Source organism: Rhinatrema bivittatum, chromosome 10, assembly GCF_901001135.1.
Source record: "Rhinatrema bivittatum chromosome 10, aRhiBiv1.1, whole genome shotgun sequence".
Lineage (NCBI taxonomy): Eukaryota > Metazoa > Chordata > Amphibia > Gymnophiona > Rhinatrematidae > Rhinatrema > Rhinatrema bivittatum.
Window position 1 is genome coordinate 116,198,088 of NC_042624.1, and position 72,089 is coordinate 116,270,176.

A 72,089-nucleotide genomic window follows, 5' to 3' on the forward strand; every position below is an offset into this window, starting at 1 on the left:
CTTAGCCGGATAAGCATTTATCCAGATAAGTAGATAGCCGGGTTTCTTGGGACAGGCAATGGTCGGATCGAGGCAGGGCATCGTCTCTGGTTATCTTAACTAGATAAGCGCCTATATTCAGCCTTATCCGATTAAATATCCGATTAAATTCTGTTATAAGTGTCCCCTCACCCTCTTTTAAGCCTACCCTACCATTCCCCTCCCCCCGTCACTGCCATCACTGGTCTGGTACCTACCAGCCCACCTGTACATATTGTCTATTGTTAATTTATTTTCTTCAAATGTTCCTATCAAATTTCTCTCTTTCCCTATCCTTCCTACTGCTGTCCTCTCTCATCCTTTCATTACTGCTCCCCCCTTCCCCATCCCTGTTTATTGTATTTCTCTCTCTTGTTATTTTGTTACAATGTAAACCGGCATGATGTTGCAACGAATGTCGGTATATAAAAATCAACAAATAAACCAATGGACGGCCGGCGCCATCTTTAAAAATGGCACGGGCCATCCAGTGCACCTACCATGTGACAGGGGCCGACCAATGGCACCGATAGCCCCTGTCACATGGTAAGAGCAAAGGGCCATCGGCGCCATTTTGATTAGTGGCAGCCGACAGCCCGAGCACGGGAGAATGCTCCTGGGACCCCCGCTGGACCACCAGGCATTTAAAAAAATTTTGGGGGGGGGTGTCCAGAGGGTGGGGGGATACTAACAAACTCATTTTAAAGGGTCAGGTTGTGTTTTTAGGTTGTGTCCTTTCTTCCCGCCCCTCCCCCCCCCCCCCCCCCCCCCCATAACGATAAGAAAACCCACTAAAGTAATCGTGGAGTTTCCTATCGCTATCGGGGACCCCCCCGATATCTGATGATATTTTCAATCGTCAGATAAATGATTCACATCCCTAGTACTGATGGCTGCAAAAAAGCAAGCTGATGATCCTTAGTATCAAACTGTAACCTACAGGATTTCATGCCTTCCTTTTATTTTAGGGGCCTGGAGAGCTCTTCCTTTATCCATGTGGCTTGGCAGCAATGGTTTCCTCACACTGTCGTGCCAAAATGGCTCAAAATGGCCTCTTCGGGAGTTGCCCAGGACTGAGTCAATCCTTGGGCCATTCAGTCCCTGGCCCTCTCCGTTGAGGCTTCCAGTAAGGTTGCCATTATCCTTCTTTGTAAAGGCAGGTCTGTGGATGTGGACATCAGCAGGGCTGACAGTTGACACCGGCTCATTTCTCAGAAAACCACTGGCCAGCTTTCAGATGGTAATTGTTTTTGGTCGGCACTGGCTAAAGATGGAGCCATGAATAGTATTTCACAAACTTTAAAATGGGTCGAACTGCATTTTTTTTTTTTTAAATCTGGCCTGGACCAGAACCTGATGGAGATTAGGAGAGGCAGGAGTTTCAGGTAGGTGAGGAAGTGGGGAAGGGTTCGGATGTATGAGAAAAAAAAAATCACATAGCATAGATTCTTCATTTCTTGCCTACACTTCTGCCAGCAGCACACAAAACCTCCATTTCTCGAATATCCACACTCATTGCTAGCACAAGTTTCCCCTACCTGCATGAAATAACTCTAATAGGAAAACAGGATTTCTACCATAGGTCTTCAATTACAGGATATCTCTAAGAGAAGTTATATTGAAATGGATTTTACAGTTTGAAGGCTTGTTTTAAGATTTTTATTATAAACAATTTTAAGAATGTGATAATACACTGTCTCTGTTTCACATGTTTACATAGCCATGTAAAACTGCAATTAAATAGACTCGTAATGAAATGCATATGTTATAGGACCTGACTTTTTCCATAAAAACTAACACTACCTCATGCCCTTCTATCAGAGATGTAATCTGAGGTTCATCTAACACTTTACTGGTAAGTAAACTATTAAAAGCAATAGTTTACTGTGGGTCTCCTGCCTCGGCTTCTGAGCTGTTGCATGAAGGCGGTGATTTAAAGTGTAATGAAAGCGGGATAACAGAAATGGTTATTATGATCTCAAATGCTCTGCTAATGCCAGTACGCCCATGATATTACCTCTATCTGGGTTTCAAAAAGTTTTGTTCTCTTTTATGGACTTAGGTTATCCTTGCGAGCTAGAGAGGCCCTACCCATGGTGACCACAACTCTGCAAAATCCCCCAGGTATATAAATGGCTGAAAAGCTCCTGAAGCTGGGCCCTCTGCAAAAATAAACAAGGGAGAGAAGAAGCGAGGCATGTGTGTAATGGATCTGAAGTGATTTTCAACTTTTGCCCTATTAAAAATAACCTCACCCTTATCCGGCTGAGGTTGATTTCAATAGGGTAGGGGGCCGGGTCCACGGTTGATTTTCCCTCCAAATTTCACCTTAATTGGTCAACTGGCAGGCAAATTATTGTGCCTCAAAGATAGATAGATAGATAGATATAGATAGATATAGATAGATATGATAGATAGATTTGATAGATAGATATAGATAGATTAGATAGATTTGATAGATAGATATAGATAGATTAGATAGATATATATATAGATAAATAGATAGATAGATAGATTAGATAGATTTGATAGATTAGATAGATTAGATAGATTTGATAGATTAGATAGATAGATTAGATAGATAGATATAGATAGATTTGATAGATTAGATAGATAGATGTGATAGATAGATAGATATATAGATAGATAGATAGATTAGATAGATTAGATAGATAGATTAGATAGATTTGATAGATAGATTAGATAGATAGATAGATTAGATAGATTAGATAGATAGATATGATAGATAGATATAGATAGATAGATTAGATAGACAGATTTGATAGATAAATAGATAGATAAACTTAACCCCTGGATTAGCACTTTCTAGCCTGGAGTTGAAAGGTGCTAACGATATTTGTGCCAGCTTGGTGTACTATTCAGGTGTTTACTACAAAAATTAAACTCCTGTTGCATAGTGAGAGGTTCACCATTGGCACTCCACCCTCTTCCAACTCATTTCCAGATGTTTCTGGACATATGTGGGCTGTGTTTGCATAGCACTAGTTCCAGTGACTCGTACAACATATGGTATCTAGAGAACGCAGCAACAGGGTTAAGTTTCTTCATATATTTGGATAATTCTTATGTTTACTAAGCCAATACAGTTATTAGATCTCTGTACTGGAAGAAAAACCTCAAGGAGATAAGGTAGTTCTGAAGGTATCATCTGAAAATTTTAATTCCACCCATTATAGAAAATGAAGACAAGACTTACCAGATTCCGTGGCTATATTTAATACTCCTTAGTATGAAAATGTGACCTTCTTGGATAAAGAAGCCTTCATTTGATTTGGGACATGTAAAATCCTTCTGTCATATTTTTACCATTCTAAACCAATGGGATTGGGGGGTGGTTAACAAGAATCGTCACTTTTAGTCAATATCTGTAAAAACGTAAAACAACTTTTTGAACTGTTATCAGTTCATTGCACTGAACAAGCTGTTGGAGATGAATTTCTTTAATCCTATCAAAACGTGCATGTTAAGCTTGCTGAATGTCTGTCCCATTTTCTTGTTATATAATGCAAGGTGTGGAGCAGTGTGCAAAGATAAGTCCCTGGATCATGGACAGAAAGTGGTGTTTTACATGCTTGGAGCACTACTTTTTTTTCCATTTATGCACTACATATAGATTTCTGAATGCAAACTCATGCCAGTTGATCATTTCTTTGACTCAGAGCATTTTTTGTTATGTGATTTTCCTTGGTTTTGGAGTGGTTGTATTTTTGCAAACCCCTTAACTGACAATTCTGGGCCCTAGCGCTCCTAACCAGTTTGGCTGCCTAATAAGGTAAAGCAAGTTCTCTCCTGGCTGGTATTCTTGCTGCGACGTAGCTGCACCGATTGCCTGACCTCTAATGGAGGATTTGCATGTTGTCATCCCTTTCGTTGGATGCAGAAAGGTCTTGTAGAACGTGAGCTTTCCACACCCCATGGAAGGGGCGGAGAAAGATTCCAGGTTTCATCAGGAACGCTGCTCTGCGGTGACTCCAGTGCCAAACCCTGCTAGAGTGGCAAACTTCCCTGGTGCATGTGGCACTTGGGGTTTTTGGGATTTTGTGGCTATTCATCTTTTACAATTTTTGGTCGTTTTGCAAATGCACACATTGCCAATAATGTAAGTCTGAGACAAAACAAGAGCTGAGGATAGTGAAGTCACAACAGACGCACACACACACACACACAAAATGTAACAAGACAAATGAAATCTATTGCTGGAGATTTCTGTTCTCAGAAGCGTAATATCGCTAAGCTAAAAAGTCATTCCCATAGAAAAAGGTGCGTAGAAGCAGAACTGATTGATAAGAAGAGAAAATTCTCATTTCAAAACTGCAGTTCTTCATGTGTTAAAAAGAACAAACAGTGTGGGGTTCACATATTAACCCTGTCCAGCACAAACCAGCAGAGGCACTGAGATCAGTGTTTTAGCGCTGGATGCACATGTCATCAGGCGTTAAGTAATGAGCGGCAAGGTGCTGGAAGTGATCGCTGTGGGGTTTGGGAGCCAAAGGGTGGCCAACTGACCCCAGGACAGCCAAGCAGGCTGATCCAGTCCTGGTTTTTGCCCCATGGCCATGCAGGGATTTGTAATTCTGACTGTCCCATCGATTCCCCTAAGAAAATCAGAACTATAGATCCATGCATGCCGTGGGCCAAAACCAGGACTGGATCAGCCTGCTTGGCTGACCTGGGGCCAGTTTGGCATCGCTAGGAGCACCTTGTTAAGAAACTGGCTATCGGAAACTGGCCTTATGAAGAGCATAAGTGTTGCGATAAATGTGTCCCTTGTAGGCTAGGGTTGTTTAGAGAGATTAGTATAAGATTTAGTTATCTGGGGTTAGAAAAAAAATTTAAAAAATTGTATATAGGGATTAGTGGTGTAGAGCAAGATGATTAGCTAAAGGACATGATAAAAACTGTGGGTGATTACTTTCCCTTTGGTAAACAAAAGGCATTGCAGATTTCTGTGACTTTATGTAAATGATGCACTTTTGCTCGGAACGCACAATGTAGACGTCCCTGCGTCCGATGCAGTATATTTTTGAGTGCCAGAAATGCATTAGAATATTGCAGCAGGCACCCAGGTAATGTTGATGCACGCACATTAGAAAAACAGATGCTCGGTATGAGCTTCCCTTTTTTTGCACACATCTTATTGCATTGGCCTGAAAGTTTTTCCAAACAGCACACTTACCTGGTAAAGAATCTGCAAGGTCCATGTACGGCTCCAATGATTCAGTTCGTCAGGATCTCCTTATTCCTCCATGGAAGCAGGTTCACCTGCTGACGATGTTTAGGGAATATGGACACCCATAGCAGTCAAACACTGCTATGGGTGTCCAGCCACAAAATGATCTTTTCTTTCATTTGCTTTTTCATTTCATGTTTGTATTGTAGCACACGCTAAATGGTTTCGGTCTGTGCTAAAATGATGTAGCGTGCTCTAAAATATAGAAACGGCAGGAGACAAAAATATTTTGCTCTGTTCGTTTGAAAACAGCACAACAGAAGTTGTTGGCGCTTTCATGTCATTTTCTAATGATGGCTCACGTCCCCATTAGCCACACCTCTCCTTCCTCTGATACTTTCAGGCCGATACAGTACAGTGCGCTCCGGCAGATCGCACTGTTACCCCGCGTTTGGACGTGCGTTTTCGACGCGCTAGCTTTACCCCTTATTCAGTAAGGGGCAATAGTGCGTCGAAAACGCGCGTCCAACCCCCCCGAAACTAATAGCGCCCGCAACATGCAAATGCATGGTGATGGCCCTATTAGCCATTCTCGCGTGATACAGAAAGTAAAATGTGCAGCCAAGCCCCACATTTTACTTTAAGAAATTAGCGCCTACCCAAAGGTAGGCATTAATTTCTGCCGGCGTGGGGAAGTGCACAGAAAAGCAGTAAAAACTGCTTTTCTGTGCACCCTCCGACTTAATATCATAGCAATATTAAGTCGGAGGTCCCAAAAGTTAAAAATAATTTAAAAAAAAAATTTTAAATCAGCCCGAGGCTCACGGGTTGAAAACCGGACGCTCAATTTTGCCGGCGTCCGGTTTCCGAACCCGTGGCTGTCAGCGGGTTTGACAACCGACGCCAGCAAAATTGAGCGTCGGCTGTCAAACCCGCTGACAGCCGCCGCTCCTGTCAAAAAAGAGGCGCTAGGGACGCGCTAGTGTCCCTAGCGCCTCTTTTTACCGCGGGCCCTAATTTGAATAATTTTTTTTTCTGAATCGTGCGCACAGGAGAGTGGCCTGTGTGCGTGCTGGGCGCTCGCCCGCTCTCCCGCGATTTTTACTGTATCGGCCTGATCGTTAGTCCAGCTCCTCTCCCCCCAAATGTGAAGCACCCTGCTGGCCACTTGTCACACTGATTGAATAAGTCGGGCTATTTCCTATTCTCTCTTAATATCAGATCCCTTCTGTGCAACCCAAAATGGAAGTCTCCTGCTCCAAGAATGGGATTCTCTCCTTCCCTGAACATTACCAGAGCACCAGCTTTCTTCTGGTTCTTGGGAAGCTCTCACTCTTACTTGACCTTAGGGGTCCCTGCATTAATGTTTTCTCACCCCTCTGGTACATGGTACAATAATGAAGCAAGGTGGGCACTCACAAACCCAATACTATTTAGAGTGCTGGAATCCAGACACAGAATGTGTTTGCTCTGCTTGTTCCACCTCCCAGATTCTTTTGGCAACAGCACAACCAAATGAGAAAGCCCTTTCCAACAATTTTATTTTAATAGCTGCAATAGCCTGGGGTAACTGATATGGAAACACATGAGATGGCCCAAGGTTCAATATAGCCCTTGGCTCGGCTGGTCAGTCTCAAGAGAGAAGCAAAATTCAATGCACAGAAGTACGGAACAGAATCTTTAACAGAATTGCAATATTGATCAGTTTTGCAGACCCCCTTCCCTTTTCCGTAAGCACACATAGCTGTCAGTTTCTATAGTTAACAGCCTTATCTATGTTATTTACTGCAAATCAGTGTGGTCAGACTGATAAACTATTAACGACAAATACCTCCCAGGTCCTCTCTTTCAGGTTCATTTACAAAGCCTGGCACTAGTAGTGTCTGGAATGGGGCTGAATCGTGCTGTAGTGCACTCAAGGCAATAAGTGCAGCATATTCACATGGCTGCCGCAAATAAAGATATGCCATGCAGTTTAGCTCATTTCAGTTTGTTGGACACAGTGAGTCTCTACCATGGCCTGCACAGAGGCATTCACTGATTATGCCACTTCCCTGTGCATGCTCTGGCTCTGGCAACCGTCTTGTCACACACACTCATTCATTACTTTGAAGCAGGCCCGGATTTAGGCACAGGCAACCTAGGCAAGCTGCCCTCAGCACCGGGTTTTCTCAGGCGCCAGACCGCCACCATTGTCACGCCACTGATTTGGGCCTGCGGTTCTGCTCCTCTCCTCCATGCCAGCTCCAACCCCGGCCCTGCAGCAGCAGCAGCGTCAACAAGGAAGCTCCGCACCAGGCCTGAGAGCCCTCGGCTGCTCAGAGGCCCCGCGGCGCGCTGCCCCTCGCACGGAAAACCCACGCAGGAGGAGGGGGCTGGGAGCCGCAGGACCTCTGAGGCCTCGTGCTAAATTTCCTTGTTGACGTTGCCGCTGAGGGGATGAGGCCTGTGCCAGTATAGAGGGACAGCGGGCAACTATAAAGTGAGAGGGGGATGCTGGAAAAGGGGAAGGATGGGGGAGGATGGGGGAGGGGACCGCCCTACTCTTCCCCCCTCCCTCCAGATTGCCTACATAGTAAAGCTGGCCTTGCCTTGAGATCAGCAGAAATGATCAGCCTGAGGTTCCTAAAATGCATGACTCGTCTTTGCACTGACACACGGCCTCCAGGCGGAGCCCTGGTAATATATTAGTTCTCGTGCTGCTGCTCTTCTTGGAATAAAACGTGGGCACCTTTTATCCCTGCCTGCTTTGTAAACTCCCTCCCCTCGAGTACACGTTTCAAATTCTTCACTCTCTATCCCCATTTACATGCACGGGACTCTGCACAGCAGCGCCCACATGTACAACGATTCACAATAATCAGAATGGCAAAGTGCAAGGAGCTTTAAAAAAAAAAAGAAAAAAAACCCCACTGATTTATTTATAAGCGTTCGATATGCTGCCTTTTTCCGAAAAGCAGGCCCGAGGTGGATGACGTGACGCAATAAGGCGTTGTGTACAGAGGTAAGACTAACGCTCCCCTCAGGAACGAGCTGCAAATCAACAGAGAAAGGAGAGCTGATTATACCCGCTTGCTTTAATTATCAAAGAATGATTCTGGCACAGCTGCTGTAAGCGGGGCCAGTGCAAGGTTCTCAGGTGCTCAAGGCGTCCCTCTTCCCGCCACCAGCCTTACCTATGGGCAGCAGCTCCAGCACAGTGCTCGCTTCCTTGCTGGCACTGACCCTGCTGCGGCAACCCTGCCCTCAGGCTCTTCCTTCTCCCTCTGCCCAGCATCTCTTCTTCTCCAGTATTCTCCTATCTCCTCGCCACACCTAACATTTCAGCATCCTCCCAACCTTTTTCTGCTCTTTTCACAGCTCCGAGTACCCACTCCCCCCTCTCTCTCTCTCTCTACCCCTACCCAGCTCCTCCCGACGCTGGGCCCCCTCCTTCTTCGACCGCTGGAGGGAGGGGCTCTGCTGGTGGCTCTGGGCCCCTCTCCCACCATTCATAAGGGGCTTCGCCAGCAGCTGGCAGGAGTTTGCTGCCACCCCTCCCCTGGCCTAACACACACAACAAGGTTTGGTGCTCTAGGGAAGGGCCTGATTTGCCCGGCCCTGGCTGTAACTCTCTACTCTTTTTTTTTTTGTACCCAGAATAAAATATTATGGGAACTGTGCTTCTGATACCGTGTTTGTCTTTAAAGCGAGTGCAGCAGCATGCACTCCGGTGACCTGTATTTATTTCCCTGTGAGGCTGCACAATCCTGAGTCGCCTTGGGGATTTAATTATTTGCCTTTGCCAAACCTGAATTCAAGGAGTGTTAAATGCAGGTACGGTGGATATTCCCTGCCCCAGAGGGCTTACATTCCAAGGGGCTCATTCACATGGCCAAGGGGTTTTTCTCCCACAAGGGAAAAATACTGCGGGTGTCACCAAGCTGTGATAAATGGCCCTGCCGCTGTGGGATTCCCATGGGGTTTTTCTTTGCAGTTACGTGCGATGGTGGCCCCACGACTATGGGGATTGCCCTTTCCTTAAAGAAGCCAATGGCCCCAAGAAAGCCTCCCCACCCCAGAAAGTACTCAATAACCCAGGCATCTGCATAGACCCCCCCCTGTCCTACCCACCCCCCCCCCCCCCAACTTGGAAATGGCTTGTCAAAATATATGGAAAATATTTTTTTATATCAGCACCAGGCCCCACCCTGCCCGAACCCTCCCCCCACCCACACACACACACTTCATAAAAAAAACTCCAACCACTTGAGGCTGGACCACTGGCCGCCATTTTTCAAAATGGCGCCACCCAGACTTTGTGCCATCATGTGATAGGGGATAAATTGGGCGGCGCCATTTTGAAAAATGGCCACCATGTCTGGCGCAGATATTCAAAATGTACTTTTCTTATATTTTGATAATTGGCTAACTCCAGGGGCGCTGTGGGGAAGTGGACAGGGTGTATAGGAAGACTTCCAGGGTTTTTGATCACTTTTACATAAGGGGGCATACCTGGGCCCTTTCAGACAGGGCCCTGGGAGTTTGGGGATGTGCATTAATATCTCAGTGCTCCCTAGGGAAATTAGCTACATCTCATGAACTAATTTGTAGCTAACTTCAGGTCAAATACTGTAGCTTGCCAAATTTTTGGCCAGCTGCATTTTGTGATTTGCATCATTTAGTGTATTTATGAGCTGATTAGCATGAATTTGCATGCTAATCAGTTCATTTAAATGCCCATGGCATTGAGGCTAAAATAAGACAAAGAATTTGAAATACCTCAGGTTATGTCCCACATAGGCTATTTACCATATGAAAAACAGCATTTTTCATACAGTAAATGGCCTAACACAGCTTACAGGCCGATACAGTACAGTGCGGAGCGCACTGTTAACCCGCGATTGGACGCGTGTTTTTGACGCGCTAGCATTACCCCTTATTCAGTAAGGGGTCAAAAACACGCATCCAACCCCCCCCCCCCCCCGAACCTAATAGCGCCCGCAACATGCAAATGCATATTGATGGCCCTATTAGGTATTCTCGCGCGATTCAGAAAGTAAAATGTGCAGCCAAGCCGCACATTTTACTTTCAGAAAATAGCGCCGACCCAAAGCGCTAATTTCTCCGGGGACCAGGAAAGTGCACAGAAAAGCAGTAAAAACTGCTTTTCTGTGCACCCTCCGACTTAATATCATGGCGATATTAAGTCGGAGGTCCCGAAAAATTGAAGTCGGGTTGAAAACTGGACGCTCAATTTTGCCAGCGTATCGCGCGCACAGGAGAGTGGCCTGTGCGCACCCGCTCTCCCGTGGACTTTACTGTATCCACCCGTTAGTGAATTAGTACCTAAGTTAGTATCTAAGGGACTATTATCCTCTTGTTCTATCTAAGGGACTATTATCCTCTGTACTCCCCCCACCCCCATTGATGTAATTTAAGGAAATGACATATATAAGTCACCTTTGTTATATTATTATGGTTGCTCCGTTCTACTTTACTTCTGCGCTTTTCTCTCTTTCTGTCTTTCTCCCTTCCCGCCCCCTCTCCCCCGCCTGCTCCCACTTCCTTTCTCCTCCTTCATGAGTTAATTGTGAACCGGTGTGATGTGTATTACGAACGTCGGTATATTAAAAGTTATTAAATAAATAAATAAAGGAGGGGGAAGGGACTTGCCCAGGGTCACAAGGAGCACCAGTGAGGGAAGCAGGATTTAAGCCGTGGGTTATACTGGTGCTGAAGGCAATGTATCACAGGTCTCTCGGAAAGAAACATGCAAACACGAATGAAAGCTAAACAAACCATTACGGCATCTGAAGTAGGTCTGGGGTTGAAAAAAAAAAATCATTTATTAGAAATGCATGAGAGTCAGGTCATAAAAAAGAAAGATTATGTGTTATCTGACCTGCAAGCCTATCATAAAGTTGGAACTTCATTAAAAACAGTCTTCGCATGTATGTGGCACTTAACCCAATCAATAGAACAGATGCATGTTTCCAGGCAAAGGTTATAATGAGTCTGAGGGACCAATTGTGACTAAGCTTATGGGTCCAAGAGCAAGATGATTTCCTATAGGGTTAGTATAGAATGAGTCTGCAGATCATTGTTTCCCGTTACCCTAAAACACTTGCCAGGGTTCTCTCCCGGTTTGGGGCATGCAGGGTGCTCTCTGCTCTGTAGTTCATGTCCTGTATTCCCATGGGACATCTGGATGTCCAGATGTATGTACACAACATGAAGTACTGTTTGCATGCCCTCCTCCTCCTCTTCCATACATTCAAACTTTCTTGCGGCCTTGCCTGTGACTTATTTCGGGACCCAGAAAATTATTGTTTGGGAAATGTATTGTTTAAGTAATGGGGACAAACCTTTAGCTCTTAAATCTTTTTCACGTCGCTTTTAATGAGGGGTGTAAAAACAAGAGAGGAGAACAAACGAGATCCATCACAGCCTTTCCCCCTCGTTTCCAGAGAGAGCGAGAGAGCTTGGTATTTAGATGGGGACGGAAGGTGCCTGAATGCAGTGCATCTCATCGGCGGAGCAAAGCTCCTGCTGGGGATCTCGCACGCCATCCGCTTCAGAATAAAATCCCCACCCGGGACGAAATCCCCGAGCGCTTTGGGAAGGAGGCCCCCCGAATCCCCTTTCGGGGCGGACGAGCTACTCCAGCCTGGCGCCCCAACCTCAGGGGAGGCGAGGCCCGCGCAGCCCCCGAAGGGGACCCTGAGCCTGCTCTCGGCGCTCAGCAGCTGGACCTGCGATTTCCGCGCGCATCCCCCGGACTGGAATTATTAACCAGGGCAAGGTCGGGGCAGCGCAGATCGCTTTGCTTTGTTCCCTGTGCCCGACTCGCAGTCAGCAAGAGGGCGACCAGACGGGGCTGAAACCGAGAGGCCTCGCTTGCTGGATTCGTTTCGTTTGCGCTGGGTTTCCCCGAAGCAGAAGGGCAACAAAATAACTCAAAGCGGAAAGGCGCAGCTTCCAAAAGCAGAACCACAAAACCTTCGAACCCCTTCCCTTTCCAGTAACAAGCACACTCCTTAGCCGAGAAGAGACTTTCTGCGTTTTATTTGTATTTATGTCTTGTGTTTATTTTGGAAGCCGATGGAGGCGTAGGCGGAATTGTAAAAAGAAAAAACGAAAAAAAACAAAAAATCCCACTGGGAGGAAGGGCAAAGTTTTCCCCCACATTTCTCATAGGCAGAAGTCGTCTCCAGAACATCTCAAGGCAAAGTTTGTTTTCTGAAGCCAAGCACTGGCGATCCTTCAACTGCCCTCTGTCAACTCAAGCTGGCTCTTCATTTCGTGTGGGTGGGGAGGGGAAAAGCCAACACATCGCCCCCCGCCCTTCAGGTCAATCCTCTTCTCCAAATCAGACGTGGGTTGGGGAGGAGAAGACACCGATTCCGATCTAATCCAACCTTACTGAGAGCACAGACTTCAGCCTGGAGAATTCTTTACCTAGAATAACAATGGCAAGCTTGGAAAATGGGCTTGAGTTCTTCTGGACGAATAAATATTTGGTTGAAACGATGCTTTTTTTTATGCTGTTCCGAATTTGGAGTAAATTAAAAAAACAATGCAAAGACCAATTTCTGTGACCGGATAAACCTTACCGGGTGATTAGCATGAACTATAAATTACCAAAATATACATTTTCCTTACCTTGTTCTCCTTTGTCAGGAAACGTATAATGGAATATAAAAGAAAGGAGGTTAAATGTACATATTGTGCGACAGAAATATCTGACAAAAGAAAAACACAGGGAAGCCTGCTTTTATAATCTATAAACCTGCTTCTTACTGGACATAATATTTAATTTCTGAAAGCTCTAAAGAGCGGTTTTTGACTGGAATAAAAAAAAAAAGAAACCCAGGAAAGTTCCATGAAAAATACAGATGTGTAAACGTCCTAATTAGATACTTTACTTCAGCTCGGTATTTTGCATTTGAAAGAGGCTTTGTTTATTGCCAGAGAATATCCCCGGGTGTGCATCGGGAGGATTCCTGCCATTGCACCAGGGAACAATAAATGCATCAGTTCCCATCTCCGCATTTCATCCACAGCTCATTTTTTTCAATAACTTCATAAAGAGACAGAGAGAATGCTCTCCTCCATGCTCGGGGTTTGCATCTGATTTCCCCAAGTGGATCTTTTTCTGGTCGACAGTGAGCGCTCCTTGGAAGTTTCTGACGAGGTTTCCAGTTATACAAACAATGCCCCAGTTCTCAGTCAGGACCCCCGGGATAAAGGATCTCCTGTGCTTTGGAGTGAACCACCTGATGTCTTGACCCATGACTAGTTTTTTGCTTTTAAATAGCTCAGTGCTACAAGAAAAAAAAAAAAGACTCATACTTAATGCCAAAAAAAGACAACTCCTTTTCGAGAGGTCATTACTATGTGTTAAGATATTTTGATTTAAATAAAATGAGACTGTGTCAATCCTTTCAATATACTCACTTATATGAAAATTGTTTTCCAGGTCAAAAATACATCTTAAGTGACTGAAGGCCTTTAATAACTCAGATACTGCTTTTTCCCTAAATTAAGGCAAAGCTCTAAAATGAAGCCTTCGATATCAAATACACAATTTCACCGCTTTTTGGGTTTGTTTTATTAAGATACAGAAAGAGAGACGAATCTTAGTAAATCCGACCCTTTATCTGCCTAAGAAAATGTAAAATTGGGTTGCATTTGTTTCCTGGGAAGTTAGTATCTGACATAAAAGGCGCACCTATGTAAAACAGAATTGTTACACATCGGATTCATTAGCAGCGGCAGAACTAGTATTTTCTTCTGAAGGAGGAGGAACCTGTGCTGTGTACAGCAGTTTGTTCTGGATTGGAAGATCTGTTAAAGTCATTAGGAGTTTGGCACTGGGGCACAAGAAAACCAACACAGACACCACTCACTTTTCTAAATAAACATTAGTCTTAAAAAGTTTGCACTATTGACCCCCTGCAGATCTGATTACTTGTAATTCTCTGAACCATATTTTAAGACCCAGTAACTATTTCTGTCTTGAGGGAGGGGAGGAGGAGCAAGGGATTAAAGTTTTCTATCTGTTCACCAGGATTTCATTTACCTTTAGAGATTTCACACTGCATAATCGCCTGCACGTAGCTGGTTCACCGGTGCACGAGCCTTTTTTTTAAGGCTAGCGTAGAAGGTTGGATGATACCCTGCGATTTTTGGATCTGCCCCTGTATGAAGCACGGAAAGCAGAGCAAGACAGTGCCTCAAGCTGAAAGATTACCTTGCTTGTGTTAAGAGAAATGCTGTCTTCATGTTAGCGTTATTTCCTTTAATATTATCAGCAAAACTGAGAGCTTAGTGTCATTTTATTTTCACGGTCAAATATGCCAAATTTTGTGAAATCCCAGAGAGTCTGCGTTCTGAACATAGAAGCCGATCTTCCAAAAGCTTTTGGCACTCTCTCTTTAGAATAAAATATTTAGGAAAGGGATTCATTAATATTATCATGCTAAACCCATTCTGAAATGTAGCTTATATCTACACACCACTTTTATCTTATTATGCATCTGTGATAGATTGATTGATCAATAGATTCATTGTTTTTTTTTTTCCACCAGTTACTAAGCTGTGAGATCCTGAGGATATTACCCAACAGTAATAGTCAAGTGGATGCAGCTAAAGCAGTTTTGTTTTTAAAAGTCTTCAAAATAATGCCTTTTCATTGTATTTCCTAAGAGGGATAAACTCCTTAGCCGCATGCCCTGTTGAAAACGCATAACATGGACTTACCTGAGATGCCCTCACCTGCTCTGGACCTCAGACCTTCCTGTCGAGCTCGCCTAGGCAGGATCTGTCACTTAAAATGTGCAAATGACACAACTTCACACACCTCTCAGGGGGTACAGCCATGGCATACACAACTATCCTTCTGCCTCCCTGGTTTAGAAGTTACATAAATAGGTGACCTGCCAGGTGTTCCACGTGCATTTTCCGTGGACGTCAGAGAGAACAGATGCCTCACTTGCTTTAGGCATGCACTCAATTTCCCCCAATCCGGTCGATGCCCTCCTCTTTGATTTACTTAAAAATGATTATTATAGCAACAATTCCTCTGCTAACCACTACTCACTGTTTGACACGATAATTTATATTTAAAATGTTTTGACGTTCGGGTAACAGAGATTGACTCGAACGGTTGCAAAATGAACATTGATTTCCCGAGGCTACGGCAGCCACATTTTTCCCAGCGCCGTGTGACTGCAGCTGTGATGAGGTATCATTGGTATAATTGGAAAGGTCACATGTTAAATCCTCGCTGTTGTTCGCGCTAATATAGCTGGGTCCCTCTGTTGCACATTTACTGATTTATCTTAAACCAACCATTGTCATTAGGTTCACTCCAGGAGCAATGATCCAATGGGTTTCCACGGCAACTATAATGACATTAAAATGGAGCCATCCCGAGAGGCAGACACGAACCGCAAATCCCCAAGCCTCGGGGGTGATACTTCTGCGGCGAAACCAGGACAAAAAAAATCTTTCACAAATTAGTGTGGGCAAGAGCCGGGGAGTTACACACGGGAACACAGCCTTACATGACTGGGTTTGTAGGTGCCTCAGCAATTGTGAAACCGGCTCAACAGGACGCATCATTGCACGTTAGGGTCCCCCATAATTAATAATTATGGTCAGCAAAGCACCAGAATATAAACTGCTAAAGAGATCCTTTACTAACCAAAATGTAGACACGGGTGAGTGTAAGTGGTACTTTTCTTACAAAAGGAAGGGTGTCCGGATGGTGTCTGTGTAGGGATCAGGGAAGATATTTAATTTACAGCCACCAAGTCCGACGATATTTTGCTAGTTACTTCTGTAAAATCGTTTATACAGGGTTGAGGGCGATGCACTGGAAAACCAGTCCTTTCTTCAACATGGTTGCGTTTAGAGGAAGCTAAGGACTTCTCTTGCAGGTACCCATAGGCATCGTTGTTTTAAAGTTATGCGGGCAAAACTCTGCCGAGCAGCTGGAACACAAACAGCCACCTGCTGAGGGAGTGAGGGAGTGAGGGAGTGAGGGTGTGAGGGGAGTGAGGGTGTGAGGGAGTGAGGGGTGTGAGGGGAGTGAGGGGAGTGAGGGTGTGAGGGAGTGAGGGGAGTGAGGGGTGTGAGGGAGTGAGGGGTGTGAGGGAGTGAGGAAGTGAGGGGAGTGAGGGTGTGAAGGTGTGAGGGAGTGAGGGGAGTGAGGGTGTGAAGGTGTAAGGGAGTGAGGGGTGTGAGGGGAGTGAGGGTGTGAGGGAGTGAGGGGGTGTGAGGGAGTGAGGGGAGTGAGGGTGTGAGGGAGTGAGGGGAGTGAGGGTGGTGAGGGAGTGAGGGGGTGTGAGGGAGTGAGGAAGTGAGGGGAGTGAGGGTGTGAAGGTGTGAGGGAGTGAGGGGTGTGAGGGGTGTGAGGGTGTGAGGGAGTGAGGGTGTGAGGGGAACACGCCCAGCTTGCACGTGGCAAGGAAGAAACGGAGCAACCCGACAAGGATTACTATTTGTCACATCTCTATCTGCAAATCTGTCGAGATGCTGAAGCTTAAATGTTAATTAAACTCAGTTACCCAGCTTTAAAACTGCCAACCTCTATATATAAAAAAAAGTAAAACAAAATAAAAAGTTTTGATGTGATTAAAGTGTGTTTGTGATATGAATAGGATGGTAAAGGCTATAATATTCTAAGTGCCTAAAAAAGCTGGACTATAAATCCAAATAAATCAATACATGGCTGTTTTACAGTGTGTGTGCTGTATCTGCATCAAACATTGGTCTGAGACATCCTCAGAGCTGAAATGAATGTAACTGCCCAGAAGAGGTTCACAAATTAAAATCCCTCGTTAGTTCACTCCTTTATTTAATGGTTGTATGGCAGTTCCCCTGATGATAATAAGGTATATAAGAGTGCGTTCTAACTTCATTTTAAAATTGATTTTACAGAAGCAAAGTCTATGGCTATCAATCAAGAAGCATTTTTTTCAGTAACCTATTTTTTTTTTTCATTTTAGGACACAGCTTTACAGAAAAAAATATTTAAATGCCGAACACTTCTCCTAAACCATTTATAGCTATTTTTTTTTCATTGTGTAACATAACAATAAAATTGAATTGCACGAAAGCTTTGCATTTTGGGTGCCACCATTTCTATTATTCGGTTTTGGTTTTTTTATGATTCCAGGAGTTTTAAACAAAACGTTAAGTCCCTTGCTTTTGTCCAGTGCTCTGCTAATTCCTCATTTGTTGATCCAAACGAGAGAAAAAAAAATGTCTTCTTGCAAGAGCGAAAACAGTATCCGCTGGGTGAAATTTGAAATGATCTGGATGGAGATTCAAGATTAGAACTATAAAAGGAAAATTGATATCATATCAAAGTTACAGCATTTTTTTTTTCCAAACCTTAAATATATTTACAATATGCAAAGCCATCTGTGTGTCACTTTAAGGGTGCAATCCGTGGGGCTGGAAAGTGCTCGGTGCTGCACAGGACCGAATTGCATCCCTTCCCAGTTTCAAAGGCCTACATGTGAAGTGCTGTAATAATTCTAAATTGATAGGAGAAGCTCCGAGTGATATAAAATTACAGGAGCTCTTTATTTTCCCTGTCTGTGCTTCACTTTAAAAGTGCCTGGAGGCGAATCTGAATTCGGGGTTCATGGCTTAAGCAGAACAATAGACTTACATCAAGAAAACAAAATAGATGAAGATTGATTGTTACAAAATCGTGTTCTTAGTAAAGACAGAGACAGAGGTAGACAGCGATATGTAAACCCTCTCTCTTTCTTTCTCTCGCTCTCTCTCTCTCTTCTCGTTGAAATAAATCTTGTGCCTGACCCTCCTCATCCGGGACTCTATCCGCAGGAGTCCAGCCTGCGGATAGAGTTTTTCCCTTTCCAACGTGTTTCCCTATTCGTGTTTCCCTTTCCAGCGTTTAAACTCTGTTCGTCCAGTTTTCCTTTTTATGTTGTATAAGCAGGCCCCACTAGTAAAAGTCCACTTTCCCGGAGAGGCAGAGTAGGAGAAAACGCTTAAAACAGAACCCCCGGAAACAAATGCAACCATCTCCGTACCCAGTACCCGAATGTAAACCGATGAGATATCGCAGATCGAATGTCGGGATATAAATAATAATAAATAAATAAATAGTAAGAGGGGCAAGGAAGAAACTCGGAGTAACCGAGGTTTGGCGAAACACACGCCTTGCTGGTGAGTGAAGGATACATATATTTATATTTATTTATTTTATTTTATTTTATTTTTATCTACCGACATTTCGATCTCAATCGCGATATCACACCGGTTTACATTCGGGTACTGTAGGTATTTATCCCCGGAGGCTTACAATCTAATATGGCTGCCGTGTCCGCTCATTTGCTAATAAGATCAGGAATAAATAGTGGCGCAGTGCCACCCGAGGCTCCGTGCCCCCGTGCCTATGGATCTCTGGGCACGGTGGCGGGCGATGGTGGGAAAAGAACAAGAAATGTCCTCTTGAACCGGAGCAGAAGGGCAGAGTCTAAGGGCTCAGACTCCAATGGCAGGGCAGAAAGTTAGGGATACAAGATCCCTCACCAATAAACGTACCAGGGGGGTTTGGAAAAGTGTCCTTTCTGGTAACACCAGCACCCAGGTCCCCATGACGCGGATAAACCTAAATCCCGGGCCCAGCAAACCCCCATAATCTTGTTATGTTTTCATGTGCTCTGTCTACTATGATACTACTTCCATTTATTATGAATGTCTGTGCACCTTGTAACGCTTATGAAGGTTTTACCTGTAAATCGTTATGATCTAGTGATTCTCACCGGGAATGACGATATAATAAAACATTGAATGAGATAAACGCTCTAAAAAATGTAATGTCCCTATGCTTCATAGAAAATTAAAAAAAAAAAAAAAAAAGAAGCTACCTCTTGGACAGGTGCGTGTGACACTTCTTATAAACCTGAAGCGGCAAAGCCCGGAAACAGAGCTGTGGGCCCGCACGTGCGCACGGTGCCTTTCGGTGCAGTCAGACCTGAACGGCTGCTCGTCTGCACGAATGCAGAAAGCGCTCCCAAGGCGGGCAGAAGGATGGAGGCTCTCCTTTGCATGGGCTTCGGAGAGTGTAAAACGAATGCATTTACTTGCAAATGCACCCGGAGAGTGAAGTTACCCGCATCGAGACAGCGCAAGCTAAACCCGGTCCAGCGCCGTCCTGTTGCAGATCAAGCCTTCCCTCTCCCCAAGGCTTTCTTTTAAAGTCAGCTCTTCCGGGTTTCAAAGGCGCTTACTTTCCCTTGCTTTTCATTTTCTGGAGTGCTCGGGCACTCCAGCTTCCCACGTTCATCCAGACGAGACTCCAGCATGCAACAGCCTCCCCGGGACGGGCTCACAGATGCCAGAGCAGCTGTGCGAATAACTTCTTCCTGACACCTAAATATGTAAACCAGGGAACCCATGCAAAGCTTTTGTCAGTTTATACATAGCTGCACTGTACTGTACTGCAACTGTAGGTAGAGATAGGAGGGATACAACTGTAATACTGTAATACGTTTAACAATTCCTATCCTAGAGATAATTAACAACCAGAAAAGAAACTCAGTGCAACTACTGACTGTCTTTTCTTAAGAGAGAAGCCGCTTAGTTGAACGTAGAAACGTGAAAATAGGACAGTAATGGTGTTCTGACCCCTGCACGAACTGTGAAACAGCAAGTGCTCAAGCCATGCATTTATTTACCGCCCTAGTTACAATAATTCTACATCAGGCGCTCCTTTGCTTCCTGTAATCCCCGATCCCTGGTTGCTTGGTTGGTTTTCTCTTCCCTCTACAAGTCAAAGGCAGAACCCAGAAGGTTTAGGCCCCCAGCTTAGCCCCTCTCCTGTGCCTGTAAGGCGACCTGATTCCAGACCTCTCACCACAACGCACAAATGACACTGTGCTCATGGCCTGGCTGCTCTAACATTCGTTCCGTTTGTTAATAGCAGTTGTGTGTATGTTGACTGTAGTGCTCTGAGATTGGTGGGTCGGCGGAATAGAAATTGTGTAAATAAATAAATTCATTCAGTCATTCATTAATGTTTTGCTGATTAAAACTCTGAGAAAATGCAAGCTTAAATTCTGAAATCAAAGAATGAATATTTCTGCTGGCTCTTGGGGAAATAAATAGTAAATATGTCAGTATAATAACCTTGAAGCTAATGCGTGTAATCTATTATGAAGTGGCAATCTCTGCTCTCCGATTTTCAGCATGGAGGGGGAGGCAGCACTCCTATGACACCTAAAATGCTGGGGGTAATGCAGAATGCAAGGAGCGAACTTCTGAGCCCACAAAGTTAAACATGCAAAGTCCTATTTCCAAAGGAAACCACCTCTCTCCTTCATACCTAGACTTCAGACCTTGCTGCCTCTGTCGAGCTCATGCAAAGTACCTGTTTCACAGGGCCAGGGAAAGGTCTTGGGTGTGGGGGTATCCTGTGTGTGTGCCACACAGACACGGCCAACTCCGGTCCTCCAGAGCCACAAAGAGGTCATTTTCAGAATATCCACACTGCACAGGATGGAGGAGGTGCGAGGATATCACTTGGCCTGTTCGTGGGACTCCAGGACCGGGGCAGGCCACCCCCATGCTAGGCAGCTATGACTAACACCCATGCAGGCAGCTATGGACTTTTAGCTCTGCCTTGTAAATGCTCCAAATGCTTTCTGTTTTCCTCAGCCCACAAATATTTACAGAAAAGAGGCAGCCAGACAAAGAAAATGTCAGGTGATAGACAATACCAAATAGACAGACAGACAGTCAGCCAGATATTACGCTGGAAACCAATTGCTTTGAAGGAGTCCATTCCTCATGGGCACCTCTAGGCCTCTTGTCATTAATCCCCCGTGAAGAAGGTGGAGTTTGGGGGTTTTCTGCACACGGAGGAGACATTGGCTCATATAACTATAGTCACCGTTTGCTCCCGAAAAACACCAGAAATCTGGACTTATTTTACTTTTGATCTAATTTGTTTGTTGTTTTTTTTTTGTTTTGTTTTTTCTTTTAATTTAATTTCGCCACGGGTTGTTCCAGCGATAGCATCGGCTCTTCTGTGGCTCACGGAAACTCAACGATGGCTTTACGAATATGCCCTGGAAGCAAACTGGCACAGAGCAGAGTCTGGAAGCGGAGGTGCGCTATCGTGCAAGTTGGCTGTACTGTATTTGTTTACATGCTTTCCCTTGTTATATTTTTCCTGCGTCATTTTAAATAAATTACTATAGGAGTTATTAAGTGTGCGTTTAAAATACTAAAGAAAGAGTAAATAAGAGAGTAAAAAAAACTTCACCCAAACATTAAGGTAAAGCAGCGCGGAAGGAACTTTCTACGCGGAGCTGAATAACGCCCTATGCCCTGGGCGCTGTTTTTTTGGGGGGTTTTTTTGCACTGCAGAGAGATCTGCATAGGACGTGCCATACCAGCAGCACTATTGACAAGTTATTTAAAAAGAGAGGGTCTAATGGCGATGCTATAAATAGGGAAGGAATCGGCCTCAAACGTGCTGGTCACAGAGCAACGGGAATATAATTCCCTCTGTGATGTCTCACAACCCAGGCCGGAAGTGAACTGTTTTGTAGGGTTCAAGGTTTATTGGCAATGCGGACAGTGGAATTTACAGCGCCTCAGATTTGTTACAATTCCCATAATATGAGGCATCACCTAAGACCTGCAGGTGATAGCCTGGTGGTGCAGCCGCGCCACGATTCAGGTCAAAGCATGTAACGCAACACCGCGGAGCTTGTGCGATCCCGAAAGGAAACAGCGCTGCGGGAGACCTGCTCGCGTTCATCACTTATCGCTTTGCAGGAAACGGGCACGTTTGGGTGCAATGTCTTTAAATAAGTTCCACAAAATTACATATAAATACATATGTTTCTGTGTGTGTGTGTGTGTGTGTGTGTGTGTGTGTGTATATATATATATATATATATATATATTATATATATATATATATATACACACACATATATACACACACACACACACATACACACATACACACTGTAAAGTGGAGAAGGCCTTCTTTACCCCATCGACTGCGGCCCATAGCTGAGCTATTCGTTGCCCCCTCAAATCCGGGTCATTTTAAAATAGCACCTTATTGGTGCTTTCTAAGAGCAAGACCTGCTAGGCATTCTCCTATAAGCACAAAATGGGGAAACTGCCGTTAATAGCTCAGCCTCGGTTCCCTCAGAAATGGCCTAAACTAGGACCTCCAAGCAAGGCCATCCTGCAATTTCTTTCCAGATGTCCTTATATAGCCTACCCCTATTTCATTACCCGTCATATGTTCCGCTGTTCTTTCTATATTATCAGACCCCCTTGATATAAAGAGTAAAATCAAGACGCACCTTTAAAACCCTCGAATTAGGCCTTGTTTCCAGGGCGAACTACGTTACCGCCGGATTCGGTTTGCGCTGGCGTTGGGGCATTAACGCCACACCATCGCGTTGTACATGAGCCCCTCTGGAGCCATGAGCTGTAAGAGTCCTCCTACTCTGGAATATTTGTAACGAAATAAAGAATTGATTAGTTAATTCTGCCCAGCGTGTAATAGTATTCAGTTTGTATTCACTTAGGTCTGTTGTCTAATTATGGATTCACTCTTTTCAGAACAGTGCGCGTTAGTTTGGTCCTAATGCAGAAAGGAAGGGAATAACCTCAAGGTTCCTATAACACTCATCGGTTTATTTATGATTTTATGTTAAATAACAATTTCGTCTAAGCTTTTGATAGGAAAACTGAACAGTGACAAACTAAATTCAGCAAGCATCGATAATTTAAAAAAAAATCCAGATGATATTTGCATATGTTTGCATATTTATATTCTATTGTTATTGTTTTATGTTAGTGAAGGTTCTATTGTATTATATTCCATCAGACGCTTTGTTTTAATGTAACGCCGTTGCCGCGAATGTTCTGTTGTATTGTAAACCGATATGATTTGTATATTATACAAGAATGTCGGTATATAAGAACTCAAAAATAAATAAATAAATAAAATCCCTTTGGAAGATTTTCAATGCCTTTTAATATCGTCCCTCTAGTATTATTGTTAGCTCACTCAATATTTATTTTGTAAAGTAATATCAACTGCTATTCTTAGCTTTTCTTTAAAATTTAACATTAAACGCATGGTCAGGACAAAACCATTTTTAAGGTTTTCCAATGAATATGTAAATTAAGATCTCACACAATGAAATGCGTGCGTGACCAGATTTGGCATTCTTAGCTTTGAAAGTTAATATCAGGTATTATCATCTATACCTGGGATATCTGTTTAAGTTCTATGGTCATAATGGCTTCTGACCTTTATTCTGAGTAGTGCTGGATATTTGCCGATAAGAAATGAAAACAGAAATTGGGATTTTTTTTGTTTGTTATTTACAGATTGTATTTCTTACTCCACAAATACATCGGGTTTGGTACAGGACCGCCCGGTCCAAGATTTGGAGATCACTGACATCATGCACAAACTAATATCAATAATTTGTACTCATAATCCAGTGACTTTAGGACATCACTTCATGTGATTTGTACACTCTTGTGCTTTAATCGTGTTAAACTTTTTGCTGGAAAAAAAATAGCCTGATCAGCCACGGTCATACCAGTCTAGAAGATAGTTTAAAGCTCTCTTGGGTGTGTGGCGCACTGATCACTAGGCCCCTGTAAAGAGTTTGAAATCAAGAGAAATAAGATTTCCTCACGCTAGCAGCATTTAAATAACAAGTAAATAAGTTGTCCAGTATATGCAGGGTGACTACACGAATCAGTTTCACTAATGCAAATGTTATTGATGTTCTTAGAGCATCCTTAGGACCAGAGGGGGAAAAAAGTCTTTATGAGCCGAATAAGAAACTTCTGAAGGATGGGTTAAGTGATAAGAATTGACTTGGCGGTGTCGTTTAGGAATCCGCTATATTATTTACAGTTATCGGGGGTCTCAAACTACCAAAATGGATGCATATAAAAGCAGATATGTGAACATAGCATCGGCAGTATAAAAACATGAAAGGACTATAGCTACTTTGGCAAATTAATCATCTATTGCTTTGGCTACTTTCTGCTCAACTTACCCTAATTTTAAATCACATTGGCTTTGATAGATAGACAGACAGACAGACAGATCACGCACATATAGATATGCTAGAGGTGTACGGTCTCTGGAAATGAAAAAAAAATCAGGAGAACTATAATAAGGTAATTAACAACTGACAGTGTAAACTGAAATTTGTAAGACTTTGGACAGTGCGTTTAAAGCTATATTCACTGGGAACCCTATTGCCAAAGACATTGTCTCAATTTCTTCCCATAAAAATGTCTTTGACACATAAGGGCCTACGAATTATTCATTCATGCGCTACGAATGCAACAGAAAGTCTGCTGAATAGGGTAGTGCCTGCCTTATGCTATTGCCAAAGCAGAAGAATTTATGCGGAGAAGAGCGGGGATACATTTTTTAATAAATAAAGTACTGCACTCTTTTGGAAACACTTGCCTCACTTTCTGTCAATGGCAAAAAAAAAAAAAAAAGTGCGCAAAATAAAAATGTTGCATTTAGCATTAAGCCTCGGACTTGTAACACAGGGAGATAATTTATGTATCACTTGGTTTTTGAGAATGCATTTATTAATATTGTTCTTTATGCATGATAAATATGTTTTTAGAGCTGAACAAAATCTTTTGAACGAAGACCCTCCGGGGATGGAGGTTGAGTGGATAGAGCCAGATAAAGCAGGCAATTCTCTGACATCCCTTCTGTTACTTCCATCTTCAGAAGCACCGAACCATCTGAAATAATACAATACTCAGCTTTTCAACCTGATGGGTTTTCCTCCTGCGGATCAGGACCATTAGATGTTTGCATCTGATGCAAAGTAAAGTAAATACCTCCACGTACCATCATGGCACCTGTCGCTATAAGCCAGGCTGGCGCCAAAATTATAATTTATTTTTTTGGGGGGGGGGGGGGGGCGCGACGTTTCTCTTAAGTGAAATGAAAAGCTTGACATACTGAATTGCAACCACTCCTCCTGTCCTACAGATAAAAGCGCAATGTGTAAGTTACAGATGTAGTACAGGCGCCTGCACGATCGCCGTTGCATGCGAAGCCTTTTCATACGCAAAATAGCGTGAACGCTATGACCAATAACACGTTTCCTAGTATGCTGTATCCCGCGGTCAGGTGTAACGCGCGATCAAAGCTGACGCCGGCCTTTCATCGGGTCCCTGCATGCCTGTCCCTTAATGTTATCTTCTTGCACTTCCCAATGGTGGAGGCCAGGTGATAATTCAATTTTCAAAATCCGTACGCTCAGGAACAAAGCTGAGATAATATTTGGGACTGAAGTTATATTTCTCACGTGAAAACGGAAAGTTTCGGAGGCTCCCGGCTCAATGGTTAGAAAACCTGAAGCCCTCTGTGATCCCATTTCAAACACGTTCTGACCTCTTTTCTGAAGTTGATTTGGTTTCCATTGTTTAACATTAACACTGGGGATATATCCCAAAATACCAAGCAAACTGCCTGACCCACCAAGGCTTTTCTCCCATCCTGTGTCTCTGGGAAGAAACCTTGAGGAATCAGCAGCGCTCCCGCGGAAAAGGGCCTTGGCTTTATTTAGCGCTTAATTCTGTTACATTTGACATCCCAAAAATACCGAAAGCAGGCAACGACTGCCTTTCCTATCCCTCAGATAACCCTTGTTAGAAAACGGCTTACCAGTACGGGAGCCTTATTTTTAATGACTGCGGAAAACAAATGGAAACGCTGTGTTGAAATTGGGTTATAGTGCAAATTCCGATCAGCTCAAGAAACGAAATAATCCGAGCAAGCCGGAGAAAGAGAGGGCGAGAGCCGCTGGCCTTTCGTTTGATCTGAGTATTGCTTTAGCAGCAGGCCTGTACGATACAAGTTCCCTGCATCTGAATCCCAGGGGGAGACCGTGCCAGGGAGCTGCAAAAAGTCAGGCGAAGGAGGCTCGCCCGACACAAATCGATGGCATTTTCCCCCCATCCCTAACAAACCTCCAGGCTCAGATGTTCAGTGCCTACCTAATATGCAATATCAATTAGCTTCAGACAAATCACGAGTCTTTGGGATGTGGATTTTCCAGGGAAAGTTATTTTTGAGTGGCACCTGGACTGAGGGTGAGCATTAGCGCTCCCCCGGGTCTCTCTCACACTTCAGGACTGCAGGGAGAGGGAGAGCAGTAAACTCCGCCGAGGAAAGGTTAAACAACCTCCTTATAACGAGATACTGTACGGCTCCAAGGTAGGAGTCACGACTACAGCATGTGTAAGGCAATTAGCTTAACCCGGGGTAACAGTGCATTGGGGGTTTGGTTTGGTTTTTTTTCTTAACTGCAAATATTTGTTTTTGCTCTACCTTTGCGTTTCTTCTTGGTTGTGACTTTTAAGGAATTGCCATATAAGAAATCTTGTTTGCGCTCCAGTTTTTATTTGTTTGCTTAGGTCAGCAGTCGGGATATTGCCTTAGGGCCCTTGAATGTAAAGACCTTTCCCATGAGCACACGAGTGCGCCAAAGTCTCCGGAAGACCATCTCCTTTCCTTGCGGTGCATTTCTGCGCTAGGGGACGGGGCCTAACGCAGCGAGAGAGAGCGCGCGGTGATCCGCAAAGCGCGGCCGTGTCTAGCGCTGAATAAAATACACGTGCTAAGTGCGCGCTGCTGTCAGCGAACAGCCTGGAAATCTCAGCAGCTAAACGGGCCCTGAGTGGCGGAGAATCTTTGGGAGACGGGAAGGGCGCGCAGGCCCCAGAATGCGCGCGCGCGCGCTGCAGGCTTTGCTCCAGGCCTCAGTGGGGAACTTGCTGCGCTGAACTTAACCCCCGACAAACTCCCCCGAGCCCTAATCCGTGTCACCAATGCCTTTTCAACAAAACCCAAAGCCTCTTTAGTCGGTGGGACAAAGTTTTAAACTTCATTAAGTGGTCAATGAGCTGACCCTTTGTGAGGCCGGGTTTAACTAAATAGAAGAAAAGGACTTAGTAGCAGAACTGGGAAAAAAAAAAAGGGGGGGTGGGCTTAGAAGGAATGCACCAGAAAGAAGGCGTTTGATGCAGTACAGTATTTCACTTACTCTTGGGTGGTCGACTTGAAAACTGCAAAACTTAGACGGGGCCAAAAAACAATAATTAAAAAAAGCAAACAAAAAAAAAAAAGCAAATGGCCTTTGGGTTAACTGCTCCAAGGGGGAAAAAAAAACAAGTTTAAAATGAAAATGCGAGTTTCTGGGAGCCTGACTAGAACTCTCCAAGAATCGCTACACTGAGGCAGAGAAGATTAGAAAACAAATAGTTTCCATTGTCAGTAACTCGCAGCCGTGTTGATGTAATATATACATTTCTGGGGCACAGGAGGGAGGCAGTTTGCCTAGAAAATAGCAAAGTAACTATGCCAAACGCTAGGCTGCCAGTTAAACCTCACTCCTGGGTCCTTCTCTTCTTCCAGAGGTTTTTGTTATTATTATTATTTTTGTAAGAAGCCACGACTTCTGCCTAACACATCTCCAGATCGGTAGTTACAGGTTAAATGCCACGCAAGGAATTGCAAATCTGCCCAAAATGGACTGGTCAAAGAAGCTGTTAAGCGAAGAATACAATATCATGAACGTTATGCTTGGTATTTATCAGAAATAACGCGAGTTTTAAACCAAACAACTGGCCTAATTGTCAGGCTCATTAGTTGTAAAGCTACAATGCACGAAAGCTCACGGAAGCTCATTATGTCCTGATCTTATATTGAAACTTAGCCGTATTGTGAGGAAATCGACAAATTGCATGCTGTTTAGAACTGGTAACGTGTTGAAGAATGAGCCCTCTCCTTCTGCGGGCGACTTCCAAAATCCTCATTTCGGTAGGGCTTGCTTGGTGCAACTGCAAGATCCAGTTTGCAAGTAGGGAAATTAAAAAGAACCGACCTGCTAGGGGTCCAGCAAGAAACGAAAAGAACTTCGGTTAACAGAACCGCCCAAACGCCACCGTCAGTGGAGAGTCTACCAAAAGAAGATACTCATTGAGGAAAGGTCAAAGGGCGTTAAACTTAGTCAAGTCTATATATGCTTGGTTTAGTTTGGGGATTTTTTTTCCCAAACAAAAGAGTAGTTTCGTTCTTTTTTTTTCTTTTTTAGAGATAACCTTTGGCTCTGAGTTCCAAAAGAATTCCGGGAGTCTTAGAAAGTCTTTCGGGGCAGGTATAGTCTGCCAAAAAAAAACCCCAAAACTTTAATGACAGCATGTGTACAAATCAAAGTTCGAATTTATCCATGGCTAAATAGCCCACCATGTTACTCCCCAAACAGAAAGAAAAAGCAAGTTCATAATTTTCTGATCTCAGAAAAAATCTAAATGTTTTGACTTACAATAGAAAAGCTAAGTAAATATCTTAGGAACGGGAAAAACAAAAACCCTTACATTTCTCGGAAAGGAAACAATGCAGCTGTAAGTATCACAGATCTGAAAGTTTGTGAAAAGAGGCAAGCAAAGTGTATATATGGATGTGTGAGTGTGTGTGAGTGTGAGTGTACACTCACTCACACACACAGCCTTCATTGCTAACACAAAATTCTCTCATTCATGCATAAACAGAGAATAATGGATCATTAAAAAAAATGTAATCTCTTTAAGAAGGAACAATGTACTCCCTCTTTCATATCCATCAAAAGATATGAATGTTACATTGAATGCAATGATAATTAAATTACAGACATTCTCCAGAATGTTGCAGCTTCTGTGTGAAAACAGTTGATGGTTCTTTCATGCCAAAAGCCTGGTGAAAATAAAAATCTGCTGTGTCAGCAAAATATCTCACTAATGTCATTATTTAAAACATATTAAACTGCAATTTCGATTTTCATATTATTGTTCAATATATTAGATAGTCAAGGGTTGGTTTTTTTTCAGACTTTATAGTAACAAAAAAAAATGTGCATGATATAGATTTGAACTCCTTCGGCAATGATTTTTATGGGATGGAGGAGGGGAGAGTTTCTTCCTGCCTCGGTCCAAGAAACAACTCTGGTCTCCTTTTGTAAAGAGACAAAAAAAGTGTGTGTGTGTGAGGGAAAGAGAGAGAGAGACATTGTGTCTTGTTGGCTTTAGAGATACACAACGTTTTGGTCTCCACCATAGTGTGGGCAACTGAGACAAGCACAGTGCAGGATTTCAGTTTGTCAGACACTTGAAATGGAAAGAAACACAGGCTTGCCTTGGGTCCACTTGTGGAATTATATCATGACTGTGCCTAAGGAAGTCATTTATTAGAACGACAGAAGGTCCCGTAAGTCAGACGAAAATTCGGAGGTCTTAGCTATCACTGTCAAAACGCCAGAAACCCTTCCCCGAATAGGACCCCAGCAATGTGTACGTAGGCGGAAAACGAGAGAAACCGAATATACTTGGGTCTGAAGTGTACAGGCCGCGCCACACCACAATAATAATAATAATAATTATTATTATTTAAAACCCCCCTCTTCCTTCTTTTCCCCATCCCAGACACCGCGGGAAAATAAACTCGATTGCTCACTGCTAAGACAGTGAGTGAAAGCCTAAGGCAATGCCGCAAATTAGGCTCAGCTCGGTCTCTGCCCTGATTGGCAAGAGCAGAAGGGAACTCGGGACATGAAGACGGAGTACGGAAGACCTATGAACGGTTTAAGCTCATCGGTGGGCCCAGCCAGTTTCCCCGTACAACGGAAACTAATAGGGTAAAGGGTTTTGTTTTTTAATCAGGTATTTTAAGGCGGGGGCGCCGACTCTGTCGAGTTTGTATGTCCCAGATTTTTTTTTAGAATTTCTTTATAAATGTAATGCAGCCGAAAATCACAAGGCCTCCCTGTCCCACCGCTCCGATTCTGCAAACAGGAGGGGAGGAGGGGAGGGGGCGCGACTCTGCTCAGCGGTTCCCGGGGAAATGTCCCGATTTAGAAGGAACCTCGGCCACTAACGCGGAGCTGAACAGCCCTTGCAGCCGGGTTTTCTAATTTCTCCGGGATCGGGGCCACCCCCCGAGTAATGAGCTTGTTAGGAACACCCCACATAGCAATTTAACAATTTAAGACACAGCCCTGCCAAATCAAGGGGGATTTGCAGCCTCCTCCGTTCCCAAAACATGTGCTTGGCAAACTGGAAAATGGATTCACGCGGCCTCCTTTTTTTTTGTTCCCTCCCGTGTCGAGTCTTGTAGCTTCTTTTGTAGGGGGAAACCCAAAAGGAAAAAGCCAACATGAAAGAGGACAACCCAGTGCCCGCCAGAAGATCGCCTTTCAAAAGCAAATGTGTGTGTGTCCGAGTTGTGAGACCGCTCGCTGGGCAGCCTTTGAGGGCCATCCTGGGTCTTGGCCACAAGACCAACAAACTCGGCTAGGGTTGGATGCGGATTAAGACACTTGTGGGGAAAAAAAAAAAAAAAAGCCACACAAATTCAGTGGCCTCCCCTAACGGCCTCCCGAGGGCCAGGCTCCTCCAGGGAAAATGCCAAAGTTACTTTAAATGAATATTTTGCTTTTGGGTCCTCCTGAATCCGCTTTTCATTCGGTTGCAAAAACAACAAGAATGGAGTCACTTCAGTAAACTCAGAAGTCCAACATATCTTCCGCCATAGCCCAGGACTACAACCGGCGAACAACGAGTCCGCTTTTTTTCGTTATCCCCGTAAAGCTTTTAAGCTGCTCCCAGCCCCACAAAACACGGCACTTTTCTATAGACCAAACTTAAAAACTGAATTGTTCGGCATCAATAAATATTGTTTCTATAAGAAACTCTTAATGATGTTTCTATTTAGGGAGTTAACCACATTCAAATGTTTTTTGTTTTTTTTTTTGTATTTCATACAGTTCCCGTTTCACGTTGTCATTTAAAAAGGGAGAAAATTATTCATAATAGATACTGGCAGAGTTCATTCAATAAAGGGTATTTTATTTTTAGGGAAATCAAAGTATTAACTAAACCAAACCCAGCAAATATATTACCAATATTCGGTTTGATTTATTGCAAAAATTCTATACAAGGAATGTAAATTCCTTTTATTTCCCATTTTAAATGTGGTCTAACACGAAAATACTACTTTATCCATTTTAACAGTAAATTGTTACTTTAACTTAGTCTGAAATGAATCCCATCAGGCAGTGCCATTCTTACAATTAGGAAGGAGTAAAATTAATGTTTTGTTTTTTACACTTTAGCACCCGCAGATAATTTATTGAATATCGTTTTACAGGCAATAAATTCACCTATTTCGCCTACATAAAAGCAAATGTTATTTATCCAGGTGTATAATTAGATGATTCATATTTGTTTGATACCAAATATTTTTTTAAATTCCAGTACTAACAATTTTCAACAGTTAAAATATAAATAAAGGTTTATAGCTCGGCCTTGTATGAGTGGCCCCATTAGGAAAATACATAAGAAAACGTATCTTTTTTTTTTTTTTTTAAGAGTTCACAAGCATTTATTAATTTACACCGAATGACATGGCGGACAGTTGTATTTTTTTCACATATGCCATCAAATTATTCACAGATTCGCTCAATAAAATAGATAAAACCGATGCACAACCAGTGAACAGAGAATTAGAGGTATATATGATGTACATCTCCCGTCATCTATATACAAATAATTACAAATACATAAAAACACACGTCGGGAAAAGAAACCATGTTAAAATAATGGAAATTAGATCTCCTGATCGGGCATTTTAATGTGCACTCCAACAATTTTTTTTAAGTTTAACAATCCTGAGTTTTCGTGACCTTTAACAGTGCTTCATAAAAAAAAATAAAAGTGAAATTAACCAAACAGGAAATGTATTAGAACAGGTCACGAAACGTTTTCACGAGCCAAATAAATACGGCGAAAAGTTGGCCTTATAAATGGATGATCCGGGGAGGGAGGGAGGGAGGGGGGAATATCTTTTGTATGGCTGGAGATCCTTTCGGTAAGAAAAGATTGGGACCAGTACAGGAAAAATGAAAAGCAATATTGCAGCTCTCATCCAGAAAACAAAAACAAAAACAAAACCCTACATTCATCAACGTGCTAATCTCTAAAAATGTGACATGCCTTCCCTTTTTACACATGTATATCGTACACGCTTATAAATATGCTCTATGAAGGTTTCGTTTTGCCTAAGGGACGATGCCGAATAGTCTGAAAAGTATAAGAATTCCTACCTTAAACACACAGGACGAGACAATTGTTTTTTGTTTAGTTTGTCTAAAAACGACAGCTGTTAAGGTTTGTGACTTTGCTGGAGAAGCTCTGTCCGCCCGCTAGGAGAGGGTCGTGGGCCAGGTTCAGGTGGGTCTGCAGGGGGGCCAGGTGGGGGCTCAGCAAGGCCAGGGCCTGCGCCGGGTAGGGCGAGCCCGGGCCGGCCGGCGGGGCCGAGCCGCCCCCGATGATGTTGTCTATGGAGAAGGAGGGCCGGCTCTGGCCGTCGGTCTTCAGCGACTGCAGCAGGGGCAGGGTGGGGCTGAGCTGCGGGTAGAAGGGCTTGCGGGCCAGCTCGTTGCCCAGGAAGGCGGGCAGGCCCGGGCCGGAGAAGACGGAGGCGGGCGCGGGCAGCGGGCAGGGCCCCGGCTGGAAGGGGAAGGCGGCGCCCGGCTGGTGCTGGTAGCCCTGCAGCTGCAGCCCGTAGTTGTAGCCGTAGGGCGCGTAGGCGGCGAAGCCGGGCAAGTAGCCGGCCGGGTCCCGCAGCAGGTCGCCGGCCGCCTGCTGCTGCTGCTGCCGCTTGAAGCGCTTCCTCCGGCGCAGGAAGCTGCCGTTGTCGAACATGTCGGCGGACTCCGGGTCCAGGGTCCAGTAGTTGCCCTTGCCCGGGTTGCCGGGCTCCCGCGGGATCTTGACGAAGCAGTCGTTGAGCGAGAGGTTGTGGCGGATGGAGTTCTGCCAGGCCGGGAACTTCTCCCGGTAGTAGGGGAAGCGGCCGCTGATGAACTCGCAGATCTCGCTCAGGGTCAGCCGCTTCTTGGGGCTCTGCAGGATGGCCATGGTGATGAGGGCGATGTAGGAGTAGGGCGGCTTCACCAGCGCGCTCTTGCCGCCGGCCTTCTCCGGCCCCCGGGCCGGGTGCTGCGGGCGCGGGGGGCCGGAGGAGCCCGGGGAGGAGGCGCCGTCCTCCTCTTCCTCCTCCTCCTCTTCCTCCTCCTCCTCCTCCCCCGCCCGGGGGCCGCGGGAGTCCTGCTCCGAGGGGTAGCCGCCGGCGTACTGGCCTTCCTTGGCGCCCAGGTCGCCCACCACGTCGATGTCGATGTCCAGGTCCTCGGAGAGCACGGAGTGGTCAGACATCTCGCTTCCCAGAGTCATGGTAGACGGGAAGGTGACGAGAAGAAGAATAAAAAAACGATGAACCAGAAAGCGTCCCCTCCTCCCCAGCCCCTAGCGGAGCCCTCCTGCTCGGTGCCAGTCCTGGGGCCTCATGCAAACTTCGCCACCGGACGCCGCCTGCCTCTCGCCGGAAGAAAAAGAAAGAAATCAACAAACTTGAAAAAGACGAAGCAGCGGCGGCAGCAAAAGATCTTTAATCACCACAGATCTTCATGTGCGCGGGGGGAGGGGCCGGGGGGGCGGGGTGGAGGCTTCAGGTGCCCGCTGGCAGGTGGGGGAGGGGCAGGCGAGGTGAGCGGGCAGTTTGCGCGCGCGCGCGCGCGCCCCCGCCCCGGCTCCGCCTCCCAAACCCGGAACCCGGGACCTCGAGCGGAGACCCAGCGGAACTCGATACTGCGCCTCTGCCCGGCGCTGGCTGGGCATTTATACCCCGGCCGGGGTCACGTGCTCGTGACGTGGCCGGCCCCGCCCCTCCCTCCAGTGCCTGCGCGCGTGCCTGCGCTGGGTGCCCGCGCGCCGATCGGGCTGGAATGCGGGAGCCTCTCCCCGCTCTACCTACCTAATATGTGGCTATGTGGCTGTCTGTCTGTCTGTCTCTATATATATATATATATATATATATATAACCCTGACATTTATTCGTCTGTACTATTTTCAAACCTCTTCAAACTGCTTTGATAAATGAAAAAGAAAAATAATTGCACATGAAACGAAATACTAAACTTCAGGACAGTGCTGCTACATTAATGCCCGAGGTTAGTTGTTCTGTATTTTCTACTTAAAGCCCAGAAGTGTTTTGGTTGAAAATTAAGCAAGTTACAGAATCCTTTCCCTACGGAAAAGAGAAGTATTTGAAGCCCTCTGGACACATTTTCGGGATAAGGTGTGCTACAGAGGTGGTGGGCAATGATTCATTGCGCATTACAAATCACAGGCTGGAAGTCCGAGTGCTAGGATATATTAATTCCAATCTGGGCACCGAAAAGAAGAAGAAGAAAAAAAAACAGATGTGCTGGAAGATTATTTGTGACTCGACGTTCGATTTGAAAATCAGATGCTTTAAAGTTTAGAATTCAGCTCTGAATAGTGCGCTAAAGTGCTGCCCAGAGGGACCTGCAGGGACTTCCAGTAATAGTGTATACCATCGTTCAAGTTTCCTCTAATTACAGTCAAAGGTTTTCCGATAGCTCAGTGCGGTATTATTTTTTTAATCAGTATATTGCTAAACTTCCTACTTTTCCTCACACTATACGATTTTATTTGTATGTATTTCCCGTATGTTGAGCATGGAAAAAAATATTACTTAGAAAAATACTAAAAGTACTACTTGCCTCTTGACCTGAAGGCCAAATGCCAGGCAGCTGCGGTCCGGGCAGGGGGTAAAGGAGCCGGTAGGGAAGCTGAGGCCGAGCCTCCGCTAAAGCCCGGGCTTGGGATGCAGCTCTCCTTCACCTGTTTGCCCCCCTGCGTTTGAAGGTCCTGCAGGTTCTTGCTCATTCAGTGCACGATGCCCCTTGTTTGGAAAGTTGGGCGCCGCGGTAAATACCCGCGCGAAATGCCAGCGCGGCCCTTAATCTGCACCGTGAGCCGCGCGTCCTGCAGACTTTTCGTAGCAGTTTAGACCTCGATAGCGCGCACTTTCTGAGGCTGAGCTCCGAAGAGGGAATGGCGGGAAGAGGCTCCGAGGTGTCCGTTCCCGGCTGGTTTCCCAAATCCCGGGCCTGCAGGCTCTCCAACGCCACCTGAAAGCACAGGTTTGCTCTATGCGATTTGGGCTTCTTCCTAAGCACTTTTCTGACCTATCTCATTTGACTCTTTTTCCTGCATTCCCTCTGATTTATTATTATTATTGCAAAATCTTACACTTTCATGACTGTCTCTCATTTCAATCATATTTTTAAGCAAACCATCTCTATCATTCTTGGAAAGTCTAATCTTCTCTCCATAGGACATTTTGGGGGTGGTCTTTCTTCTCCCCCATGCACAGTATGCGTCACCCCTCGCTCCCTTAGTACATCAGCCCCTGCACTCTCTGCCTTCCCTCAGGTGTGCGAGAATAAGAACCCTCCAGACCGCTGATCTGCGCCGGGGAAATCCCTTTCCAGCCAGGAGCAAACCCGTTCTGAACCTCGGGAACCGAACTCAAACCCAGCAGTCAGGGTGAGCAAGCTCCGGATTCCCTGCGCCTCCCTGCCGGCCCCCCCCCCCCGCTCTCCAGGAACAGGTGTTGCCATTTGGTGACCAAATCGCCGGCAAACTGGCCCGGAGCAGCTGCCGAACTTCCGCAAGGAGCAGAAAGCAACCATTCTGTAATTACTAAAACCCAGCGAATGCCCTCGAGGGGGGGCTTTAAGAAATTGCACCCATGCATTCCCACAATTTCCCTGGGCTTGTCCAGTGGGAGCAGGTTTTCCCTAAACAAGATGCACGGGCAGCAAGCTCAGCCCGAAATCGAGCCTGGGTGTAGGTTTGCACGAGCAAATAGCACCATTATTTGATCCACTTAACTAAACTTTTTTTTTCAAAACGGGCGGGGGCAGGATGGACGGCAAAGCAGCCGGAGCATTTCATAGCTATACGTGCAGGCTTAAAGATGTGCATTTGGGATTTTAGTGGAAACGAGTTGCACGACTGGATGCTTCTGATGCAGTTTTGTTTGAAATGCACCCCCTCCAAAAAAAAATAAATATTTTTATATATATATATATATATATATATATATTATATATATATATTATATATATATATGGTTTGCTTAAAAAAAAAAAAATATATATATATATATATATATATATATATATATTATATATATGTGTGTGTGTGTGTGTGTGTCACTATATATATATATATATAGTGACACACACATATATATATATAGTGACACACATATATATAGAGACACTATATATATATATAGTGACATATATATATATGTGTGTGTGTGTGACACATAGTTACTATATGTGACTATGTGTCACATAGTATATATGTGTATATATGTGTATATATATATATATAGTGACACATAGTGACACATACCAAAAAGTAAATAAAAAAAATCACACGAAGGCGCACGCAAAACTATTTCTGTTTTTATTAAGTATAATAATAGTTGTGCACCCAGCATAGGCGGCTCTGTAATAAAAATTCCCAAGCAGCTGCAAGCAATTCCGACCCCACACACACATAATCTGATCTTGCATTTCTGCCTTGCATATTTGATGACTCGGAGTCAAAGTCCAGTCGGCCGCCTCGCTCGTAGGTGCCGGCGACTTTCAATCGCGATCAGACATTTCCGCCCCCAGATCTTCAGCTCCTGTGTTTTACCTTTCAGGGGGAAAGTGGAAGGAAATCATCTCCATCTGAAGCAGAGAATAAAAATTGATGCTGTTTCAAAATGCACAAAAAAAAAAAAGGACAATTTCGCCTGCCAGTCATCCAGTTGGCTGCCAACTCCGGTGCGGTTTCCCGGCCGACGGTGCCGGCAGTCCCGCAAGCCAAGCAGCTGCTCCCCTCGGTGCAAACGGCAAACTTGCCCCGATAAATCGACGCCGAAAGTCCTTCAACCGCAAGAACTTTAGCCTGGCAGGGTTTCCGCCAATCGGTGCAAACGGCAGCGAGGAAAAGCCATGTTTCCGTCTCGGATAGACACAGAGAGAGATAATATATAGAATATATATAATATATATATTCTAGATGACAGCATCCGCTGCGGCCCACACCTTTCCCTTTCTCGTAGGCTTAAAAGCTTTGCAGATTTCACAGCGGCATTTTGTGCATTAAGACAGAAGAGAAAAATGGAAAAGTAGATTTATTTTTATTTTTACCAGAATCAGTTCATTGCATGCGTTCGATACAAGATTACATTTTCTTATGTAGTAGGATGGGAATGATTGAGCCTATTTTGCATTAGAACATTTTTAGGGCTTTTTTTTTTTAAGATGTTTTTTGTTTTTCTAAGTGTGTTTTGTTTTGCTTTTTTGTTTTTTTGGAGGGGGGTTGTATCATTAAGTAGCAGTAAACTGAACCATTTCTTGGTACTGATAACGGAAGACGCGCATTTCTTGGTGACTTTTAGAATGGGCGTACAACCATGGGCCTGACGAATAAAACCTGTAAGTAGGACGGGTCGCTGTTCGTTTCCCTCAGAGGGGCCCTACTAAATCCGGTCCAAAGGTAGCAGGTTTTGCATCCCATTTATAAAGCAATATCGGTTTTCCTGCAGCTGCATCCAGTGGACGGACGGAGGTGTGAATCCTCCCGATATCTGGAGGCGCGCTGTACAACGCAATCAGTGCTTTAAATACGACCGCTTTTCTTTGTAAGTTGTTTTATATGCTAAATACTTATCCAGAAAAAAAAAGACAAAATTGGAATTTATTTTTTAAGTAAAGCCATATTTTTCAGGGCTGGGCATTTCTTCCACATAGGAAGACTAAATTAAAGCCTCCAGAGCGGAATTAAATATGAATATTATATATTTCTCTGGTCCAAGTAAAACTCTTGCCATAGATGCACATAGTACAAGGGCGTTAATGGACAGGACCCTAATTGTAGGAAGCGCTTAAGGTCCTTAGCTGATAAGAAATGTTTCCATAGAGACAAAATGGGTGAGCCCTCCCCCATCCCCCAAGCCTCTGTTATTATTTACACGGACACGGAAAAGGCTTTGCCTCAGTGCTCTGAGTGCAGTTTATACCACCAAAGGTTCGCAGCTCAGAACAGGACCCAATCATTGCCGAAACGAAGCAGTTTGAATTCGTTTAATCCGCGGCCCGGGTGTGGGATCGGGCCCCCGGGTTTGGGTTGCCCCCTGCTTTCCCGGGTGTACATTTCGGGCTTTCTATCTCAGGTGAGCTCGCCCACCTGCGCTATTGCCGTAGAAACGGTTTCAATGTAAGGAGCTGCTGCCGCGGTATCCCCTAAGGCAGGCTGCGCTCTGGAGCGCCAAATTCATTTGCCAGGACAAACGAGATATTTATTATGTCGTCCCCGCAAATAATTCTTAAATGTGGCAGAAAGCATCCGATAAAGAAGACGTCGCCGGAATGAAGCGGCCCACGGAGAAGACCCGTGAATCCTGAACAGGTTTGCAGAAGAGATCTGCCGAACGATTTTGGTTTTCGTTTGTAGAAATGCGTGGACCCAGCACGAATTCTCGTACGAGAGATGAAGGGAGCTCGCCTTCGCCCAACCTACGACTCCAGAATAGGCGGGATGAGGGCTTTCAGGCGATAAAATCACTTCGGAGGGCGCGAAAGAGCCTGCATATCGGAGACATTTCCACGTGTCTCCGATATACTCCAGGCCACAGGAAGCAGAAAGCGTCGGCGAGCTCTCCCTTCTGCTTCCAGTGCACTAGCGACTCAGTGCTGAACGTTTTTAGCGACAAGTGGTCCGTGTTTACTTTAAACACGTTTATTTTTTATTTCGCGCAAGTGGCCTTCCCCTGAAGTGCATCGATTTCTCAACCGATCCCCCTGGTTCGGACAGCGTTGCGTCTCCTAGGTCAGAATCCGAACAAAACGACACGAGAATCCGATATTGGCAGATCTAATTTCAAAGCCGCTGTATCTGGGGCCATTAATGAGGTCCGAGCAGAGGGGAGAACCCACAGCAAGGCCAATGCATTGTGTCCTAATCTCTGCGCACATATGTACAAAGAGAGGGAGGGCGGGAGCTGAATCCTAGCTAGGTTTAGAGGCTGAAATGCAAGTCTCCATCTGCCCTAGCTCGATGATTGTTTTAATGTCTGCCTGTCTGAAGTGCTCTTTACCAGCTCCGTGTTCACACAAATGGGTTCTGGCAATTTCGCTCCCCTGCTTCTTCTTGGGATCAGACCTATGAGGTGAGATCATTTCAACAGGACGCCAAAGAAAGGGTCCTCCTGCCAGACATGAAGCTCTTCTCAATGCAAATACAGAACCCGCCCTGAAAGGGAGCCCTCGCTTTTGTGATGGGAAAGAGGATTCAAGGTGTTCTTCCTTCCCTTTTCTCTGCCGAAAACAAAGTACGCGTAGCCAGAGACTTGGTTTTGTTTTGTTTTGTTTTGTATTAATCGGGTGCGGTGTATTTGCGCTCGGAGTTTCTTGTTCTAATGCCCAGGCCCACGAGTGGCTTATTCTAGCCTATTCCGGGGGCAGCAGCCAGGGATCGGGCCGCACAATCCTCCTGCCCCTCTCCGGGAAGGAAGCGTTTTCTGACCGCCGGATAAAAACGCCCCCGCCGGACGGGTCAATCTGCCTCCGTCCTAATGCAGGCAAAAAACGCCGAGCCCAAACCCACCATGTGGCTTTCTCTTCCATGTGGCGGTCAATAATAACAAGCGGTATTTATTTATAATATTATTATTATTATTATTATTATTATTATTATTATTATAAGCAGTGTTATGTTTCTGATCAAGCCTTAGCAAGCTCCTCCCATCTCCCCGCCCCCTCCACCCCTCCCAAAGAGAAATCAGGGTCAGGATCCCAAACGGAACCGAGACTTGTAAAACGGCCAAAGAAGTCGACCTTTGGGTCCGGCGTTTATTGCAGCTCAAATGTGAGATGTTTCCAGGGGCGGAAGATTGAGAACGCGATTTCCCTTCTCGCACAGAGACGGTGCCACAGGCTTCCGTGAAAGTCATTTAAGATGAATATTTACAATTCTACACGGACAGTGAGATTCATCAGCGAGCGAGACCGGGGTTTCTGCCCTTTCAAATACGCTGCCGAAAGGTGGGCGCTACAAAGCAAAAAAAAAGTCAGGGAACAGCATCCCCAAAATGGCCAGAAGAGGAGGGAAATCCTCAAGAAGGAAAAGAAACGAGAAAGGAGTTAATCATAAGGGGGAAAGGCCTCAAGTCAACTTTTAAATACGAAGAGCATAAAGGGGGGAAAAAACAGGTCACTCTCATCCTAAGAAACCCAAGAAGCAGCGCGCATAAAGGGGAAACGGCGAGCATGAAAGCAACTGCGCTAATAAAAGATGCTAAAAAACTATGAGGAGCAATCCAGTGAAAGGAATTCGTTCAGCTCTCCCCTCTTGTTTCGTTCTGGTTGGATTCCGTTTCGGAAGAGGCCGGCTTTTAAAAAAGGGAGGAAGGCTCCTCCCAGCCGGACCGTGGGGAGGTGGCTGTGCCTTCCTGAGCTCTCGTGCAGGCTCACCCGAGGGACGGGGAAAGCCCCAAAATCCGAGGCGAGGACGCCAGAACATTTGAAACGGGGCCTCGAGACCCGAGCATGAAGGTACCGACTTTTTATTCTTTAAAAACCGTAGAAAGAAACTAGCAAAAGGAAAAGAAAGGAGAACTGGGCATAAGACCAACGGGCACGTTTCTTTTTAGGGCAAATCTAGGTGGCGCCTGCTGATCTGAGGGGAAACCTGCAAAGCACAACGATCCGCGCCTGTTACAGGCTTGCGAACCAAAATCCGCCATTTGGGAAATGAAGCCAACTTGACGTCTAAGAGGAAAAGAACAAGCATTTCAGGCCGATGAATTTGGAAAGCAATAATAAACGGTTTGGGTTTCTCTTTAAGTATATGAAATACAATGAACAGGTAGAAATCAAAGCAGCCCGATTCCGAAATTCCCTGTAAGAGCTTCCCGAGGCAGCCCCGAGCTTCAGCCCGGGCGAGGGGAATTTCTGGCCGATGGGATCGGGTTGGGAAGCCGCTAACTTGCTGATTTGCTAACTTGCAACCGCTTTTCCTCTTTGGACGCGCATTTCCCCCCTCCGCCCGCCCACGTTTTGAAGTCCGTCTTGTTTGGGGTTTTTTTGTGCTTTCCATTTATTGCATCTGATACTTGGGTTTTGTTTTTTTTTGTGCTTTCCATTTGTTGCATCTGATACTTGGGTTTTGTTCTTTTTGTGCTTTCCATTTGTTGCATCTGATACTTTGGTTTTGTTTTTTTTTTTGTGCTTTCCATTTGTTGCATCTGATACTTGGGTTTTTTTTTGTGCTTGTTGCATCTGATACTTGGGGGGTTTTTTTTGTGCTTTCCATTTGTTGCATCTGATACTTGGGTTTTGTTTTTTTTTGTGCTTTCCATTTGTTGCATCTGATACTTGGGTTTTGGTTTTTTTGTGCTTTCCATTTGTTGCATCTGATACTTGGGTTTTGTTTTTTTTGTGCTTTCCATTTGTTGCATCTGATACTTGGGTTTTTTTTTGTGCTTTCCATTTGTTGCATCTGATACTTGGGGTTTTTTTTGTGCTTTCCATTTGTTGCATCTGATACTTGGGTTTTGTTTTTTTTGTGCTTTCCATTTGTTGCATCTGATACTTGGGTTTGGTTTTTTTTGTGCTTTCCATTTGTTGCATCTGATACTTGGGTTTTGTTTTTTTTTGTGCTTTCCATTTGTTGCATCTGATACTTGGGTTTTGGTTTTTTTTGTGCTTTCCATTTGTTGCATCTGATACTTGGGTTTTGTTTTTTTTTGTGCTTTCCATTTGTTGCATCTGATACTTGGGTTTTGTTTTTTTTGTGCTTTCCATTTGTTGCATCTGATACTTGGGTTTTTTTTTGTGCTTTCCATTTGTTGCATCTGATACTTGCAATATTTTTCTGGAGGATGCACCCCCAGCAAGGATAAAAGAGAGCGGAGCCCGCAGAGCAGGCGGGCGGGCGGCTGCTGCGTCCCGGAAACGAATGCCGGGCTCTCCCCGTCGGGAGAGGGGACTCTGAACGGCGGCGAGGGAGCCGGAGAGCGGCAGCTAATGGTCTCCCGCTGGGACACAAGAAAAGGGGGAGGCAACGGGGCAGGGCGCCGAGGCCCAGCCAAGACGATTGTCAAAGACCTCTCTATTGTGCCAAATAATTATAAAGCTGGACCGAGCAGTGGGAGACCCGAAGCGGCCTCCACGGAAAGACGATGCCGTGATGCACTCACATTTAGCCTTTGCATTATTATTGGGGGAAAAAAAACTAGTTTTTGCATTGGCTTAGACCAGATTAGTGCTATAACCATTCCAATCCTTTCAATTCACTTATTCAAGGGTTCTGTCTGTCTGCCTCGCCATGCAGAGCAGCACGTTTTCAAACCTAGAGGGGAATAACGTTGCATTAACATTAGATCACATATCAAAATAATAAGTAGACGTCTACAATAAATGGTTAGAACCCCAGCAGTAATTCTGCTTCACAGCACATACTACCCGTGTCCAAATCAGAGGAATCCGCATAAAAATAACACTAAAACAAATAATGCAAAGGCCATTTTAAAAAGTGCAGTCAGCAGTCAATGTTTTCATAAAGGCATTCATTCTTCTTAATGCTTAAAAGAAATCTGTGTTCTGATTAGTGGACATCTGAGTATGAAATTTGACTGTTTTCATGGCTCAACTACTTTCTGATCATTTTGCTTCTGAGACTAGAGAAGACTTAATAACATTGGGCAGCACATAATAAGTTTCATATAATTATATATATATATATATATCTTGATGCATAAACTAGCCAATACCTCAGTGAATTAATATAGACAGTCCCCGGGGCAATGCCTTAGTAATATAACTAACAATCATTTAAAAATCTGGGATTTAGGGCATAGTTTACATTTAATCATATACCAAATGAAATCCTAATCTCTCTCGCCATTCAGATAACTCAATTTTTTTTTTAAATTTAACTAACAATAGCTGAATTCTTGTTCATCTGAACCTGAGTTCTGATTCACCAACCTCCATCACCATCCTCCCCCCTCTCACCAGCTGGAAATACTAAGATTATGGGGGTAGCAGGTTTATTATTTATCCTTGATTTTAGTGGCTTGCTTTAATGTGATTGCAGATTATGATCCACTAAACTCTGTCAGGAGGGAAACTTGACTATTACTATTTACCATTTCTATTGCAGTAGCACACATATGCAGCACTGTACAAATACATACAAGAGACAGTCACATCTCCACTGAGTTTACAATTTAGTCAAGACAAACATACAGGACAAAAGAGGGTTTGGAAATGTCTTTTAATGAGAAAATGGTTAAAATCAACACGGTTGTGATCAGGAGAAACTGGGGTCATGATTTCAAAGCAGAGAGAGAGAGAGCAGGAAGCATTAACTCAGGAAGTCTACTGCAGGTGTGTGTGTGTGTGTGTGTGTGTGTGACAGCATGGTGGAAAATGTTGAGACAGGAGTAAGGGATGGAGGAGAAGGGCACAGACAAGAGTGACTTGCCTTGTGAGTGAAATTCATGAGGAGGGATATAGGGAGAGATGGGGAGGAGAGGCAGTGAGGAGCTGCAGTGCAGAGTGAATATACATATCTGTGAATAAGAGACGCTTGAGCTGAAGGTGGAAATCGATACGGAAACAATATGGTAACTTGAAAAGAGGAGTTATATGGGTGGAAGATAAATCACGCAGCTGAATTTTGGACAGGTCATAGTGGAGAGACACCTGTGAGGAGCAGGTTGCAGTGATCGAAGCAGGAGGGGGTGAGAGAGCGGGTAAGCATTTCATTTGTGTGCTGAGAAAGGAAGGGATGGATTTTGGTGATGTTTCAACGTAGGTAAAGAAAGAAAGGAGATTAAGATGAACTCGAGGTTTCGGACTGATGGGACTGGGAGGATGACGGTGTTACCCACAGAACGAGAAAGGGGTGTGCATTCATTTTAAAATAAATGAGAAGCTCAATGAAATACCCACATTTCATTTCATTTAAAAATTAAACAAAAAAAAAAAAAACCTCCAAATTTTTTTTTCTTGACTTTCCTTTCAGAAAGTCAACAACAAAAAAATCAAAGAACTGCCAAAAACAACATCATTAACCCCTCCTGTACCTCTCCGGAACCTTCCCCAAAAAACCTCTCATCTTCAAATGGACAACAAAATGGTTCTGCCCTCATTGCTGGCTGGTGCTCGTTTTGAACCCCTACCCAATGGGGCAGGAGTAACTGAGGATTGTTCTTGCTCCTTTTTACTTTACAGATGCCAGGAAGTGAACGAGAGACCTCTGAGAGGCAGGGATGGGGCACAAATGGGGACACCTGGGAGGGGAGTAACTTAATTTTGCTGTTCTGGCACTGGGGGGGGGGTTTGATTTCTATTTTTGTCTTTTCTTTTGGGGTTTATTTCAGGTCAATAAACAACATGTACTAAACTAAACATCAAACAAACTGAAACACAAATAACAGAAGACACCTGAAATGAAGAAAGTAAACAAAGAATTTCCCCTGCACACTGTTAATGAATGGAGAACGGGGACCAGAAAAGTGAGAAATTCTCTCTTGGCCATGGTCCCACCATGCGGTGCGGTGGGACCTCCGGGCGGAAATGGCAGAGAAGGAGGCTGAGATTTGGGACTGGATTCCTGGTGAAATTTCCGGTGCACAGAGGAATATGAGGCGTTTACGAGGAGGAGGCAACAGCTGGATTATGAGTGGGATTTTAGGTCTGGGATGGCAGGGCATGACTTTCTGGTCTGTTTTTCTGAATAGTACAGTTCTAAAACAGTTTGTGCAATGCATGCGGGTCGAGTTAAAACATGTTAACCTTTCCTCCACCGCTTTGCTTATCTCTCTACCATTAACTTCCACCCTTCCCCATACACCCATGCATCTCACCGCAATAAACTCTTCTAACCATCTGCACAGCAATCTGGTTAGCTCTTATGGATGTGCTGTGTTGAGGTGTCTTAAGCTAGACTGGCAGGATTCTTGTTTCTGTATGTAATTCTAGGTACTAAGCTCTAATAAATGTTGCCCTGTTCCCTACAGGTTGCCTGTTGGATGCATTGAATTTAGAATCTGTTGCATCAAGGCTGGGATCTCCTTCCAAAGCTTAGAAACACAAGAACATTGATAACTATGATATCTGAATCAAGACGGGATGAAAATTCAATTCATTTGGGTCAAACTAATTCTACCTGCCAGACACAATCTGAACTGGTTTTCCTACTGCCACAAGCTGCATTGACATTACCTCTTCATGATAATAAGTCAGAGACAGTAATGAATCTGAGAATCTGACACTTTGCAAGGAATGTTGTTCAAATTTTTAACATTAAGAAAGCAAGAAGATGACACTTCCTTCTTTGGTGCAGAAATTTGCACAAAGCTATGACAATCAGGTCGATCCAGTAAGGCCGCGGTAGAAACAGTGCGGCAGTGTCAGGCGCACCCTTCCTCCCCGCACCCACAGTTCTCTTCACTAACTCCCCGATACTCTCCTCTAATCGCATGCAAATGCATGCCGCGGCTTTAAAGCGGTAGGGAAGGGTTATGGCCGCGTAACCCATTTTACTGTATAGGCGCTTAATACAGCGCCTATACAGTAACCAGGGTGCGACGGTACCTGTCATTTCAAATGACATTTCAAATGGCATTTGGAATGACAGGAACCAGGAAGTGCAAAAAAACACGAAAAGTCTTTGTTGCTTCGTCGCTGTGTCTCTCCTCCCGGAGCAGGGCGCGAAAGCAGCCTTGCTCCGGGAGGAGGTGAGGCACAGCGGCGAAGACAGATGGGAGAGGAGAAAAAGCAGAGCCAAGCAAAGCGAAAGCGTGCAGCAAGCCGGCGAAATAGACCTGCGAGCAGAGGCAATAGCAGCGGTTCGGTAAGCCTGGCACCCTCCTTGATGTAGTACGTTCCGGATGCCCCCCCCTCCCCAGCGCGCCCGCCACTACCCCTTTCATCAGCTGCATCCACTGCGACCCGGCAGTCCCGTAAGGCCTACAAAAAAAAAAAAATCCCCGGCTCCCGCGCCCCCGCACTGGCCCGCCGACTCTACCCCCCCCCCCCCCTCCTCCCGATCGGGCAGGTAGGCGGCGGCGACGAAAACCAAAGCAATTTTTTTTTTTTCAAAAAGCAACATCACACATTGCATAAAATAATTTCTCCAGCCTTAAAGCGACTTACTTTTGGGATCTGTCAAGTAAGTCGCAAAAGTAACTTACTTTTCTGAAGCCATCACGATCGTAGCTCAAGACGAAGATGGCCGCCTGCACGGGGGAAAGCGTGCAATTGGCCGCTGAAGACGTGAGCTCACGTCTTCAGCGGCCAATTGCACGCTTTCCCCGTGCAGGCGGCCATCTTCGTCTTCGTCCGGAGGAGCTAAGATCATGTTCCTGATGGCTTCAGAAAAGTAAGTTACTTTTGCGACTTACTTTTGGGATCTTGACAGATCCCAAAAGTAAGTCGCTTTAAGGCTGGAGAAATTATTTTATGCAATGTGTGATGTCGCTTTTTGAAAAAAAAAAAAATTGCTTTGGTTTTCGTCACCGCCGCCTATCTGCCCGATCGGGAGGAGGGGGGGGGGGGGGTAGAGTCGGCGGGCCAGTGCGGGGGCGCGGGAGCCGGGGATTTTTTTTTTTTTGTAGGCCTCACGGGACTGCCGGGTCGCAGTGGATGCAGCTGATGAAAGGGGTAGTGGCGGGCGCGCTGGGGAGGGGGGGGCATCCGGGACGTACTACATCAAGGAGGGTGCCAGGCTTACCGAACCGCTGCTATTGCCTCTGCTCGCAGGTCTATTTCGCCGGCTTGCTGCACGCTTTTGCTTTGCTCGGCTCTGCTTTTTCTCCTCTCCCGTCTGTCTTCGCCGCTGTGCCTCACCTCCTCCGGGTCGCAGTGGTAGCATGGCGCTCTGAGGGGGGCGAAAGGGTATATACCCATGAACGGATTTGAGTGGGAGCGCTCTGTGAAGCGGGACATGCCCGTGAGGGGCATAATGGGTGGATGCAGCTGATGAAAGGGGTAGTGGCGGGCACGCTGGGGAGGGGGGGAGGCATCCGGGACGTACTACATCAAGGAAGGTGCCAGGCTTATTGTTTTATTGTGTTTGAGTATCTTAAGCGGTGTCGATGGATTTGTTACACAGTCCTAACTCCTACTAGGGGGAGGCGGTAAACTAACAGGTTAAGGCCGCGGCAAAACAGCGCGTTCCTAAGGAGATAATATCAGCGCCCGTTACAGTATCGGAGGGGAATAGCTAATTCCTTCATTATACAGCTTTTCCGTTCATTTACATGCTGGGTGCGGAAAGGGTTAGGTGTTTATTTTAGGAAGCGCTAAGGACGCGTGAAACTGGAGACTGTATGGCTGGATGGCCTTACTCGTCTGTATTGTGCGCACCCAGCACGTTACAGACGGGCAATCTTTAACTGCACGTTACTGGATCGACCTGAATGTTTGTTATGAAAATGTCAGTGTAATAAGTGCATCATTAAACATGAGACAGTTTTAGCCCATAGCGACCCAGGCAAGAAATGGAGTCAAATGGTGACCACAGCCACTAACCAATGAAAGGGAAGCTTTAAAAATGCTCAGTGACATCACTATCTGCTCTGTCCTCCCTCAGATTTCATTGAACTAAACTGGACTGTTTCATTATAGGGGGAAAAAAGGATTCTAAGTGTCAGGAGTGTCAAGGGCACACGAAAAGTGTAAATCAGGGGTCAATGAGTGCTGTACAGTCTACAGCAAAAATCTGAATGAAATTTATCAGGATGAGACAGATGGACAGATATGACGATCTTAAAAAGGCCAGATTCCCTACAGGACATCAGGTTAAAAACAGAAATACAGATTTGTTTCCTCTATCTGTTTTGAGGAAAACTTTGTGCTTCTGTAGTGGTATGCGAAGTTTTCCATGGTTCACTTTAAAATGAAGCTCTAATTACACAAAAAGCATCTGGGCGAAATAACTGATGTAACTCTATAACCACAACAGAAAACAAATTTACAGCTGGTTAGAGCAACAAACTGGAAAAAGAAAATAGGGTTTCAACTACAGCATGCTATCAGCCAGAATAACAAATAGTTGATATTTTTTTATTTTATTGGATTATATGTTAATTGCAATCTCTGATTCATGATTTGTTTCGCGATATTATGTTTGACTTATTGTAACTTGCTTGGAATTTGTTAAAATAAGCATGTGACAACCATTTTAAAGAAAGAAAGAAATTGATCCTTTTCAGGAAATGGGAAGCCCATAACCAAGCATGGCGTGGCTGCTTATGCAGAAAGTGAATCAGAAGCCATGGACGGGATTTACCGAGAGAGTTTTCCCTTGACATCAGTCCTGGAGCACCCCCTTGCCAGTCTGGCCATAATATAGATTGATTTCTCACTGACATTGCTCTTTTCTTCTGCATTTCTATGTTTTTGTATGGTTTGAAATCTTGATATATTTGTCCTAGCTCGATAGTGTCCTTTGAATCTTTGCTACTGTGCATTTAAGTTACTGTTTTTGTTAATTTAAAGCAGGGGCTGGTATCTCTAGTGTCCACATAGGTGCCCACCTGAGCACCAGGGGTCATCAATATCGCAAATAATATGGCAAAGAAGACAGAGAGAGGTCGCACGAAGACCCGGATTTTGAGTTTCAAAAACACGGACTTTGTCAAAATGGGGACTTACCTGGAGGAAGAACTGGAAGACTGGGAGAAAGTGGGTGAGGTGGAGCAACAGTGGGCCACACTGAAAGGAGCAATTGCAAAGGCAACAAATCTGTATGTTAGAAAAGTAAACAAGAGCAAGAGGAAAAAGAAACCGACCTGGTTCTCAAAGGAAGTGGCTGAAATAATAAAGGCAAAAAGAACAGCGTTCAGGAAGCATAAAGGATCCCAAAAAGAGGAACACAGGGAAGAAGAATACCTGGTGAAACTGAGGGAGACGAAGAAAGAAATCAGGAAAGCAAAAGGTCAAGCGGAAGAAAGAAAGGCCCAAGAGGTAAAGCGAGGAGACAAAACATTTTTCTATAATCAGAGAAAGAAGGAAGGTCCAAAGTGGTAGAGTCAAATTGAAAGGCAACAAGGAGCAGAGATGGAGAGGTGGAGCCAGATGAAGAAATGGCAGAAATATTAAACAAATACTTCAGTTCTGTGTTCACTAAAAAAATCCCTGGAGAAGGACCGTTTATGGTTGAGAAGACCGAAGATGGGGATGGGGTAGACGAAACTTCGTTTACAGAAGAGAATGTATGGGAAGAGCTAGGGAAGGCCATGGGGCCGGATGAGGTTCATCCCGGGATACTGAGGGAGCTCAGAGATGTCCTGGCGGATCCGCTGTGTGACCCGTTCAATAGATCCCTGGAAACGGGAGTGGTGCTGAGTGATTGGAGAAGAGCGGTGGTGGTCCCGCTTCACAAGAGTGGGAGCAGAGAGGAGGCGGGAAACTAGAGGCCGGTCAGCCTCACCTCAGTGGTGGGAAAATTAATGGAGACGCTGCCGAAGGAAAGGATAGTGAACTATCTACAATCAGGTGGGTTGCTGGACCAGAGGCAGCATGGATTCACCAGAGCAAGGTCCCGTCATATGAATCGGACTGATTTTTTTGATTGGGTGATTAGAGAATTGTATCAAGGAAGAGCACTCAGTGTGATTTACTTGACTTTCAGCAAAGCTTTTGATATGGTCCTGCATAAGAGGCTTGTGAATAAAATGAGAAGCTTGGGAGTGAGCGCTAAGGTGTTGGTGTGGATTACAAACTGGTTGACTGATAGGAGACATAGTGTAATGGTAAATGGAACCGACGCTGAAGAGAGAAAGATGTTAAGTGCAGTGCCACAGGAACTGGTATTGGGATTGGTTCCGTTCAATAAATTTGTGAGCGACACTGCAGAAGGGATAGAAGGTAAAATTTGTCTATTTACAGATGATACTAAGATCTGCAATAAAGTGAACACACCTGAAGGAGTAGAGAGAATGAAAAATGATTTAAGAAAGCTGGAAGACTGGTCAAGGATTTGTCAGCTGGCATCCAATACCAAGAAGTGCAGAGTCAGCATCTGGGGTGCATTAATCCAAAAGAGCTGCATGTGATGGGCGGTGAAAAATTGATGTGTACGGACCAAGAGAGGGACTTTAGGGTGATAGTGACTAGCGATCTGATAGTGGCAAAGCAATGTGACAAGGCGATAGCTAAAGCCAGAAGGATGCAGGGCTGCATCGAGAGAGAATAACCAGTGAGAAAAAGGAGGTGATAATCCCCTTGTACAGGGCCTTGATGAGGTCTCACCTGGAGTACTCTGTTCAGTTCTGGAGCCCGGATCTCAAAAAGGACAGAGACAGGATGGGGGCGGGTCCAGAGAAGGGCAACAAAAATGGTGTGGGGCCTGTATCAGAAGACTGAGGAGAGGCTGAAGGACCTGAATATGTATAGTCTGGAAGAGAGGAGGCGCAGGGGAGATATGATACAGACCTTAAGATACCTGAAAGATGTTAATGATGCATGAAATTCAAACCTTTTCCATTGGAAAGCAAACTGTAGAACTAGGGGTCAAGATATGAAACTTTAGTGGGGATGGCTCAGAACCAACGTCAGGAAAGATTTCTTCATGGAGAGGGGGGTGGATGCCTGGAATGCCCTTCCAGAAGAGGTGGTGAGGACAAAATTAATTTAAAAAATGTAATTTAAAAAGCATGGGATAAACACTGTGGATCCCTAAAGGTGAGAGTTGGAGATTAAGAAAAGGGTGCATGGGGGTAACCAGCATGGAGCGGCAGCTGCTACCATTAACAGAAGGCATGGGGACTCCTACCCTTAACCAATTAGCTTACATGATTTTGAGACAACTGCAGCATCGCTCTCTGCATCAGATGGGGGGCAGGGGAGGGGTTAGGGGATTTGGATTCAGATGAAGGCCCTGACTTTTACGGTCCGGGATACTGATACACAGACATTAGGGAAAAAGCACAGGACTGCTTCTACAGCCAAGTCCAAAAGCAAATCACACTCAAGCAGAATTGTCTGAATTATCAAGAAGGCTGCTCACCCTGTAAAAATGTTACTAGCAATAATTTTGTTATGGGTTTGACAGTTGCTCGGTTTTGATTGTTAATATTACTATCCTTAATATGTAACATGCATGGAGCGGCATTTACAACCCTTAACAGTAACATGGGGGTAACCTGAACAGAGTGGCAGTTACTACCATTAACAGAAACATGGGGGTAACCTGCACGGAGCGGCAGTTACTACCCTTAACAGAAACATGAGTGTAATCTGCATGGAGCGACAGTTACTACCATTAACAGAAACATGAATATAATCTGCACAGAGTGGTGGTTACTACCATTAACAGAAACATGAGTGTAATCTGCACAGAGTGGCAGTTACTATCATTAACAGAAACATGAGTGTAATCTGCATGGAGCGACAGTTAAAACCATTAACAGAAACATGAATATAATCTGCACAGAGTGGTGGTTACTACCATTAACAGAAACACGGGGGTAACTTGCACAGAGCGGCAGTTACTATCATTAACAGAAACATGAGTGTAATCTGCACAGAGTGGCAGTTACTATCATTAACAGAAACATGAGTGTAATCTGCACGGAGCGGCAGTTACTACCATTAACAGAAACATGAGTGTAATCTGCACGGAGCGGCAGTTACTACCATTAACAGAAACATGAGTGTAATCTGCACGGAGCGGCAGTTACTACCATTAACAGAAACATGAGTGTAATCTGCACGGAGCGGCAGTTACTACCATTAACAGAAACATGAGTGTAATCTGCACGGAGCGGCAGTTACTATCATTAACAGAAACATGAGTGTAATCTGCACGGAGCGGCAGTTACTATCATTAACAGAAACATGAGTGTAATCTGCACAGAGTGGTGGTTACTACCATTAACAGAAACATGAATGTAATCTGCACGGAGCGGCAGTTACTACCATTAACAGAAACATGAATATAATCTGCACAGAGTGGTGGTTACTACCATTAACAGAAACACGGGGGTAACTTGCACGGAGCGGCAGTTACTATCATTAACAGAAACATGAGTGTAATCTGCACAGAGTGGCAGTTACTATCATTAACAGAAACATGAGTGTAATCTGCACGGAGCGGCAGTTACTACCATTAACAGAAACATGAGTGTAATCTGCACGGAGCGGGCAGTTACTACCATTAACAGAAACATGAGTGTAATCTGCACAGAGTGGCAGTTACTATCATTAACAGAAACATGAGTGTAATCTGCACGGAGCGGCAGTTACTAGCATTAACAGAAACTTGAGTGTAATCTGCACGGAGCGGCAGTTACTATCATTAACAGAAACATGAGTGTAATCTGCACGGAGCGGCAGTTACTAGCATTAACAGAAACTTGAGTGTAATCTGCACGGAGCGGCAGTTACTACCATTAACAGAAACATGAGTGTAATCTGCACGGAGCGGCAGTTACTACCATTAACAGAAACATGAGTGTAATCTGCACAGAGCGGCAGTTACTATCATTAACAGAAACATGAGTGTAATCTGCACGGAGCGGCAGTTACTACCATTAACAGAAACATGAATGTAATCTGCACGGAGCGGCAGTTACTACCATTAACAGAAACATGAGTGTAATCTGCACAGAGCGGCAGTTACTACCATTAACAGAAACATGAGTGTAATCTGCACAGAGCGGCAGTTACTATCATTAACAGAAACATGAGTGTAATCTGCACGGAGCGGCAGTTACTACCATTAACAGAAACATGAGTGTAATCTGCACGGAGCGGCAGTTACTACCATTAACAGAAACATGAGTGTAATCTGCACGGAGCGGCAGTTACTAGCATTAACAGAAACTTGAGTGTAATCTGCACAGAGCGGCAGTTACTACCATTAACAGAAACATGAGTGTAATCTGCACGGAGCGGCAGTTACTACCATTAACAGAAACATGAGTGTAATCTGCACAGAGCGGCAGTTACTATCATTAACAGAAACATGAGTGTAATCTGCACGGAGCGGCAGTTACTATCATTAACAGAAACATGAGTGTAATCTGCACAGAGTGGTGGTTACTACCATTAACAGAAACATGAATGTAATCTGCACGGAGCGGCAGTTACTACCATTAACAGAAACATGAATATAATCTGCACAGAGTGGTGGTTACTACCATTAACAGAAACACGGGGGTAACTTGCACGGAGCGGCAGTTACTATCATTAACAGAAACATGAGTGTAATCTGCACAGAGTGGCAGTTACTATCATTAACAGAAACATGAGTGTAATCTGCACGGAGCGGCAGTTACTACCATTAACAGAAACATGAGTGTAATCTGCACGGAGCGGCAGTTACTACCATTAACAGAAACATGAGTGTAATCTGCACAGAGTGGCAGTTACTATCATTAACAGAAACATGAGTGTAATCTGCACGGAGCGGCAGTTACTAGCATTAACAGAAACTTGAGTGTAATCTGCACGGAGCGGCAGTTACTATCATTAACAGAAACATGAGTGTAATCTGCACGGAGCGGCAGTTACTAGCATTAACAGAAACTTGAGTGTAATCTGCACGGAGCGGCAGTTACTACCATTAACAGAAACATGAGTGTAATCTGCACGGAGCGGCAGTTACTACCATTAACAGAAACATGAGTGTAATCTGCACAGAGCGGCAGTTACTATCATTAACAGAAACATGAGTGTAATCTGCACGGAGCGGCAGTTACTACCATTAACAGAAACATGAATGTAATCTGCACGGAGCGGCAGTTACTACCATTAACAGAAACATGAGTGTAATCTGCACAGAGCGGCAGTTACTACCATAAGAAGCTAACTGGGCAGACTGGATGGAACATTTGGTCTTTTTCTGCCATTATGTTATTATATTACTATGCAGTGAAGGCAGTGCATGCATATCCATTGTGGATATCCTGAAAACCAGACTAGCTCGGTCAGCTCTGGTCCTCCAGAACCACATATAGGTCAGGTTTTCTGGATGTCCACAATGAACATGCATCAGATAGATTGGTGTGTGCACTGCTTCCATTGAATGTAAATCTATCTCATGCCATATTTATTATGGATATCCGACAATCAGACCTGTTTGTGGCTCTTGAGTACCGGAGTTGGCCATCCCTGCACTAGAGGGCACTCCAAGACAGGTCTGAGAAGCCCTGGTTTAAGGAAACCAGAGCATCATCCAAGATCCTTATTGGTAATGCCGGGACTGACAGAGGAATAGTGCTGCTGCCTGCTCAGCTCAGGCACTACTTTCAGTCTGCTTTCAAAATAGCCACAAATTATTTATTTATTTATTTATTTATTTAGGATTTTTATATACCGACCTTCTCAATACAAGTATCAAATCAGGTCGGTTTCCATAGAACAAAACTGTCGCGGTTAAGGTGTTACAATAAACAGAGTTTCTGAACATAAGAACATAAATAAATATTACATATTTATATTACATATTACATAATGTAATATTACATTATGTAATATGTAATATGTAATGTAATATTACATATTACATTAATGCTAGATCAGGCCATTCAGGTGCCATTTAAAAAGGTCACTGCTATAAATAGAGCCTGTTTTGGCCTAAATTCTGTATTTTATAGATCTCTGCGAAAAAAAACTGTGTCCCTTCCTTCCTCCCCCTTCCTTCCTCCCAAACAGGAAGCCTACAACACTAGCTCAATACGGACCATTTTATAGGGTAGCCCTAAACTTTTTAATAAAACAACTTTTTTTTTTTTTTTTCAAAAGTTGAGGACATTTTTTAACACAATGCAATCAAATTTGTCCCTTGTTTGTCAGCAGCCATAAATTTGGAGCACAAATTAACCTATGCAGAGTGCTCCAAAATCTTTCTTTTTTTTAAATCTCATTAGATTATTGAATTGCATGGGGAAAGTTGCCCTCCCCTGGCAGTTCCTTGTCTTACCATTAGAATATTATGCGTCGGTGGCATTGCCAGAACTGATTTTAGGGGGAGGGGAGCGGGTGGGCACCAGGTGCTCTGCCACCCCAGGGAGGGACCCCCCCCCCCTGAGATTTTGATAATTAAACTCAACAATCATGAAAAGTCCTCCATTTTACATCCACTCAGCCCTCCTCCCTCCACTGAGAACATTTCTGTAAAAAAAAACCAGAGAAGAGGAGAGCGACTGAGGTCCTGCTGGCCTTCTAAAAGAGTAATCTTCAAAAGAACCTCTGAAGGAATGCACAGAAATGGCCTTTGACAAAACTGCGCACCCAGTATGAGGGTAAACGTCTGTGCATATATGTCCTGTATACACAGACGATTACCTGGGCTGAGTGAAGATGCTCCTGGGGCGGTGTTTGGACTAGGAAAAACCTCTGCACTTATTTTAGCTGGTGTGTGTGTGTGAGTGTGCGTGTATGTGTGTCTGTGTGTGTGAGTGAGTGTGTGGATTGTGTGTGTGCATGAGGATTGTGTGTATGTGTGTGTGTGTGTGTGCATGTGCGTGTGTGGTGTGTGGTGTGGTGTGTGTGCGTGTGTGGGAGTGTGTATGTGTGTGTGTGTGTGTGTGAGTGAGTGTGTGGATTGTGTGTGTGTGTGTGTGTGTGTTTGTGTGTGTGTGTGTGTGTGTGGGCAGATTTGATGGGATAGTTTTCAAAGCAAACTTATCCGCCTAAGCCTGCTTTGAAAGCTGGTGCATTTTATGCATACATTTGCCACCTAACTTATGTGTGAAGTTACAAAATTACTCTCCCCCTCCCGAAATGCACACCAACCATACAGACAAATACAGTGAGAAAGTCAAGGAGGGGACATCGTGAAGTGGCGGGGTTCCCGCTCCCTACCAGCAAAAGCCAGCAGCAGCCAGCAGGTTTTCAGTGGTGCACGTGGCGCTCTGTCTGCCCACAGGACATTATAGGAATGGTTCTTCATTTCCAGGAGCGAATACTTTTGTTCCATGACCCATGTGGTTTATGTAATAACATGTCCTTGTGGTCTGCTGTACGAGAGTAAGACCCGATGCATGTTCCAAAAGTGGATGACCGAACACTGAAGTTGTACAGCAGCTAAATGTTTGGAGGCACCAGTGGTGCTGCATTTCGTTGAGTTGAAGCATTCAAGTGAGGAGATGTGGTGGCCCCTCGTTGACTGTACGCATTCATCTGTGCATGGCGGAGATAGAGTCAGAAGGTTACTCTGACTCAAGGAGCAGTGCATCTATAAGGTGAATATTGTGATGCCTTGAGGCTTCTTTTCATAATACGGTTTCATATATAGATGTGGCTCCTTTAAGTGTTTTTGTATCAGTTTTTGCAGAGCTCATATGTTTGGACTGTGATATATATAAGAAGCCTCAATGCACTCACATTTTGTCAGTCTTTTCCAGATCCTCCGAAGCAGCAAATTCTGGAAAACATTGATGACATCAGTGTCGGGCTGCCCGTGAGGACTTTTAGTGTATTTATCTAAATCAACTAAGCAGCTAAGAAACTTTGACACAATTTTCTCTTTAGAACTGACTTAAAAGGCTATGAAATTTTGAAGAGTTTGTGAAAATTCATGAAATTACTTTAACAAGCAAGGGCAAATGATGAGGAGCAGGGCATCCTGCTGGGCTCTGGAATTATCCTAGCTGCTTGTTCGATGCTGTTCCTCTTTTTAATATAAGTATGTTGTGGATTTAAAGAAGTAACCTGAGTGATTTTTGTAAGTTTCCACTTTTTTTTATAATTGTGATTGGTTTCACGTTTCCTCTGATTACATTGGCACTCCTTTTTTTTTTTTTTTTTTGCATCTTATCTTCCTTAAAATAAACCTCCATCCATTGGGTTTCCTGGAATTTCCATGGGAGTGACGGAAGGACTGAGTACACAGCTGCAGTGAACCTTGCTGTGCCTGCTTGCTGCTGCCCATGCCTCTCCTCGTGCCTTGCCTCTGCCCCTGGTTCAGCTCCTTGCTGTGCTGTTCTGCCGCTGCTATTGCCCAGCCTGCTCCTGGTCCCTCTCATGGCTCTCACTTTGAGAGCTCCTGTCACCGCAGGCACTGTCGCCTTGGGTTTTGACGGCACTGGTGCTGTTTATCTTACCCCCACACTCTGTGCACCTCGCATTCTATGCCTTAACCCTTCACTCTGCGTCTTGGTGTTTCTTATACCATTGTGTTTTCTGCCTTACACCTCACTCTCTGCTTCGGAGTGTTTATGTCACTTTCCAGTCTATCTATGGTGCAGCATTTGTATATTTATTTATTTAAGTTCTTTTAATATACCGATGCTCACGACAAGTCTTATTGTACCGGTTTTACAATAAACTAGGGGAGAACCAATTAACACAGCAGGCGTAAAAAAATTACAATAAAACAGGGAATGTAGAACTTGGTCATTAGAAAATGAGGGATAGTAGACACACAGAGATTTATGCTAGGAGCTGCCCAGTGTATTAAATATCTCATATTTCTGGTTCGAAAGTATGTGTGTATATTTCCAATGCAAGACAACACATGCTTTCTTTACCCAATTTATAAACGTACATGCATATGACACTGTGAGAATAAATATCCAGAATTAAATGCAGGTATTTACTGTTTTGAAAATACTTGCGCCCATACTTGGAGTCGCCTGTCTGCTGACACTTCCACCAGTTTGCCCAGACCTTGTCCAGTTCACCTCGACCCTCTAGCACTTCACCCGGAACCCCAGCGGTTCACCCAGACCACCCACCCAAAAACTGCAGACAAGTCCGATTTCACTAGCAGAAGTCGATTAGCAGATAGAAAAGTGTACGAATAAGTTTGGGAATATATCAGGGTACATCTCTTATAAAATACCAACTACTGTGTGTGCTTCTAAATCCTGGCCCAGATCGCCCCTAAGCCACCATTTTTCCCCCCAGTAAAATCTACAACCAAAACTGAAAATACGCACGTACTAAGATGTTAATAAAAATAGCATTATACATGCATACATGCTACTGATGCACAAATATGCTGCTTTTATGCTTGCAGGCATTTTAGCTAAAGAAGAAACAGTTCACAGGGTGGCACTGCCAAGTAAGAAGTGAAAACTCTAACAGCACATTAATATCTCTAATTAACGATGGCGATATGTTGTGAACCGCCTTGCTCTACTTGTAAAGTTTGCTATGAGCGGTATATAAATAATAAATGAAATGAGATAAGATGTGTCTTTTGGCTTAATGATTTATTTCATTTGGTTCGGAGCCATACATTTTTTTTATTTTTTCCAAGTTATTCCTTCATTTCTTTCTCATTAAGCGCAATGGTGGAAGCAAAGCATGGTATTGTTGGCTCTTAACCGAATGAAACGAATCACTCAGGCAAAAGAATTGAATGAATGAACCAAGCCGAAAGTTTTCTCCTTGCACATCCCTAGAGCAGGAGCAGTTTCTCTGAGGGGGGTCTGACTCTTCCCAGCAGGCTTTCATCCTTTCTGAACTTTAATGCTACGAATGATTTACACACACGGTGAGGGTATGCTGTGAACAAACTTAGAAAACTTTTTTGAACATCTAATTAAAAAAACACAAAAAACACCACATTATTTCAGAGGCCAGCTATGTCTTGTTGATCCCCGGCGCTCATACGATAGCGCCACCATTAATTATAGATTTTAAGGTGCTGCTAGAATTCTCAATTCTTACTCTGCAGTGCCACCCTGTGGACTGTTTCTCCTTTAGCTAAGATGCCTGCATCATATCCATAAGTAGAGAGTGAGGAGCCTCTCCCATGAACACAGTCATTAGAAAAGCTGGGTCACTAATAATTAGAAAAAAAGAAACTGAGAGTGAAGGGCTCACAAGCCTCATTCAAAATTTATTAGAAAATAAATGTGAGCAGTTTCTTACATTTTTCCCCGTAGACTAGGTTTTCAGCTTAGTATTTGTTATGACTCGGAATTAATTATTTAATCAGACTTGTGTGATACAATTCTTCTGTTTTCAGCAAGATTTTAGCTTGACTTGTTTTAGCCATTCCCTTGAATGCTTTTAATGAAATTAGCCTGTTAGCATAGGTTTGATTTATGGACTTTCAGTTGCATCAAACTGGTTATTTACTTTGCCTATTTTAATCAGTCGATTGATATTGTGCTGTGTAAGTCTACTTATATTGTGATGAGTCTGTAAGAAAGGTATTTCTAGGGTTTGTTTTGTCTTGATATGTTTGAATATTATGTATTTTATGTACTTTGCTCAGTGTCAGCCCTGGAATAATGGAATATAAAATCCCAGAAATATACTTATTATTTCTTTATCAATAGCATTCTGCTTCCAAGTGCATAAACTGACATTTATTGAAAGCTGAAGTCTTCATTCACATTCACTATATTGAAGACTGCCGGAGCATCCCAAGACTAATCTCTACTAGGGATGTGCATTCGTCCTGGTTCGGGGAACCCGAAACCTGAAGGAATTTTTCCCGAAATTTCAGGAAAAATTCATTTTCGGGTTTATTGCGCATTAATGAGGTGCGTACTTAAACAAAATTCGGGTCTCCCCAAATTTTAAAAGCCTGAACCATGGGAAATACGAAATCTCCCATGGCGGGCCGAAAACGAAGCCCAAACCAATAGGGTCGGGCTTCACACATCCCTAATCTCTACATAGTTCAACTGGAAAGCAAGTTTTCACACTATTGATCAACACCTACTCCTTGATGCTCTAGCCTCACTTGGATTTTGGGACTTCATCCTGTTTTAGTTCTTTTCTTATTTCTCCCGTTGCATTTTTAGTGCGCTTTCTGGAGGATTCTCCTCTGCTACCAACCACTATCAATTGGTGTGCCTCAGGGCTCTGTCCTGGGCCCTCTTCTCTTCTTTCTGTATACTCATTCTCTTGTTGTCTGATAGCTTTCGATACCATATTTATGCTGATGATCCCAAGATTTACCTCTTTACACCAGAAATTTAATCAGGAATCCAATCCCAAATCTCAACCTGCTTCTCTGACATTGCTGTCTGGATGTCTCGCCACCAACTTAAATTCAACATAGTTAAGACAGAGCCCCTTAACTTTCACCCTTTCTGTGGATAAAATTGTAATCCACCCAATCCCCTCAGCTCATAACTTTGGCCACCTTTGACTTCTCTCTCCTTCTCTACACAGGTCCAAAACACTGCTAAAATGTGCCATTTCTTTCTCTATAACATCCCTAAAATCCACCCCTTTCTTTCTGAACCCACTACCAGAACCCTTATCAACTCATTCATCACTTCCTGCAGGTCTCGTTCATCACTCGATCATCACTTCCTGCAGGTCTCCCAGCAAGTTATCTCTCTCCACTGCAATCTGTCCTAAATTCAGCTGCGCAACTTATCTTTCACCAAAGTCGCTATACCTTATAACACCTCTTTTCAAGTCACTACATTGGCTCCCTATCCATTTCTGCATGCAGTCCCAGCATCTCTTACTCACCTACAATCGATAACCTAATTTGTCGTACTAAAAGAAGAACAACAAGATCAGCAGCAGAGAAGGGGAAGCAAAGCCTCGTGGAGGATAAGGAGGGGAATCCTGTGAAGGGGCAGGGAAAGCCTTAACTCTGAATAGACTGGCGCTGATCTGAAGTCGTGGGTTTTTCCAATTTTCATTTCCCTCGACAGTGTTGGATTTCTAACCTAGACTCTTGCGAGGGCACTGTCTGCAAATGGTTTTGTCTTGTGCTTACCACGAGAGGAATAAGCCTCGCTCTTCAGCCAGGATATGTTGGATATGATCTCAATCCCACAAAGTTACCACCATCAGCTAGGTTAGCATTAAAGCTCGTGTCTGAGAAGGATCCAGTTACTGCCAGTTCTGTTCTGAGTAAGGCTGTGGTGGGTTTTGTGGGGCACAATCAAAGGACATTTGCATAACGAATAATGCACACAGGAAAGCTCTCCCAGATTGCTGAAATCCTGGGGTTTTTTTCCTTCCATGCACCAGCACAACGGCCAGTCCAGGGCATGAGAAATAATACTGAGTTTGGTAAGAGAGGTTTTCACAGAACTTATTGAGTTGGTGTCCTCTGTCATTCAACCTCTAAAAATGTTGGTAAATAACACGTTGCTCCTATGCTTTATTTACCGCACAGAATCTACATGACTTCCGAAAGGGCAAAACCAAACCAAAGTCTTAATCTCAAGATTGCATGCAGTCCTCTGTAAATATTCTGGCCTCTTTTTAATCCCAACATTTTTGGATCAGTTTATTTTATTCTTGATGACTACTCAGTACCAAATCAATTTTTTTTTCACCCCAGCCATAGACGATATGGATGTGCATCGGGTGTCCGATCGTTTGCGCTTTCGGGTTCGTGTGGCCATGGGAAAATCTCGTTTTCCTGCGGTTCGGCTTTTTTTTTTTTTTAGTAAAAAATTGTTTTTCGGCTTAATATGCACTAACGGGAGTTAGCGCGCACTAACAAAAATAACAAAAAGTAACAAAAAATTTTAAAAAAATGTTTTTTTGTTAGTGTTCATTTCTTGTTTTAACCAATATATAACGAATTAAGAAATATCGTACGATATTTCAATTCGTTATAAAAATGATTCACATCCCTGGTAGACAATACAAACTCTGCCAATCCATAAGGCGGGCATGGATTCAACAGGCATCTAATGAATTCTATGGTGTTGGTTGTGGATAGAGGGAGAAGGCATTGTGGCTTTTTTTTACTTTTCTTACAGGAAAGAGTTTGAGGTGCAGCTGCCAGGGATCTTTTCTAGCTGGGAGGAGTGGACAGAGAAGGCAGGATAGAGCCCTCTACTGCAGGGATGGGCAACTCCAGTCCTCAAGAGCCACCAAGCAGTCAGGATTTCAGGATATCCGTAATGAATATGCACGAGGCAGATTTGTAAACATGCTGTCCTCAATTCTTTGTAAATCTGTCTCGTGCATATTCATTATGGATATCCTGAAAACCCGGCCTTTTGCTGGCCCTCAAGGACCGAAATTGCCCACCCCTGCTCTATTGTTACTATTTATTTATCTACTTATTTATTTATTTAATTCAACTTTCGACCTGCTAGAACATGGAAAATGCTCCTACTGGATAACAACAAAAAAGCACATTTGGTATCTGTTATCATATCAGAATTTATTACGCAGAAAGCATCGAAATCATTCAGAAAATCTCTAAATAAAACAGTTTCCTAAATAACCTAGGCATGTGATCCTGAGATGGGCATAAAATAACAGCTCAACACAGGAATGACAGCAATAGGTCCCTGAATCAGCCCACAAAGCAGGAAAGGAACGATTTATCCGAGAGCTGCCACTGCCAGAGAAATAAGGATAGGGGCGGGGTGGAGGGAGGAGAGAAGCTACCTCATCACAGCTCTTATTCTGTGGCCCATCAGCCACCGCTGCATAAGGGACAGACTGAGCCAGCCCTGGCTTTCCTCTATGTGTTGGTGTTTGAGGTAGCTGTGGGTGGATCCTTGGGCCGGTGGCAGATGACCACGCCCCCGGGGAAAGATCCCGAGAGAGACCACCGGTCAGGCTCAGAGTTAGGAGACAGGCGCACACTAGTTCTTTTATTAGACAGTATATTGAACCACCAGAGGTGGCAGTAGTGAGCTGGAAGTGCCCGGCTGGGCTGTAGTCCCTCAGATACTGGAACAGCGATCCCTGGAGGCTGAGCTGTAGAGAAACTGAATATGGTGAGTGGGCAGGGTATGCAGAGTTCAGGTAAGGAACCTTGATGGTAACACTCACACAATAGTCTCTAGAAGTAGTCCAGGTGTTGGAATGAGTTAGGCCCTTGAGGAGCGAGTACCTGTTTCCAGGGGAAGCTCTGAGAGAGAGATGGTAATTCACTGGTGTAGTTGGCAGCGATGACTTCCAGGCAGAATAAGTATTCAGCAACCAGTCTGGGAACATGGGCCCTCGAGGAGCGAGTGCCAGTTCCAGACTGTGACCTGAAAAACAAAGAGAGAGCGAGGCCCCCGAGGAGCGGGTACCCCTGGTAAGTCCGAGGAGGCAGAGTAGTGTAGAACGAATCCTTGCTAACTCTATTAGTTAGCGATTTCTAAGACCTTATATATCCGGTACTGCTGACATCATCTCAGGGGGACGCCCCTGAGGTTCGCGCCATTGCTGGTACATCAGTTGGGGCCGCGCCACGCGTGCGCCCTTAGGCCCTTGTGAAACATGGCGGATTGCAGCGTTGAGCCGCTCCGGAGACGCCGGAGGAAGATGGCAGAATGACGCCGCGGCAGCCAACCTGCCACTGGAGCAAGAGGGAGTCGCCAAGGAGGTGAGGAGGGCGGAGTGGAGACGTCGAGCAGCGACGGTCGCAACACAATGGCATGGAGATGTAGTGCCGATTCCGCAAACGAGAAGTAGAAACACAAGTCCATGTAGGCGGTGGGGTAAAACCAGCCCTGGATTAGCCTATCCTTTATGATACAGAATTGTTGGGAGCCCTTGCATGAAGGTCATTGGGGAAGGTATAAAGGGGACCCAGTGGACGGGACAACAGAAGCAGGATTTGGGAGGTGAATTGATTCTTTGCATTTTCAGTGTCTACAGATGAGTACTAATCTTTGTTCTACTTTAACAGCCCACGCTTACTGTATTTTGTAATGGATATTTATTTGTAAAGGCACATGTATATATTTTTTTCATTAATCTGTGACATCTACTGATCTCTCAGATAGAATGAGCAAAAAAAACTGAACACTGGCAGAAAATCCACCGTTATCCTCTGTTACAATATTTCCTATCGTTGGTTGTTGTCAACAAGCTCAAGCATTCTTCTAGATTTGCTCTGCTTAAAATAAATTGAAAAATAAAACCTGAAGAAACGATTTCCCATATTCTGTTATATTCCAAGTTATTAACCGGCAGTGCAAGTTGTTATTTTTTTTTTTCACATTTATCTCATTTCTTCAATAAACCTTAATGGAATATGGAATGAACTTGAAACTGAAGAAGACAAAAGTCCTTGTGATACCTGTCTGGAGCTATACTTTATTATTGGGACCTTTCCAGCGACGGGAGGTCCAAAGAGTGGATGTGTAGCAGGTAATGAGTGAAAGGAGGGTCCTTCCCCTTGGGGAAATGGGTTATGGTTTAATGAGCTGGAGTCTGGAGCTGTAGAGGGCTGCATGTAGTCCTGAGGAGTGTCTGGAGATATTCTGATCTGCTCTGGAAAGCAACCTTGACTATCTTTGGAGGACACCATCCATCCCCGGGACGTCTGAAGCCAGTTGTGTGTGTGTGTTACAGGAGAAGAAGTTTTCCATTCTTCAGCACAGCCAAAAGGGCTTATTGGGGAGCTGAGAGGGAAAAATCTTCGTTTGGATTCCAGTCCAGTGACATGAGAACGTGAGCATCTGTTCTGAGCTTTTGTACTGTCTCAGAAGCTGTATCTTATTCTTCTGCAACTCTGAACTATTTTTGCAATAAATTCTTTCTAGTTTGGAGCACCAAGTTTTGTGTGGACTACATTTTTGGGATCCCATGGGCCCTGCAAGGTAATCCTGCTCCCCATTAGCACAAGCCCATCCATTTTTCCAGAGGCTGCAATGAGTTGGCCGGTGCTCAGCAGCATCTTAAGGTGACTCCCGGTGAAGGGGAGAGGGGAGAGGGGGGTCTACATCATAAAAACAAAAGGAAATATCTACACTATAGAAAGATTTGCTGAAAGAATGAACCTGGAACAAATTACACAATACAAATATCTCAGCAGTTGGATCACAGAAGATGGAAAATATTTAACAGAAGGGAAAACAAAGAATTGGGAAAGCAAAAGATGATTTTTGGAAGAGTTAAGGAATTTCTTAGGAAACAGTGGGGAGTGAAGACATTAAAATAATTATTAAGCAGAAAGCTGAGCAGAGGGAGAACCTGGCCTGCAAGGTCGGCACCTGATAGTGAACACATCCTTATGTAAGGCACTGACAAAGTTATTAAATAACCTCCTGCCTTTCAAGCCGCTCTTTTCTAGCCTTTCTGAAGAAATCTTCAAACTCATCATCACAACTTTGTGTTTTTTTTTGCAGGCGGCATGTCTTCTCCAAATGGAAATTTAAAAAAGCGCAGAAGCAATGCCGGAGGCGCTTGCACCGTGGAGTGTGCGTACACGAAGGGGCGCGACAAAGGAGGCTGTCCCTGCGTGCGCGCCGCACTAGCGCCTCTGTTCTGCATGGTCATCTGCACCATGGAAAACTGTGAGTACATTTCATCATCCTTCCCTTCCCACTTCCCTATCCCTATAATCGCGGGCCAGGGTCGCTGCGGGCGTACAACTCTCCGACGACCGCTCCATACCCTGCACACAAGGACCCTCACCAATATTAATCTAACCAACATGCACCCGCTTGCTGCAACTACCACCCCTATTCCTCATACTCAACAACACACAATCTATCCACCGTCATCTACGAGCTCCTTGCTTCCGGAGCTTGCGATTGTCTATGTATCACTGAAACCTGGCTGAAAGACTATGACACTCCAGTCCTCAACCACTGCTGCCCTCCTAACTGCTCATACTTTCATAGACCTAGAATAGGTCATAGAGGAGGAGGTCTGGCTATATTCTTTAAGTCCCACCTGAAATTTACTAAGGTAGATGTCTCTAGCCCTCCCTCCCTGGAGTTCCTTTGTCTAAAATCCCAACATATAAATCCACCCCTGGGCTCCTTGCCAAAAACACACTCCCCCTGTGTGAAGCTATCCTGAACCTCAACTTGAATCCATCAACAACCATAGTCTTATGCGACTTCAACTTTCACCCACTGGCCGCACATATTTCAACCCCCACCAATACTTGTTCGATGCCTTTCTTTCATGCGGCTGGAAACAAATCATCTCGTCTCCTACGCATAAGAAAGGCAACTGCCTGGACCTAGTATTTGTTAACCCCTCAGGCTTTCACATAAATGATCCTAACACTAACATATCTGAAATTCCTTGGCGTGACTACTTCCTTATCAACTGCACCCTCAAACCCAAATCTTGCAATCAGATTGCCCATGGAAACAGAAATGTGGTCATATAGATCCTGTATCTCTTGCAACCAACCTTGCTCTGATCCTAGACAATATTTCCTGTAACTCACCTGAAGAACTTTTAGATCACTGGAACTCCTCCCTTAGTTCAACACTCGACAAACTGGCCCCTCTGAAACCATACTCAACTCATAGAACAAATCCACTAAATGGTACATCTCGACACTTCCAACCCTAAAACATGAGCTGAGAAAATATGAGAGAAATGGAGGAAAGACCCAACCCACATAAGTAAAATCCTATACAATGACAAACTAACATCATATCAAGAGGCCATTAATGCCGCAAAGAAAGCTTATATATACAAAACCTATCGGCCTCATGAAACAATCCCAGAGAATTATATACCTACGTTAAGAAGATAATCAACCCAAGTTCTACCTCCTCCACTCTTCCTCCCACCATCTTGGGGATGAACATTGCTGAAACGTTCACCACTCACTTTATCAACAAGACAGCAACTGTCATTAGTACCTTTAACAACTCAGCTTACGAAGAAGCTGTCTGTGATCCAGAAATTCAAAGCCCAACCTGGGAACTCATCAACGACATCACAACCAATTATACCACTAAGATCATTGACAACCTGAAACCTTCGTCTAACCCCCTTAACCCATGCCATACATCCCTACTAAAATTAATCAAAATGGATATTGCTTCATTTGCCACTAAATTCATAAACTCTTCACTACAACATGGCATTGTCCCCGATATCCTAAAACAAGCCACAGTCCAACCCATAATTAAAAATCCGACAGCATATCCAACTATTGCCCAAAATCCACCCTTTCTTTCATGGCTAAAGGATTAGAAACCACAGTTCTCCACCAACTCTGTGACTTCATCGATTTACGCTACTAAAGTTCCTTGTAAAAATGTGAACACACACATACTATTCAATACACGAATAAGGTTATTTTGTTATTTGTTTATATTTGTTAAATATTATTGTTACTTTCAATGTTCCTTGTAATAATATTCAATGGTTGATTAGTTATTGTTCAATGTTCTATGTAAAATTACCCCGGTCTAACCTCCCAGACCAGGGCAACCTTTTCGTTACTTGTAAACCAGATTGATTTGTATTGCATACAGGAATTCCGGTATATAAAAATTAAAAATAAATAAATAAAATAAATAAATAATATACTTAATCTATACCAGTTTGCATTTAGGAAACATCACAGTACTGAATTGATACTTCATCCAGCTTTGATTCAATGAGATGCAAATTCGACTATGGCACCTCATTCCTCCTATGCCTTTTCGACATCTCTGCTGCATTTGACACAGTCAACCACTTCATCCTACTCTCAAGACGGTGATCCTTCGGAATCACTGGTTCGGTGCTAGCCTGGATTCAGTTAGGACACAACAAATCCAAATTGAATCCCTTACCCTTTCTTTGACATCTTAGAGTTCTGAAATGCCCCAAGGGTCTGCTCTCTCTGCTGCACTCTTTAACCTTTATCTAACCCTTCTATGCCGCACCCTCAATGACCTTGGAGTACACTATAAAATCTATGCAGATAATATCCAATTCTTTTTTCCTGTCAAGGAAACATGTGCCCTAACTGAAGCTTTCCTTAACAACTGGCTTACAATGATCCAGAAATGGCTACACGGGGTTAAATTAGCTCTCAACACATCTAAATCATAAATCATTGTGTTATCATGCCATCCAATCGTTACCACCCCAACCATATCTCTTTTGATTCAAATTCCATCTCCATCTCCCAAAGCATATAAAACTTGGGAGTCACCATCTATCCCTCTCTCTCCATGCCCAACCATATAAGAAACATTACCAACTCCTACTTCTATAAACTACCCCTGCTACATCACCTCAAGCCCCTACTTAAATATGTGGATTTCAGAGTGGTCCTTCAATCCCTTCTATTCTCAGGGATTGATTACTGTAACTCCCTCCTGACAGGCCTGCCTCTATACGCCACTCGCCCACTACAGATCATACAAAACTCGGCAGCAAGACACCTTATTGGCACACCCATGCGTGAACACTTCTCTCCTATTCTCAAATCTCTCCACTGGCTACCCATCTCCTACCGCATACAATACAAGCTTGCAATGATCATCCACTCAGTGATACATAACTTAAACTCCCCATGGCTCTCCTCAACAATAAAAATCCACGCACCCTCCCGACAACTCCGATTGTCCAACCAGATGCTTCTAGTCTCTCTGCCTACAAAGCTCACCTGTCTCGAGGAATCCAGGGAACATGCATTCTTCTCCGCTGGACCACTACTGTAGAATAGCCTACAAAGACAATAATATGTCTCCAAGAAAGATCTCTTTTCCAAAAAGTTCTAAAAACTTTACTCTTCAAGAGAGCTTCCCCCCCCCCCCCAACCTAGATGACAACTGACCTCCCTCAACTCATCCCCTTCAGTTGCAGCTACCTAATCCTCCACCCCTCCCCGAACTCCTTTACTCAACCAATCTCATGAACTTTTTGCCAACCTTTCCCCCTCCTTAGATTTTTGTATTGCCCGGCCCTTTTTCCCCAATGGCTGTATATGTTTTATATTGTGCCCCGCCCCGAACATCTCTTTGTTCATTTATGTACCCTGCTCTGAACATAGGAAGGCTGGGTAATAAGTGCTTTAAAATAAATAAATAAATATTAAATTATATATTTGTGCAAGTCTAACCGAGCATGAGAAAGGTCTGGATTACATTTTTCATACTCCGCTAAGAAACAATTCCCATTTTGAAAGTTCTACAATAAGCACTGAATTAATGCCGAGGGCTCGGACAGAGGTAGTGCCTTGTGCTAGCTACTAGCACTTTTCTCACCCCAGAGGGGTGAAGGAAGGAAGGCCACAGCCAGCCAGATCCATGCCACTGCTCACTATAGCAGCCCTGCCTTTTCTGTGCTTCACCAGTGGCCCCATAACTGAAGGCAGCGGCTATGAGGATCATAAGGAAATAGGAGAGGAACCTTAAGGCAGATACAGAAAGGGAGGGTGGAAAGAGGAGGGAAGGGAAGGGAAGGAGAGGAGAGGAACCTGAACAAATGAGATGTGGGAAGAAGAGGAAGCCAAAGGGGTAGACACGCAGTAAGAGAGAAAGGGGCCTTTAGGGCTGAAAAAGGAAAGTGATGGGAAAAGAGGAAGGTGGAGGAAGATGGAGAAGAAGGGAAAAAGAGAAAGGTGGAGGGGGATGAAGAAGAGAATGGAACAAGTGATGATCAGAAAAGAGCATAGAGTGATATAGGTGGGACACTGGAAGAGTAACAGGGAGGGCAGAAAAGAGAAAGTAGTTTGGAGGGATAGAAGAGAAGGTGCGTATCTCCATTTTATTTTTCACTTCAACATCTGCTTAACCAGGTGGGTAACAGCAGGTGAACGACTCCCCAAAAACCAACTAGGTGAATGTCAATGCCGGTAGGTTGATGGTGGCTGGGTAAGCGGAATACAAATCAGATAAATAAATAAGTAAATAAATATTGTTCATCAAAGTGATAAGGAGAAAACACAGCCTAATGATTCCACACACCATTGGCTAACTAGGTTTTTGAATGAAAAAAGAGGCAAAGTAAACCACAGTAAACAAAACACAAGCCACAGTGGTGTTTAGAAAGATGGCAAAACATACTGTGATGTACAACATCAATATGTATTTATTTATTTATGCAGTTTTTATATACCGAGGCACAGAAAACAAGTTTCTATCTCTACGGTTTACATTATAAATAAAACAATTATTAAATACATTTAAAAAAAAAATAGAAAAAAGAAAAAAAAGAAACAGAAAAAAATACATTCAAAATCCAATATCAACTCTATTTTTATTCATGATAATAAAAACTTTAATTATTAAAAGTTAACATAACTAGAAACGAATATACTAAAAATTCTTAAAACCAAAGAATAATAAAAGATAAGAGTAAAACAGATCAAGAAAGTTTAGGTGCCTTGACATGATCCTCAATTATCCTCTTGGAGATTAACACCATAGTTTAACTTCTATCCTGTGAGTTAGGGTCAAATGCTTGCTGGAAACAAGATTGAATAAGGGCAAAGTAAACACATAGGTGAATGAATAAATACATTAAAAAAATTAAAAATTATAAGTTAAATTCAACCCAAATCATGGGTTTTATGCTAATTATTTATTATTGTTTTTTATTAATTTACATATAATTTTTAACTCATTTCTTTTTATTGTATTTATTCATTTACCTATGTGTTTGCTTTTGCCTTATTCAATCTCTATTATAGATGCCGTAAATTACAGTGTTTTTTGCCATCTTTCTAGACACCGCTAACTGGATTGTTATCAGCGGGCTGCAACTCCCCAGAAAAACGATCAGATCTGTACCGGTAAGATGGCAGCTGCTGGGAGCTATCCAGCAAAGTCACAGGGAAATAGGAGGTGTAATCTTCAAACAACAGCCTCACTAGTTTGGTCTCTGTTCAGTTTACTGCAAAACTTGTTGGTAAAACGAGCAAGCCTGGATTAAGCCTGGGATTTTCCAAGCTCATTTACCCAGAAGGGCAGAGAACCAATGAGGAAGAAAAGAAAACCTGCCTTGGATAAGGAGCAAAATCCTACAAGTGGTCGAGCTTCTGCAACTGGCAGCTGGGATAGATCCTTGCCAGTGTGGACAGGAATAATTGAGCAGGCTGGATGAGTCAGTTAGTATTTTTCTGGCATCATCTCCTGTGTTATTATGACAATGGCTCAACATTTTTGGGCTCAGCCGCAGACTTGATGGGAGGCTCTCTCTTTGTCCCTGACTTCACAACATCAAGTCAAACAACAGGAGTATCAGCACCTGGAGAGGAAGCTGGAGTATGGAGACCCCTAACTTATGCTGTGAGCATCGACTTTTATATATTGCATTGTAAAGCATTGAGTGGCCAATGCAGAAAGGTGCGTTCTGGCCAGCGCACAGCTTTGCCTGCAATTCAACACTCATTTTGTGAGTGTAAATTTTACTGCCGATGCAGCAAGAAGTTTTATGCTCACAAAATATGTGTTCTAAAATGGGAGCATTACTTAGCGCCCTTGCATGGATATCCCATGCAAATGAGGGCATGAAGCAGTACTCCCCAATGCAGACAGGTGCGTTAGCTCCCTCAGGATTTTCCAAGAGCTGAAAACTTAACTCCAGGATTAGAGACACAGCAGCGCTACTGAGCTGGCACTCAAAACAAGAAAAAAAAAAAAGAAAAAAAATCACACACTTCGCAGATAAATACTGACTTCTCCAGCTACCTAGCAGCGACCCACACCAGATAGCCAGATAAGTCAGTACATAACCGGGTACGTGACGGCAGCTACCACTGTCTGATCTGCCTGTTAGGGACGGTCCCCCTCCCTTCCTGAGTTAAAAATGTGCGTTTGTCCTAAGCCAAGCACATAATGGAAAATTAACCAAGCACTTTGAATAAAGTTATGCAGTTGCTGTGCTGCTCCACTGAGATAGGTAGGGACGCAGGTCAGCAAACAAGCTGTAGGTCGCACCCTTTAACAGGTCTCAGCCTTTAAGTTAGTCCAGTGGAAAGGGATCACTAGCAACTTGTTTGATGACTTTTATTTCTGCATAATTAAAGAGTTTGCAAACTCCAAAGTAAACTCTTAACAGGTGAATTTTCAAAATGTTACACGCTACTCACTTATTTCATATTTTATTTTAAAAAACCCAGAATGCACGTGTATTTTCACTTTTGCACGCACATATATGCATGTAAAAAAGGGGCAGTCCCGGGGCGTTCCTGGGTAGGACCAACAGTTACCCGCCAAAGTTGCTATTTGAAAAGACCCCTGCACACATTTTCCAAGTCACTCATGTTTTTACACATGCTAATTATTTGGTGGAAGTGA

General features: G+C 44.1%; 1 protein-coding gene across 1 annotated transcript; it reads right to left on the bottom strand.

Annotated features, from left to right (window-relative positions):
* Window positions 1–31,159: 31,159 nt before the first annotated feature.
* Window positions 31,160–33,946, bottom strand: FOXD2 (forkhead box D2). The gene has a single exon (XM_029618840.1). It carries the CDS (start codon window positions 33,539–33,541, stop codon window positions 32,453–32,455), a length of 1,089 nt encoding a protein of 362 aa, XP_029474700.1. The 5' UTR covers window positions 33,542–33,946; the 3' UTR covers window positions 31,160–32,452.
* Window positions 33,947–72,089: the final 38,143 nt, after the last annotated feature.

Coding starts and splice junctions, on each gene's coding strand:
- FOXD2 (XM_029618840.1), bottom strand. CDS start 33,541: ATGACTCTGGGAAGCGAGATGTCTGACCACTCCGTGCTCTCCGAGGAC.